General features: G+C 44.2%; 1 long non-coding RNA gene across 1 annotated transcript; it reads right to left on the bottom strand.

Annotated features, from left to right (window-relative positions):
• Positions 1-9,335: 9,335 nt before the first annotated feature.
• Positions 9,336-34,797, bottom strand: LOC115164919 (uncharacterized). The gene is made up of 3 exons (XR_003870027.1): positions 34,501-34,797; positions 33,295-33,468; positions 9,336-10,710 (listed from the first exon to the last, which is right to left on the bottom strand). It is a non-coding gene; the product is annotated as an uncharacterized LOC115164919 (long non-coding RNA).
• Between the last annotated feature and the right edge of the window lie 37,292 nt (positions 34,798-72,089).

Here is a 72,089-nt window from a genome sequence, read left to right on the forward strand (position 1 = left end):
CTCTTTTGTGTCTTTTTGTACTGCCTGAAGGGGACATTTTGTAAACCTGAATATGTATATTTGTGTACTACTGTATGTGGTAGCTATAATTTACAGTAATTGTGGTGGTATATTATGTGTGGTCTTGCATCCAAATGCTCTGAGTTTTATAAAACTGTATTGGCTGTGTTTAAAAGCAAAGTTAAAAGTGATTTTGTTTTGATGAGACAGAGAATGTATCTGACAAACATAAAGGAAAAAGGCTCTTTCATTTGCACCCATTTTTTAACCTTGACTTCATTTTTGAATGATGTACATAGTAGCCCTTGTTCATTTATGGTTTAAAGTATTTTTTACTCTATGCTTGTAAATGGTATTATGTTGATGATCTTGTGTAGCTATATGCTTGTCATTTCTCTCTGAGGTCTTTTAGCCTGCAGTCAGTGCTTGACTTGGGCAGGAGCTCACCAGAGCTTAGTACCGGCACCTCACATTTTCTACTGCTTGAGCTCCTGTTCCTCTTATAGAATATTAGCTCAAGATTATTGTGGAGCTCCTGCACCTAAATATAAACAGTACTGGCACCCAAAATGTGTACCGGAACCTATTTCAGTCCAAGTCAAGCACTGCCTGCAGTGTTTCCTGTGACATCGCCTTCACTTTCCCTGTCCTGGTCAACGGTTCTAGAGGACAAAGGTGGGGATTTTGGGGTGGGTGGGCAGTATGAGAAAATAATGTACATCTATTAAGACGATATAAATGCACCTGATGTACGTAGATTATTTTGAAAAATATTAAATATTTTGTATAAGCTTTGAAGGTTTTTCATTCATTGCCAATATAGTGAGTCATTGAGCTTCACAAAGGCCAAAACATAGCCAGCCACAGGCATGTGTAGGACTGTGTATGATTTTACACAGAAGGGTGATCTGAAGCATGTGTAACTATGTAGTTTGTGTGTTTTAGTCTCACCGTGCACAGAGGGGGATAGAGACCCCTTCTACCCCCCTCTGTGAATCCTCTGACCAGATCATTTATTAGTCTGGGAGTGTCTCCACTGTCTGATACCCCTTCATCTAAACCCCTGTACAGCACACCACACAGCCCCATGAACGACGACATACGTACCTACCCCCCCACAAGAGGTCAGGAAGGAACTGAGGGTTATTTGTTCTCCATCTCTCCTCTTCTCTGACAGACACACACCATCCTCACTTCTCATGTTCTAATCTCTATCTCTCCTAACACAGACGCTACAGTATAAGCCACTCTCTCCATTGATGTTCCCCTCTCAGGAAACAGGTCATCCCTCACCGTTGTCTGTGTGGCTAGGTTAGGGTTAGGCTGTTCCCTGGGCAGCCGGGAGGGGGGGGGGGGGGGGTTTGTCTTACCCCTGGCTACCACACCACGTGGCCCACAGATGAAGCTCTTCCATCTCTGTCCTGTGCCTCTCTCAGGACACTACGTGACCAAACATGACAGGACCCCTCCGGACCCCTCAATAGATGATTCCACTGCCAAAAGCAAAGACAGAACTTTGAGTCTGCGTGCGTGTGTGCATGTTCAACAGATTTCTACCCCAGTGTGTTACCCTTTCAAGAGCTCTGAAATCAAGTGTTGAGCAGCATGGTAGAACAGCAGGGTAGAACTGCTACTGAAAGCACCAGTAGGTGCTACTGCTGAGAGATTGTTGCTGTGTGCTTTATTTTGACTCCTGACCCACCTGCAACTATATATAAATCCATTGTGTTGGAGGAAGGTGTGTAGTCGGTGAGAGTCACAAGAAGTGGTCTATTTAAAGAAATGTGTGTGTGTGCGGAGCAGAATACGCGTGTTTTAAGACTCAAAAAGATTTTGGTCTGGAATGTTTCCTGCATGGATATTCATAGCAGGGCACCTATCAAGGGGGTTATTTCTGGGTTTGTGCAAGAAATAAAGGCAGAGGATATTACTGAAGACATCGATGGAGTGGTTGACTGACCTGTTGACTGACCTGTATAGTGGATGGAGTATTTTTTTTTACTTCATCCATGCTACTGTTCTTTTATTAGGAGTCTCTCCCTTCTCATACGTATAAAGTTAGGATTCATGAGATACCCTCTAAAAGCTTTTGTGCAAAAGCCCCTTCAGTGTCATGAATGTCAAATATTTGTTAATGTGTCAAGTGTGTGCAGAAGGGAAGAGTATTGTATGCCAGAAGAAGTGAAATGCTGCAACGGTGGAGGAGAATGAAGTGTCATGGGTAAGGGTCTTCATGATTTCACAGCTGACGCAGTGCAAGAAATCCTGTCGGTGAATGTTCCACCGTCACAGGCCCCTGAGTCTGTGAATGGATGTATTTTGAGGTGGAATGTGATTGAAGAAGTGGGATGGGTTTTGTTGGCTGACATGTTTAATTTTGTATTTTGTATGATGTCATTTCCCCCCTTTCCTGCAATGGTTTTTACATTTCTTATTCAATACCCCATCCAGCTGGTGGCGGTAATGCACCATTAACATTGGATGCCAACCGCCATTAAACCTCATCAAAGAAGAAGACGCATTGGGGGTTTGCCACATGGAGAGCAGCAGGAGCTGCTGAAGACTCTCCAAGCTCCATGGACCTTTATGTTTGAAGGAAGGCATTAGTTTCAGTTTCAGTAAGTTATATGCTCTGACAGAGCCTTGAACCTCCCTCTTGAGTGGTTGTACTGTGATTTTCTATTCCTGGTCCTTGTGAGTTGTGGTCAACCCTAGCTAGCACCATAATCTATGGATTTCACATGACTGGGCAGGGGCGCAGCCATTGGTGGGCCCCACTTTGGAGCCAGGCCCACCTACTGGGGAGCCAGACCCAGCCAATCAGAATGAGTTTCCCCCCCCAAAGGGCTTTATAACAGTCATACAGTAAATACTCCTCAGTTTCATTTTCAATTGTCCGGGTGGTTGGTCTCAGTTGATACCACAGGTGAAGAAGCCGGATGTGGAGTTCCTTGGCTGGCATGGTTACACATGGTCTGCGGTTGCGAGAGCGGTTGGACGTACTGACAAACTCTTTAAAACGACGTTGGAGGCAGCTTATGGTAGAGAAATGGAAAATACATTTTCTGGTAACAGCTCTGGTGGACATTCCTGCAGTCAGCATGCCAATTGCATGCTCCCTCAAAATTTGAAACATCTGTGGCATTGTGTTGGGTGACAAAACTGCACATTTTAGAGTGGCCTTTTATTGTCCCCAGCACAAGGTGCACCTGTGAAATGATTATGCTGCTTAATCAATTTCTTGATATGCCACACCTGTCAGGTGGATGGATTATCTTCGCAATGGAGAAATGTTCACTAACAGGGATGTAAACAAATTTGTTCCCAAAATTTGAGAAATACGCTTTTTGTGCGTATGAAACATTTCTGGGATATTTTATTTCAGCTCATGAAACATGGGACCAACACTTTACATGTTGCATTTTATAATTTGTTCAGTATAAATCAAAACCAAATCCCTGGTGTTGCTAGGACAGTGGAATCCGACTGGTGGTTGTCGACAGTGCAGCTTTTAAAGGTAATTTCCGATTGAGTCAACATTGTTCACTAGTGAGTAAGATCTCCGCTAGCTCGGGAACATTGCCTTTTAAAGCCGCATTAAGGACAACCTGCGGTTCGATTGAATCCTGGCCTAACTCGAATAACACGGTTTTGGAAAGGGGTTAGAGTGAATAGATGGAGTGAATCTCAATTTTATTTTGATTCCTTGATTCCTTTTATTTATCTATTTTTCTTTAGTGGGTTGATCATCTTTAGTATTGTATATAGATTGTGGCTTCTATCAATGTAATTGTCTGCATGATTTCCAATCTTCCATAATATATACAGTACCAGTCAAAAGTTTGGACACACCTACTCATTCAAGGGTTTTCTTTATTTGGACTATTGTAGAATAATAGTAAACAAAAAAGTGTTAAACAAATCAAAATATATTTGAGATTCATTAAAGTAGCCACCCTTTGCCTTGATGACAGCTTTGCACACTCTTGGCATTCTCTCAACCAGCTACACCTGGAATGCTTTTTCAACAGTCTTGAAGGAGTTCCCACATATGCTGAGCACTTGTTGGTTGCTTTTTCCTTCACTCTGCGGTCCAACTCATCCCAAAACATCTCAGTTGGGTTGAGGTTGGGGGATTGTGGAGGCCAGGTAATCTGATGCAGCACTCTCCTTCTTGGTCAAATAGCCTTTATACATCCTGGAGGTGTATGGGGTCATTGTCATGTTGAAAACAAATGATAGTCCCACTAAGTGCAAACCAGATGGGATGGCGTATCGCTGCAGAATGCTGTGGTAGCCATGCTGGTTAAGTGTGGCGTAGCGGTCACAGACAGTGTCACCAGCAAAGCACCATCACACCTCCTCCTCCGTGCTTCACGGTGGGAACCACACATGCGGAGATCATCTGTTCACCTACTCTGCGTTTCACAAAGACATGGAGGTTGGAACCAAAAATCTCAAATTTGAACTCATCAGACTAAAGGACAGATTTCCACCGGTCTAATGTCCATTGCTCGTATTTCTTGGCCCAAGAAAGTCTCTTCTTCTTATTGGTGTCATTTAGTTGTCATTTTTTTGCAGCAATTCAACCATGAAGGCCTGGTTCACACAGTCTCCTCTGAACAGTTGATGTTTTTCATTTTAAATGAACCTTTATTTAACTAGGCAAGTCAGTTAAGAACATTTACATTTACATTTTCTTATATAACATATTCTTATATACAATGACAGCCTACACCAGCCAAACCCAGACAACACTGGGTCATTTGTGCACCAACCCATGGAACTCCCAATCACAGCCAATTGTGATACACCCTGGATTTGAACCAGGGTGTATGTAGTGACGGATCTTGCACTTAGATGCAGTGCCTTAGACTGCTGCGCCACTCGGGAGCCCAATGTTGTGATATGTCTATTACTTGAATTCAGTGAAGCATTTATTTGGGCTGCAATTTCTGAGGCTGGTAACTCTAATGAACTTATCCTCTGCAGCAGAGGTAACTCTGGCTCTTCCATTCCTGTGGCGGTCCTCATGAGAGCCAGTTTCATCATAGCGCTTGATGGTTTTTGCGACTGCACTTGAAGAAACGTTCACATTTTCAGCATTGACTGACCTTCATGTCTTAAAGTAATGATGGACTGTCATTTCTCTTTGTTTATTTGAGCCTGTCTTGCCATAATATGAACTTGGTCTTTTACCAAATAGGATTACCTTCTGTATACTACCCCTACCTTGTCACAACACAACTGATTGGCTCAAACACATTAAGAAGGAAAGAAATTCCACAAATTAACTTTTAACAAGGCACACCTGTTAATTGAAATGCATTCCAGGTAACTACCTCAAGAAGCTGGTTGAGAGAATGCCAAGCGTGTGCAAGACTTTCATCAAGGCAAAGGGTGGTGTCACGTCCTGATCGTTGTAAGATTTCATTTGCCATAGTAGAGTGGTCAGGGCGTGACAGGTGGTTGTTTTGGGTGGTTTTGGGGTTTTCTGTTTCTATGTGGGGTCGTTCTAGATTTCTATTTCTATGTTTTGTTTTCCATATTTTGGCCGGGTATGGTTTCCAATCAGAGGCAGGTGTCTATTGTTGTCTCTGATTGGAAGCCATAATTAGGCAGCCTGTTTTTCCTTTGGTTTTTGTGGGTAGTTGTTTTCCGTTTTGTTCATGTACCTGATGGAACTGTTGGCTGTCGTTTTTGTTATTTTTGTTTAATTAAGTGTCGTCATTAAAAGAAATATGAGCACTTTACACGCTGCGCCTTGGTCTCCTTCATACGACCCTCGTTACAGAACTACCCACCATGACTGGATCAAGCGGCGTGCCCAGGCAGAGATGGACACCTGGTCACACATGGAATGGATGGAGAGGAGAAACTGGACTTGGGGGCAAGTCATTGACAGATATCGGAGCCTACCGGGGAAGAACGAGAGGCAGCCCCCCAATTTTTTTGGGGGGGGGCACACGGGTAGTTTGGCTGGGCCAGGGGTGAGCCCTGAGCCAACTCCCCGTGCTTATTGTGGTGAGCATGTGCCTGCCTCTTGCACTTTCTCTCCGGTACGCCTCCATAATCCAGTACGTCCAGGGCCTGCTCCGCGCCCTCTCCCTCCAGTGCGCCTCCAGAATCCAGGAAGTCCTGTGCCTGCTTCCCACACTCTCCCTCCAGTTCACCTCAATAGCCCAGTAAGGCCGGGGGCCTGCTTTGAGAATTTGGTCCTCAGTGCATCTCCCCAGTCCGGTGAGACCGGTTCCAGCTCCCCGTAGGAAGCCTCCAGTGATGATCAATGGTCCGAAGCCTCCAGTGATAATCCATGGCCCAGAGCCTCCAGGGATGATCCATGGCACGAAGCCTCCAGTGACGATCCATGGCCCGGAGCATGTAGGGATGATCCATGGCACGAAGCCTCCAGTGATAATCCATGGCCCGGAGCATGTAGGGATGATCCATGGCACGAAGCCTCCAGTGATAATCCATGGCCCGGAGCCTCCAGTGATGATCCATGGCACAAAGCCTCCAGTGATGATCCATGGCGTGGAACCAGTAGTGATGATCCATGGCACGGAGCCTGCAGCGAAGGTCCCCAGTCCGGAACCTACAGAGACGCTCTCCAGTCCGGAGCCTCCAGCGACGCTCTCCAGTCCGGAGCCTCCAGCGACGCTCCCCAGCCCGGAGCCTCCAGCGACACTCCTCAGCCCGGAGCCTCCAGCGACGCTCCTCAATCCGGAGCCTCCAGCGACGGTCTGCAGCCCCAAGTCTTCAGCTACGGTCTGCAGCCCCGAGTCTTCAGCGATGGTCTGCAGCCCCGAGTCTTCAGTGGCGGTCAGCAGTTCAGAGCCTCCAGCGATGATCCACGGTCTGGTTCCTCCGGCGACACAGAAGCGGGGGGGATCAGCGGGTGGTGTGGGGCCTATGCCCGGAACCAGAGCAGCTGCCAAGTATAGATGTCCACCCGGACCCTACCCTATAGGTTCAGGTGTGCGGCCGGGAATCCGCACCTTTGGGGGAGGGGGTAATGTCACGCCCTGACCTGAGAGAGAGGGTTTGTTTCTCTATGTGTTTAGGTCAGGGTGTGGGGTGGGCATTCTATGATGTCTATTTCTTTGTTTTGAGCCGAGTATGGTTCCTAATCAGGCAGCTGTCTATCGTTGTCTCTGATTGGGAATCATACTTAGGCAGCCTTTCCCCACCTGTAGTTGTGGGATCTTATTTTTGTACTGCTTGTTAAGCCAGCAAGACGTTACGGTCATTGTCATTGTTTATTCTTTTGTTTGTAGTGTTCTGATTTATAATTAAATACAAAGATGAACACTCACAACGCTGCACCTTGGTCTACTCCCTTTGACGGTCGTGACAGGTGGCTACTTTGAAGAATGTCAAATATAAGATGTATTTTGATTTGATTAACACTTTTTTGGTTACTACATGATTCCATATGTGTTATTTCATTAGTTTTTATGTCTTCACTATTATTCTACAATGTAGAAAATAGTACAAATAAAGAAAAACTCTTGAATGAGTAGGTGTTCTAAAACTTTTGACTGGTACTGTATATATCTTTTTCAATTAGTGTATTTGAGTTTAACCATAATATTTGTAATAATATTTGTTCTGTCTTTTCTGGTGGATTAAACTGAAATTGCAACCAGATTTCTACTGCTTGTTTAAAAATAGCGATATTTTGGAGATAATTAAACATTTTAATAACCAAAATGAGAGGTTGTAATCTGAATCAAAAAGGCCGTTCTTGAACATGGGGTGAGCCATTCTTACTAATCTGCTAGAGAACCAGTTTGGATTTAAGTATAGTTTTTGTATGACTGAAGCCTTTAGTGAGAGGTCTAATGCTTTAATATTTCATCATGTCTTCCCTCCAAATTCATATTCATTATGTAAATATGCCTGTTTAACAGCAAGCCAAAATTAATTTTGGCTTGCCGTTCCAAATAAAGTGGAATATGTTTTGCTCATGTAATTTAAAAAACAAGTCGTTAGGTGTAGGCAGGGCCATAAGTAAACTGGGATATGACTAAAGAATTACTCATGGGGATTTTTTCACAAATAGACAGGTGTTGTCCTTTCCATGGTAGCAAAATCTTATCTAATTTGGGGAACTTTCTATTAAAATATATTGTAGTGAGATAATTTCTTTCTTTCAGGATATGAATACCGAGTATGTCCACTTCACCGTCAGACCATCTTATTGGTAAACTACACAGTAATGTAAAATTTGTATTTTTTTAAGATCCACAGAAGTTAGAAAAAGTATCTAGATCCTCTATGAGGCTGTGCAGGTGACCAAATTGCGGATTTAAAAGAGAACATTAATCGTCAGTGTACAATGGCACTTTTGTTTTTAAGCCCTGGATTTCTAGCCCCTTGATATTATTGCTGGATCTGATTTTATCAGCTAACATTTACATGGCCATAATAAATTGATATGCCGATAATGAACAGCCTTGTTTTACTCCTCTTGACAATTTAATCATTTCTGAGGAGTAGCCATTATTTACCATTTTACAACTGGGGTTATTATACATAACTTTAACCCATTGTATAAGAGATTCTCCAAAATTAAAATAGTCCAGGCATTTATATATAAATTCCAGACGTACTCTATCAAAGGCCTTTTCAAAGTCAGCAATGAATACCAGGCCTGGTTTCCCAGATTTCCCAGAGGACAACCAGCAGTTGGATTGAATCCCAGCCTAACTCGAAGAACACTGTTCTGGAAAAGGGTTAGAGTGAATACATTGAGTGAATCTCAGTTGTATTTTCTTGATTCTTCCTTTCATCTTTTTCTGAAAGCACATTGGAGCAGAATGAGGTTCCTCCCTTGGATCTTCTCCTCCAGTGTGTCTTGAGGAGGAGGCAGGGCGGGAGACCGTAAGAAATCAGGGAAATACAATTGAGATTCACCCATTGCATAGAAACCCTAGTCATGGATGTTAGCGAATATCTTCCATTGTCACAAACAAGAGTTGAAGGATGGTTTGGGTTTTGAGGGTGAGCATTCCTTGCTACGGAAAGGTAACATAAATAGACCTTATTACAGAACGGGCATCGGCAAGATTTGAACATAGTACCTTCTGGTCCCCATCCTAGTGCCTAGTCCAATGAGTCAGCAGGGGGGAGAGCACCAGATCATTTTTTTCACATATTTCATTCTGTTCAGTCAGGAAGTTAGAAACGTCAAAAGTTAGATTAGAAACATGTCGTTAGCTAAGAATGTTGGGTATGGTTGGAAAACAAAAGTCGCAAACAGGATTCAAACTGGCAACCTTTCAGGTTGTGGCCAGCGTGTAATGCCCTCTATGCACCTCCAACTTAAGACCTTTTTTTATTTGACTCTCACCTCACTCCACCCACTGACGTTTCACTCCAAGCACTGCCCACCAAGCTTTAATTGAACCAATCACAGTAGTTCAGCACTTGAAACGGAGCTTCCTTTAGAACAAGATTAGTTTTGCATTGCCCATACAAAGATGCTGTAAAATGATGTCGTCTCATAAAGGCAGTTTTTCATTGAAAAAAATGAAAAGGTTCCGGTCTGTGTAAGTTGGCATTCCCCCTCTCACGTGAGCATGCTTCACGCGTTGAACTCACAGTTCCTCCATAATCTCTGGTATGATCACGCGAGAGAGGAAACGGCCATTTACAGAGACAGGATTTATATATTATTATTTACATTTTTTATAACAGCTGGCTCTGGTCTACTTATTCCCCTCAAGTTGCTTATTTTAGACCATTCCATTGGTCCTAAAGTGAAATTACGAACTACCCAGGGCACCGGGGAATGCAAACTGAACTTGCCCATTGGGGCTGTGATTCAATCCAAGGCACATTTAAATGTGCATTGTCAGCAGTTGTTTAGAGCGATGCTCTATAACACACCATTGACTGAATCTCGGCCTGAATGAGGAAAACCCCTGAGCACAATTACCCGCCGCTCGCCACCCCACCCCGGACAGAAACAAATGTGCCACTTTTTACATACCTACAGTATGATCCACTTTGGTTATCCAACCCATAGTTTAAAAAAGGCTGCTGTAATTGGTTAAACCTACCTATCTACATAGCCCTTGGTTACATTCAGGTGAGGAAGTTGTGCAGCGGCTGTGAATTTCATTATCAACGGCTGATGCCTGGCTCTGACCCCACTCTCAGAGGGTGTCTCAGGGGAGTGGGATATGCAAAAAATGTACAATTCACACATACATTTGTAATAGTACCTAATTATCTTAATTATCTTAACATTACATATTGCACCAGTTCCCAATACAAAATATATTTTTACATAATCTGTAAAATCACTGCTGACATAACACAAAATAACATGAACAAATGTAAACAATTCCTAAAAAGAGTAAGAAGATTAGCAGTGGGATGTCACATGATAAATGTTAATAAAAATATCATCGAAAACAAAATGGTCCCTGAAACAGACTATGAATGACACAATCAGTTAGACATGTGGGCCGAGATTCATCCCAGGGCACGTTCTAGAGGAAGAGGAGGAGGTAGGGGGGTTGAAGAGCAAATGGGTCAGCAGGCAGGAGCAGGCCTCCAGGAAGGACAGGTCCCTGACCTCAATGCCTCCAGGGCCACTTCTCCAGTCAGGGCGCTGCGTCAAAGCTCCTCCTTCAGCATGGCATTTGAAACCAGCTCCAGTGCAGTCCATCCATGGCCGTCTTTCTGCTGCAGCAGATCCTGCAGGACAGACGGACAGAGACAGAGGGAGGTCACCTTTCACCTTGACCCCAACAAGATCACTTTATTTCCACTTTAACCCTGCATTCCTTGCCATTTTAATATTTGGGACATTTCTATTTTTGCTATTAATACCATGTTTACGGCATCTTAAATCAAATCAAATTGTATTGGTCGCGTACACATATTTAGCAGATGTTATCACGGGTGTAGCAAAATGCTTATGTTCCTAGCTCCAACAGTGCTGTAATATTGAACACTACACAACAATACACACAAATCTAAAAGTAATAGAATGGAATTAAGATATATCAAAATATTAGGACAAGCAATGTCGGAGTAGCATTGACTAAAATACAGTAGAATAGAATACAGTATATACATATGAAATGAGTAAAGAAGTATGAAAACATTAATGTGACTAGTGTTCCATTATTAAAGTGACCAGTGATTCCATGTTTAGGTACATAGGGCAGCAGCCTGTAAGGTGCAGGGTAGAGTAACCGGGTGGTAGCCGGCAAGTGATGGCTATTTAACAGTCTGATGGCCATGAGATAGAAGCTGTTTTTCAATCTCTCAGTCCCAGCGTTGATGCATCTGTACTGATCTCGCCATCTGGATGATAGCAGGGTGAACAGGCTGTGGCTCGGGTGGTTGATGTCCTTGATGTTTTTGGCCATCCTGTGACATCGGGTGCTGTAGGTGTCCTGGAGGGCAGGCAGTGTGCCCCCGGTGATGCATTGGACAGACAGCATCACCCTCTGGAGAGCCCTGCGTTTGTGGGCTGTGCAGTTGCTGTAGCAGGTGGTGATACAGCCCGACAGGATGCTCTCAAAAGTGCATCAAATTTCTTCAGCCTCCTAAGGTTGAAGAGGCGCTGTTGCGCCTTCTTCACCACACTATCTGTGTGGGTGGACCATTTCAGATCATCAGTGATGTGTATGCCGAGGAACCTGAAGTGTTCCACCTTCTCCACTGCCGTTCCGTCAATGTGGATAGGGGCATGCTCCCTCTATTTTTTCATGAAGTCCACGATCATCTCCTTCGTTTTGTTGACGTTGAGGGAGAGGTTCTACTCAGCTAGGGCCATCACCTCCTCCCTGTAGGCTGTTTCGTCATTGTTGTTGGTAATCTAGCCTACCACTTTTGTGTTATCTGCAAACTTGATGATTGCTTTGAAAACGTTGGAGACATGCATGGCACACACCCGTGTGAGGGCCACCATGTTGAGCGTCAGCCTTGTCTTACTCACATCAGCTACGGAGAACAAGGGCTCAGGGTCCTCGTCAGCGGTAGTGTCCTGCGTCAGCGGCACTGTTTTCCTCAAAGCAGGTGACAGTGTTTAGCTTGTCCGGGAGCAAGGAGTTGGTGTCCGCGACGTGGCTGGTTTCCCCTTTATAATCCGTGATTGTCTGGAGTCCCTGCCATGTCTCGTGTCTGAGCCGTTGAATTACGACTCCAGTTTGTCTCTGTACCGATTGTTGCCTGTTTCATTGCCTTACAGCTGGACTGTTTGTGCTCGTCCCTGTTAAATGTGGTGGTTTGCGCTTTGTTTTGCAAATGCTACCATCTATCCAGATTTTTTGGTTTGGATACGTTGTTATTTTCACAGTGGAAACAACTTCCCTGATGCACTTCCAGTCATTGAGTCAGTGTATACATTATTGTTTCTCTCAGAGGCAATCCAGAGTATATCCCAGTTCGCGTGATCAAAACAATCTTGAAGAATAGATTCTTATGACTGTAGGTTATAGAGAATCAATTGAAAACAAACGTACTACATCGAAACCTTGCAACACACTTGTCATAAATGTATGATTTGGGCCTGAGAAGTGGAGGGAGTTTAACATGTCCCCCATGCATTCAGCCAGCTGAGCATCAGCGATCATATGACATACAACGATGCACCGTTGAGCAGCCAATTTAAGCAACATAATTATGAAATAACGTGGAAGAGAGACAACATGGGGGCCAATGGGAGGATACTGCAACAGATATACATAGTGGATGAACACACACACACACACACACAGAGAAGAGAACAGCTGTTTACCCATTGGGCCACAGTGCCAGCCAGGGAATATAACTCACTTCACTTCACTAATTGTGTTGACACAATTAACTGGCTGACTCACTGGTCACATTGTGTTCGGGGAATCTAGTGAGATAGTGACCTGATAGAGGATTAGGGTTACATGTGCTTATGTAACACATTAGACTGTGTCAGTGCCGATGAATCAAACTGAGAGGCATTGGGAAGGGCTGGGATGGAAAAAACATGGAGGCTAGAGTACACTAAGGACTGTAATTAAATTACATCCGCTTTAGCTGACATCCGCAACGCGGTTGTTTTGGCGTGTCGGAGGTGGAACTGCGTTAGAGCTGTCCAATCTACAAACGGCTCATGGCATTATACCTAAAGCATCTAGGCCTAAGATTAGTACTGTTCGAACACAAGACTGATTTGATTTGACCCATATTGATCTTTCATCAGTAGGACTGTACATAACACACATACACATTTATATTAAGCCAGTTAACTGTGTGTAGTAAGGGGATGTGTTATATTACTTCTGCCTCTTCCCTTCTCTTTGTGTGTTCAGAATAAAAGCAATTTCCAGCAGCGGGCCCACGCACACATGGCCTATGTGGAGCAGGCCGAGTCAAGTGTGAGCTCTTTGTTTGCTTTTAGACATCCAATTTTTATGGCAAACTGTGCTTGATGGCACTTGACTGCTCAACCTCCGCAATGTTCCTACCACTTGTGAGCTAGTTTAGGGCTCTCTGACGATTCGCCACAGTGCCTGAAAGCTTGCCGACAGACAGCCAGGCAGCGGTTTCTGTTTCGACAGACACTCTTTGAGGCTTGTGAAACATGACATGTCAAGGAAGAAAAATTGTCCTTGTTGTTGGGTGTGTGCTGCTTGTGCAGAGACGGCATCAGACTTTAAAGACTATAAAGGGGCATTCCACTTTGATCCTACGATTTAACACGGCTAATGTTGTTCTTTACCTTACGAGTGCAAGTTGGCATTCAGCAAGTTCAAGTTTAAGTAGCTATTTGCAGGTATTAAAATAAACACATACATCCTCTCTTTCTCACATATTCTCTGTCACATATAGTACATACACATCTACATACCTCCATACTCTCATGCTAAACAACTACGTATTTACAGTGGAACTTTGTGGTGGTATTCCCCTTTTAAGGCGGCCATCATGACTTGTGTAAAGAAAGGAACTTGCGAATTATGAAGCGTTTCTTTTTCCCTCTTGAGTACAACTAGGCAGTTATGGCACTCTGAGGAATAGCGAAGGCCAAGCGCATGGCTCAGGTACCACAGGGTCAGCGCTCATCTACCTTTAGTGCTTCAAGCTCGAGTGGCAAAAACTCAATCTGCATAAATTGTCACGTTAATCTACATAAACTTTTACATTAGCAGGAAAATGTACAATGCAGAGGTCAGCCATGAAGCAGCAGTTGAGGAAGTAAGGGATTTGATCAAAGCCACTCAAGAGAGGGAGAGAGAGAGAGACAGTTAGAGAGAGAGACTGCTAGAGAGAGAGAGACTGCTGGATTGAGAGAGAGGCAGTGAGCGAGAGAGAGAGAGAGAGAGAGAGAGACTGCTAGAGACAGAGTGGGCGAGGTGAGAAGAGATCTTCACACACAGCAGGTAATAATAGCCAACCACTCCAGGTTGATTTGGTCTTGACATCAGGCCCATGTTAAGTTGCAGTTCAGCCATGTCAGGATCAGGCAAGTGCTTTGGGCCTTGAGGGGAAGCATTCGCAGTGTTCACCGGGTCTATCAAGTTGGAGATGGAGAATTAAAAATTTTATTTTGGGCTTGGGCCATAGTACTTTCAGTTAGAGCATTGAAAAAGGACCTTTATACACTGAACAAAAATATAAACGCAACTTGCAGATATCATCCTGACCAACTTGCCCTCTAAATACAACTCTGCTGTCTTCAACCAGGATCTCAGCGATCACTGCCTCATTGCCTGCATGCGTAATGGGTCTGAGGTCAAACAACCACCCCTCATCACTGTCAAACGCTCCCTAAAACACTTCAGCGAGCAGGCCTTTCTAATCGACCTGGCCCAGGTATCCTGGAAGGATATTGACCTCATCCCGTCAGTAGAGGATGCCTGGTTGCTCTTTAAAAGTGCTTTCCTCACCATCTTAAATAAGCATGCCCCATTCAAAAAATGTAGAACTAAGAACAGATATAGCCCTTGGTTCACCCAAGACTTGACTGCCCTTGACCAGCACAAAAACATCCTGTGGTGTTCTGCATTAGCATCGAATAGCCCACGCGATATGCAGCTTTTCAGGGAAGTCAGGAACCAATATACACAGTCAGTTAGGAAAGCTAAGGCTAGCTTTTTCAAACAGAAATTTGCATCCTGTAGCACTAATTCCAAAACATTTTGGGACATTGCAAAATCCATGGAGAATAAGAGCACCTCCTCCCAGCTGCCCACTGCACTGAGGTTAAGAAACACTGTCACCACCGATAAATCTACAATAATCGAGAATTTCAATAAGCATTTTTCTACGGCTGGCCATGCTTTCCACCTGGCTACCCCTACCCTGGCCAACAGCTCTGCACCCCCTCTCCCCCGCTTCTCCTTTCACCTAAATCCAGACAGCTGATGTTCTGAAAGAGTTGCAAAATCTTTATCCCTACAAATCAGCTGGGCTAGACAATCTGGACCCTCTCTTTCTAAAATTATCAGCCGAAATTGTTGCAACCCCTATTACTAGCCTGTTTAACCTCTCTTTCGTATCGTCTGAGATCCCCAAGGATTGGAAAGCTGCCGCGGTCATCCCCCTCTTCAAAGGGGGAGACACTCTAGACCCAAACTGTGTTATAGACCTATATCCATCCTGCCCTGCCTTTCTAAAATCTTTGAAAGCCAAGTTAACAAATAGATCACCGACCATTTCGAATCCCACCGTACCTTCTCCACTATGCAATCTGGTTTCCGAGCTGGTCATGGGTGCACTTCAGCCACGCTCAATGTCCTAAACGATATCATAACCGTCATCGATAAAAGACAGTACTGTGCAGCCATCTTCATCGACCTGGCCAAGGTTTTCGACACTGTCAATCACCACATTCTTATCGGCAAACTCAATAGCCTTGGTTTGTCAAATGACTGCCTCGCCTGGTTCACCAACTACTTCTCAGATAGACTTCAGTGTGTCAAATCAGAGGGCCTGTTGTCCAGACCTCTGGCAATCTTTATGGGGGTGCCACAGGGTTATAAATTCTCTGGCCGACTCTCTTCTCTGTATACATCAATGATGTCGCTCTTGCTGCTGGGGATTCTCTGATCCACCTCTGCGCAGACGACACCATTCTTTATACATCTGGCCCTTCTTTGGACACTGTGTTAACAAACCTCCAAACGAGCTTCAATGCCAGACAACACTCCTTCCGTGGCCTCCTTCCCGTCTGACTAGCATCACTACTGGGGATGGTTCTGAACTTAGACAACTACAAATACCTAAGGTGCCTGGTTAGACTATAAACTCTCCTTCCAGACTCACATTAAACATCTCCAATCCAAAATTAAATCTAGAATCGGCTTCCTATTCCGCAACAAAGCCTCCTTCACTCATGCTGCCAAAAATACCCTCGTAAAACTGACTATTCTACCGATCCTTGACTTCGGCGATGTCATTTACAAAATAGCCTCCAACACTCTACTCAGCAAATTGGATGTGGTCAATCACAGTGCCATCCATTTTGTCACCAAACCCCATATACAATCCACCACTGCGACCTGTATGCTCTCGTTGGCTGGCCCTCGCTACATATTCGTTGCCAAACCCACTGGCTCCAGGTCATCTACAAGTCTTTGCTAGGAAAGTCCTGCCTTATCTCAGCTCACTGGTCATGATAGCAACACCCACCTGTAGCACACGCTCCAGCAGGTATATTTCACTGGTCATCTCCAAAGCCAACACTTCCTTTGGCCGCCTTTCCTTCCAGTTCTCTGCTGCCAATGACGAACGAATTGCAAGAATCACTGAAGCTGGAGTCTTATATCTCCTTCTCTAACTTTAAGCATCATCTGTCAGAGCAGCTTACCTATCACTCTACCTGTACACAGCCCATCTGTAAATAGCACACCCAACTTCCTCATCCCCATATTGTTATTTATCTTACATTTTACATTTACATTTACGTCATTTAGCAGACGCTCTTATCCAGAGCGACTTACAAATTGGTGGATTCACCTTATGATATCCAGTGGAACAACCACTTACAATAGTAAGTGGTTAGAAGGATTACTTTATCCTATCCCAGGTATTCCTTAAAGAGGTGGGGTTTCAGGTGTCTACGGAAGGTGGTGATTGACTCCGCTGTCCTGGCGTCGTGAGGGAGCTTGTTCCACCATTGGGGTGCAAGAGCAGCGAACAGTTTTGACTGGGCTGAGCGGGAACTGTGCTTCCACAGAGGTAGGGGGGCCAGCAGGCCAGAGGTTGATGAACGCAGTGCCCTTGTTTGGGTGTAGGGCCTGATCAGAGCCTGAAGGTACGGAGGTGCCGTTCCCCTCACAGCTCCGTAGGCAAGCACCATGGTCTTGTAGCAGATGCGAGCTTCAACTGGAAGCCAGTGGAGTGTGCGGAGGAGCGGGGTGACGTGAGAGAACTTGGGAAGGTTGAACACCAGACGGGCTGCGGCGTTCTGGATGAGTTGTAGGGGTTTAATGGCACAGGCAGGGAGCCCCGCCAACAGGGAGTTGCAGTAATCCAGACGGGAGATGACAAGTGCCTGGATTAGGACCTGCGCCGCTTCCTGTGTAAGGCAGTATTGTACTCTGCGAATGTTGTATAGCATGAAACTACAGGATCGGGTCACTGCCTTGATGTTAGCGGAGAACGACAGGGTGTTGTCCAGGGTCACGCCGAGGCTCTTAGCACTCTGGGAGGAGGACACAATGGAGTTGTCCACCGTGATGGCGAGATCATGGAAAGGGAAGTCCTTCCCCGGGAGCAAGAGCAGGTCCGTCTTGCCGAGGTTCAGCTTGAGGTGGTGATCCGTCATCCACACTGATATGTCTGCCAGACATGCAGAGATGCGATTCGCCACCTGGTTATCAGAAGGGGGAAAGGAGAAGATTAATTGTGTGTCGTCTGCGTAGCAATGATAGGAGAGACCATGTGAGGATATGACAGAGCCAAGTGACTTGGTGTATAGCAAGAATAGGAGAGGGCCTAGAACTGAGCCCTGGGGGACACCAGTGGTAAGAGCACGTGGTGCGGAGACGGATTCTCGCCACGCGACCTGTCAGGTAGGACGCAATCCAAGAGTGAGCCACGCCGGAGATACCCAACTCGGAGAGGGTGGAGAGGAGGATCTGATGGTTCACAGTATCAAAGGCAGCAGATAGGTCTAGAAGGATGAGAGCAGAGGAGAGAGAGTTAGCTTTAGCAGTGCGGAGAGCCTCCGTGACACAGAGAAGAGCAGTCTCAGTTGAATGACCAGCCTTGAAACCTGACTGATTTGGATCAAGAAGGTCATTCTGAGAGAGATAGCAGGAGAGCTGGCCAAGGACGGCACGTTCAAGAGTTTTGGAGAGGAAAGAAAGAAGGGATACTGGTCTGTAGTTGTTGACATCGGAGGGATCGAGTGGAGGTTTTTTGAGAAGGGGTGCAACTCTCGCTCTCTTGAAGACGGAAGGGACGTAGTCAGCGGTCAAGGATGAGTTGATGAGTGAGGTGAGGTAAGGGAGAAGGTCTCCGGAAATGGTCTAGAGAAGAGAGGATGGGATAGGGTCAAGCGGGCAGGTTGTTGGGCGGCCGGCCGTCACAAGACGCAAGATTTCATCTGGAGAGAGAGGGGAGAAAGAGGTCAAAGCATAGGGTAGGGCAATGTGAGCAGGACCAGCGGTGTCGTTTGACTTAACCTGTTAGGGTATAGGGGGCAGTATTGAGAATTTTTGAAAAAATATGTGCCCATTTTTAACTGCCTATTACACCAACTCAGAAGCTAGAATATGCATATTATTGTTCAGGTTTGGATAGAAAACACCCTAAAGTTTCAAAAACTGTTTGAATGGTGTCTGTGAGTATAACAGAACTCATTTGGCAGGCAAAACCCTGAGACAGATTCTGACAGGAAGTGGATACCTGATGTGTTGAATTGACTTTAAGCCTATACCATTGAAAAAAAAGGGAAGGAGGAATATTTTGGCACTTCCTATTGCTTCCACAAGATGTCCCCAGCCTTTACAAAGTGTTTTGAGTGTTCTACAGTGAGATCTGACTGAAGAAGAGCGTTGGAACGGCGATGGCCCATTAGACACCTGGCGCGCGATTTGATGGTGGGTACTCTCATTCCGAAACGTTTTAAAAGAGAACCCAATGGTCCGCCTTGAATTTTATTCATGTTCTGGTTAAAAAAGGCCCTAATGATTTATGCGATACAACGTTTGACATGTTTGAACGAACGAAAATATATTTTTTCCGTTCTTCAAGTGAAGTGAAGTCCGGCTGGCTTAGATCATGTGCTACAACACGGAGGTTTTTGGACATAAATGATGAGCTTTTTTGAACAAAACTACATTCGTTATGGACCTGGGATTCTTTGGAAGTGACATCTGATGAAGAGAATCAAAGGTAATGGATTATTTACATAGTATTTTCGATTTTAGATCTCTCCAACATGGCGGTTAGTCTGTATCGCAATGCGTATTTTTCTGGCGCAGTGCTCAGATTATTGCAAAGTGTGATTTCCCAGTAAGGTTCATTTTAAATCTGGCAAGTCCATTGCGTTCAAGAGATGTAAATCTATAATTCTTTGAATGACAATATAATATTTTACCAATGTTTTCTAATATTAATTAATTATTTTGTTGTCATGACTTGACTGCCGGTATTGGAGGGAAACGATTTCCTGAACATCAACGCCATAGTAAAACACTGTTTTTAGATATAAATATGAACTTGATAGAACTAAAAATGCATGCATTGTCTAACATAATGTCCTAGGAGTGTCATCTGATGGAGATTGTAAAAGGTTAGTGCATAATTTTAGCTGATTTTATGGTTTTGGTGACGCCTGTCTTTGAATCGACAATACACTACACACAGCTATTGTCAATGTACTCTCCTAACATAACCTAACTTTATGCTTTCCCCGTAAAACCTTTTTGAAATCGGTAAACGTGGTTAGATTAAGAAGATGTTTATCTTTCAAAGGCTGTAAGTTAGTTGTATGTTTGAGAAATTTGAATTTTGACATTTATTTGGTTTCAAATTTGCCGCTCTTGAAATGCACCTGCTGTTGATAGGGTGCGCCACGGGTGGCACGCTAACGTCCCACATAGCCCCAAGAAGTTAAAGTCACCCAGAACTGTGAGGGGTGAGCCATCCTCAGGGAAGGAACTTATCAAGGCGTCAAGCTCATTGATGAACTCTCAAAGGGAACCTGGAGGGCGATAAATGGTAAGGATGTTAAGCTTGAATGGGCTAGTGATTGTGACAGCATGGAATTCAAAGGAGGAGATAGACAGATGGGTCAGGGGAGAAAGAGAGAATGTCCACTTGGGGAGAGATGAGGATTCCACTGCCACCACCCCGCTGACCAGATGCTCTCGGGGTGTACGAGAACACGTGGTCAGACGAGGAGAGAGCAGTAGGAGTAGCAGTGTTTTCTGTGGTAATCCATGATTCCGTCAGCGCCAAGAAGTCGAGGGACTGGAGGGTAGCATAGGCTGAGATGAACTCTGCCTTGTTCTTGCTCTTTTGCACCCCAGTATCTCTACTTGCACATCATCATCGGCACATCTATCACTCCAGTGTTAATGCTAAATTGTAATTATTTCGCCTCTATGGCCTATTTATTGCCTTACCTCCCTACTCTTCTACATTTGCACACACTGTACATAGATGTTTTCTATTGTACGTTTGTTTATGTGTAACTCTGTGTTGTAGTTTTTGTCGCACTGATTTGCTTTATCTTGGCCAGGTCATAGTTGTAAATGAGAACTTGTCCTCAGCTGGCCTACATGGTTAAATAAAGGTGAAATAAAAATATAATAAATACATGTAAAGTGTCGGTCCCATGTTTCATGAGCTGGAATAAAAGATCCCAGAAACCCCATACGCCCAAAAAGCTTATCTCTCAAATTTTGTGCACAAATTTATTTACATCCCTGTTAGTGAGAGTTTCTCATTTGTCAAGATAATCCTTCCACCTGACAGGTATGACAATACCTGACAGGTATGACATATCAAAAGCTGATTAAACAGCATGATCATTACACAGGTGTACCTTGTGCTGGGAATAATAAAAGGCCGCTCTAAAATGTGTAGTTTTGTCACACAACGTAATGCCACAGATGTCTCACGTTTTGAGGAAGCGTGCAATTGGCATGCTGACTGCAGGAATGTAAACCAGAGTTTTTGACAGAGAATTTAATGTTCCTTTCTCTACCATAAGCCGCCTCCAACGTCAACAGTGACGAGGCGACTCCGGGATGCTGGCCTTCTTGGAAGAGTTGCAAAGAAAAAAACATATCTCAGACTGGCCAATAAAAATAACAGAGTAAGATGGGCAAAAGAACACAGACACTGGACAGAGGAACTCTGCCTAGAAAATCAGCATCCCGGAGACCAGCATCCTCGCCTCTTCACTGTTGACTTTGAGACTGGTGTTTTGCGGGTACTATTTAATGAAGCTGCCAGTTGAGGACTTGTGAGGCGTCTGTTTCTCAAACTAGACACTCTAATGTACTTTTCCTCTTGCTCAGTTGTGCACCGGGGCCTCCCACTCTTATTTATATACTGGTTAGAGACCGTTTGCGCTGTTCTGTGAAGGGAGTAGTACACACCATTGTACGAGATCTACAGTTTCTTGGCAATTTCTCGCATGGAATAGCCTTTATTTCTCAGAACAAGAATAGACAGACGAGTTTCAGAAGAAAGTCTTTGTTTCTGGCCATTTTGAGCTTGTAATCGAACCCAGAAATGCTGATGCTCCAGATACTTAACTAGTCTAAAGAAGGCCAGTTTTATTGCTTCTTTAAACAGAACAATAGATCTCAGCTGTGCTAACATAATTGCAAAAGGGTTTTCTAATGATGAATTAGCCTTTGAAAATGATAAACTTGGATTAGCTAACACAACATGCCATTGGAACACAGGAGTGATGGTTGCTGGGCCTCTCTACGCCTATGTAGATATTCCATAAGAAATCTGCCGTTTCCAGCTACAATAGTCATTTACAACATTAACAATGTCTACACTGTATTTCTGATCAATTTGATGTTGTTTTAACGGACAAAAAAATTGCTTTTCTTTCAAAGACAAGGACATTTCTAAGTGACCCAAAACTTTTGAAAGGTAGTGTATTTCAATTGACTGATTTCCTTATATAAACTATAACTCTTTGAAATTGTTGCATGTTACATTTATTTTTGTTAAGAATATATCATATTTTTGTTCACAATAGCTGTAGCTTTCAGTGAAGGCTCCAGCCTTGGGTTCTGCTCTGTATGTGCCTTTCAGTAGAGTATTTCACATCGTCAAATGATATTTCAATGGCAGAAGGACATGTTCTGAAGTGCTATTTTCTCCAAAAATAATAATTTTTCTTTTCAATCAACAGAATTCAGGCTCATCTGAAGTTGCCTTCAATGTTCCATGATGTGTGTGCAAAAACCACAGAATAAAAACAAGTGCACCTTCATCCATGACTGTGTGTTTTCTGTTAAAGGATTATCTGGGCCTCCCCTAAAATACAAGGAAGCCAAATACAAAACCTACAGATGGGTGTGATGGGCATAGATGCCACCGTTGTTCTGCTCCCCCTCTCTGTGAACTGAGCCCTCACCTCTCCTTCCCCTACCTCTTTCTGAGCTGACTGCTCTCCTCCCCACCCTCTCTCGTGCAAAAGAGGCCTGGGCCAAAATCAGAGCCATCAGCTGCGAGTGAGGCGTCAGGCTGGGTGAGGCTGGCTTGACGCATTCCCTGTCTGCTGCCCGCTGCCATGTCAAACTGTCTGACAGACAGGCCCCAACCTGGGGGGTGACGGAGTCAGAGAGAGAGGAGAGGGTGCAGCAGGGGCCTGTCTGTCTGTCTCTGGCTGTCTCTCTATCCCTGCCTCTCTTCACCCCACCCTTCTCATCACATTCACAAGGGAGGGGACGTGCACACGCTTGCTCTCACCCTGTCTGCCCATCTACCTCTCTCTCCCTCTCTCTCTCAGACAGTCTGTCTGTCTGTCTCTTTGTCTCTTTGTTTCTCTCTCTTCCTATGCAATTGCCAGTAGAACTTGATGAATGCACACAGCAGTGGATCTCTCTCTGTCCCAAGACAATGGAATCAGCCGCTGCTATTATTCACAATGAAATACACACCAGTCAGTGCTTTACTTCACACCTACACACACACCTACCCACACCTACACACACACATATACTTACACACACACACACCTACACACACCTACACACACACACACACACACACACACACACACACACACACACACACCTACACACACACACCCGCTAAGAGTGTTGTGAGAGTGGCTTGGTATGATATTGGCTCCCGTATCAAGGAGAGCGACTGAAGTCAGTCCAGGTATTGGCGCAATGTGTCAGATATGCTGCGCTGGCGATAAAGAAAACACCTGGGGGATTAAATGTGAGCAGGGGTAATTACACTGTGCCCTGTGTGTGTGTAGTCCTGCTCAGACTCGTGAATTCACACACCTCATGAACACTACTGCTGCCTGCACCAGCCAGACTCAGCCTGACTGCCACACACACACACACACACACACACACACACAGTGCGAAGCCCTCTGGCCTTTAGAGGGCAGCCGAAGACAAGAAATACAAAGGCCAGAGTGGAGGAGGGGAGAGACAGAGTGGAGGAGCTGAGTTCCATCCCCGCTCTCTCTCTCTCTCTCCCTCTCTCTCTCTCTCTCTCTCTCTCTCTCTCTCTCTCTCTCTCTCTCTCTCTCTCTCTCGTCTGGAACTAAAGCAGACAGACCGGGATACAGCTCCACAGTGGAAAACATTCCTCTTTCTATTTTCCCTTCCGCCTGACAAACACAGAGAGACTGTGTGAACTGAGGCCAGGGGCAACATCTCACACCCTACAACAACGACAACAGCCATAGGAAGACAATACCACAGAGTCATCCAATGGCGCTGCACCACAGTCAATGTACACATCTCAACAGCCAGCGGAACAAAGCTTCCTTTCCTCAACGTCCTTTCCTTCCGTCACACTGATCTAAAATATACAGAGACGGTGCATCCGGAAAGCTTACCTTCAACAGTCCGGTTCCAAATCTCTGTGGATGAGACAGCAGGAGACAAAGAAAGGAAACCACTTGCCATGATTGAGACGCAGCCCACATCTTTAAAGCAGAAATCAGCAGTTGAAACAATAACAAAGCGTTCTTCCTGCCCCTGTTTCGGTAAAAAGATACGGGATAGGGCTGGAGAACCATTCAAATTCATAGAAAGAGCTATGGATGCAAGGACTGACCATCCATGATATCAAAATTATAGTTTTAACCATGTTTTGAGGCTATATTATGTTTGTTAACAAAGTAAATATAAACAAACATTGGAGTGAAACAACCTTATATTTTGGGTTCTGAAAGGGTACGTTATATTCTTCAAGAATCAATGGGTAAATATAATTAAGTTTTAAATCCAAAAATGTATGTAGCAACGGCAGATTGCTCTTTTTTAAGTGACCACAGCCTGCTAGCGATAGCTAGCATTGTCGGAATGATTGCTATCCGGTTGAAGGGCTCCTCACCCAAATAAACATGGGCCTAGGCAGACAGAGATGAGAGCCAGATTAGGGGGCAGAGGGTTAGGGTTGGAGGCTGGCTGTAATCCCCTGGAAGGCACTGGAACACTCAGACCAGTGAGAGTGGGCAACCACGCCATGTGCACAACTGCCATGACACTGGATATTGGATTTGGATGGATATTGGAAGTGTCATTCTAAACTCCTTGTTGCCCAGTTTTTTGGGTTTATGCTGTTATCCAGGCTACTGTATGACTTTGTAGCGATTTGAAAATATCGTCACTGAGACCCAGTGGCTTGTCACTAGATGATAGGGATGGGAATTCCCAGGGACCTCACTATACAATATGATCACGATACTTACAGTTGAAGTCAGACGTTTACATACACCTTAGCCAAATACATTTAAACTCAGTTTTTCACAATTCCTGACATTTAATCGTAGTAAAAATTCCCTGTATTAGGTCAGTTTGGATCACCAGTTTTTTTAAGAACGTGAAATGTCAGAATAATAGTAGACAGAATCATTTATTTCAGCTTTAATTTCTTTCATCAGATTCCCAGTGGATCAGATTAGTATTGGCTAGCATTGGCTAGCATTGCCTTTAAATTGTTGAACTTGGGTCAAACGTTTTGAGTAGCCTTCCACAAGCTTCCCACAATAAGTTGGGTGAATTTTGGCCCATTCCTCCTGACAGAGCTGGTGTAACTGAGTCAGGTTTGTAGGCCTCCTTGCTCATGCTTTTTCAGTTCTGCCCACACATTTTCTATAGGATTGAGGTCAGGGCTTTGTGATGGCCACTCCAATACCTTGACTTTGTTGTCCTTAAGCCATTTTGCCACAATTTTGGAAGTATGCTTGGGGTCATTGTTCATTTGAAAGACCCATTTGCGACCAAGCTTTAACTTCCTGACTGATGTCTTGAGATGTTGCTTCAATATATCCACGTAATTTTCCTGCCTCATGATGCCATCTATTTTGTGAAGTGCACCAGTCCCTCCTGCAGCAAAGCACCCCCACAACATGATGCTGCCACCCCCGTGCTTCACGGTTGGGATGGTGTTCTTCGGCTTGCAAGCGTCGCCCTTATTCCTCCACACATAATGATGGTCATTATGGCCAAACAGTTCTATTTTTGTTTCATCAGACCAGAGGACATTTCTCCAAAAAGTACGATCTTTGTTTCCCACGTGCAGTTGCAAACTGTAGTCTGGCTTCTTTATGGTGGTTTTGGAGCAGTGGCTTCTTCCTTGCTGAGCGGCTTTTCAGGTTATGTCGATATAGGACTAGTTTTGCTGTGGATATAGATATTTTGTATCTGTTTCCTCCAGAATCTTCACAAGGTCCTTTGCTGTTATTCTGGGATTGATTTGCACTTTTCGCACCAAAGTACGTTCATCTCTAGGAGACAGAACGCGTCTCCTTCCTGAGCGGTATGATGGCTGCATGGTCCCATGGTGTTTATACTTGTGTACTATTGTTTCTACAGATGAACGTGGTACCTTCAGGCATTTGGAAATTGCTCCCAAGGATGAACCAGACTTGTGGAGGCCTACAATTTTTTTCTGAAGTCTTCGCTGATTTCTTTTGATTTTCCCATGATGTCAAGCGAAGAGGCACTGAGTTTGAAGGTAGGTCTTGAAATACGTCTACAGGTACACCTCCAATTGACTCAAACGATGTCAAATAGCCTATCTGAAGCTTCTAAAGCCATGACAGCATTTTCTGGAATTTTCCAAGCTGTTTAAAGGCACAGTCAACTTAGTGTATGTAAACTTCTGACCCACTGGAATTGTGATACGTTGAATTATAAGTGAAATAATCTGTCTGTAAACAATTGTTGGAAAAATGACTTGTGTCATGCACAAAGTAGATGTCCTAACCAATTTGCCAAAACTATAGTTTGTTAACTTGACAAACAAGATGAACTGGCAACAGACAAACAGAGAACACAGGTATAAATACACAAGGAATAATGGGAAGATGGGTGACAACTGGAGGGGGTTGGAGACAACCACAAGGACAGGTGAAACAGATCAGGGCGTGACACAGTGCAGGTCAAGAAGAGTTAACAAAATATTTACCAAATAGACTAAAGAAAAAACGTATAAAAAGTAACACAATAACATAACAATAACGAGGCTATATACAGAGGGTACTGGTACTGTCACGGGTGTCGTAGGGTTTAGACCAAGACGCAGCAGGAAAATGTATACTCATCTTCTTTTATTAACGGACAAAGAAGGAAAACCAAAACGTATACAAAAAAACGCGACGACAAAGAACAGGCCGGTAAGGCACAAAGCTATACACAGAAACTCCCACAAAATCCCATGACAAACACACTCCTAAATATAGGACCTTCAATCAGAGGCAACGATAGACAGCTGCCTCCAATTGAAGGCCCCAATCCCCATTACCAAAACATAGAAATACAAACACCTAGACAGAACATAGAAATAAACTAACAAGAAATTTGTGGAGTGGTTGAAAAACGAGTTTTTATGACTACAACCTAAGTGTATGTAAATTTCCGACTTCAACTGTAGGTGCCAATACTATATGTATTGCGTTGATATATTTACCACTATTGCATTTTGATATTCCAAACATATTGCTCACTATATGACTGATCAAAACAAGTTTTGATCAGTCATGGAAATAAAATTGGTGGACACATGTTGGTTTCCCATTCAAAAAGAGAGCTTTGGCGCACATACAGCCAACTAGCGCTAGCTAACGCTAACTAGCTAGCACAGGTATGTGAAAGTTGATGTCTCTAAGTCTAAAGAAAATGACATTGTCTAAGAAATGTTTAATAAAATGTCAAAGAAAGTCCATGGCGTAGACAAATCATTTGGTAAAGAGGTTAGATTATCTCTTCATATGCCTGTGACCCACTCAGACCAGAGCCCTGTATCTAAATACAGACTGGTTACCTGTAATGCGATGCTACTGGTGGCTAAGAAGTCAGGCGCAGGAGAGCGGAAACTGATTTACAACGGTTGTGTTTAATAACCATAAACCACCGTCAACAAAATAATACAATCAATGGGTCAAACAAAACCCGGTAAAATACCAGCATACCGTGCACAAGCCCTACAACAAACAATTACGGACAAGGACATGGGGGGAACAGAGGGTTAAATACACAACATGGAATTGATGGAATTGTAACCAGGTGTGATGGAAGACAAGACAAAACCAATGGAAAATGAAAAGGGGATCGCGATGGCTAGAAGGTCGGTGACGTTGACCGCCGAACGTCACCCGAACAAGAAGATGGACCAACTTCGGCGGAAGTCGTGACATTACCGTGTAATGATTGAAGCATCTTTAGTGACCTTGGACCTTTACTGGCCAGTGAACAACATATCAAGTATAAGGAAGGCTACTTAGTACCAGGGGAAAAACAGGATCCCCATGATAGTGAATGGGAAAATGGTGGTCTTTGTTGTCAATCTTTGTGTAAATTAAACATTTTCGAAGATAATCATGGTACCAATAATTGCTTCTAACACAGCAGATATACAGTGAGCTCCAAAAGTATTGGGACATTGACACATTGTTTGTTGTTTTGGCTCTCTATAGAAATGATACATTACTGTGGAGGTTAAAGTGCTGACTGTCAGCTTTTATTTGAGGGTATTTTCATCCATATCAGGTGAACCATTTAGAAATAACAGCACTTTTTGTACATAGGGGACAAAAATTCTTTGCAAAAATTCCTTTATGTGTATTAAAGCAGTCAAAGTTTTATATTCCTAGCACTCAATGATTACATCAAGCTTGTGACTCTGTTTGTTCTGGTTGTGTTTCAGATTATTTTGTGCCCAATAGAAATGAATGGTACATAATGTAGTTGAATGTTGGAGTCACTTTTAGTGTAAATAAGAATAGAATATGTTTCTAAACATTTCTGCATTAATGTGGATGCTACCATGATTACGGACAGTCGTGAATTAATCATGAATAATGATGAATGATAAAATCTCAAATCGCTAAGACAAGACCTCTCACCATTACAATAACAGGGGAGGTTAGCATTTTTTGGGGGGTCTGATATTCGTGCGTCTAACTTCTCATCATTTTTCATGATTAATTCAGGACTATCCGTAATCATGGTAGCGTCCACATATATGTAGAAGTCACAAGCTTTACCTGTTTATTCTATAACTTATTCCTGTTCCATTACACTCAGTATTGTTGTTTAGGTCAGGCCTGAACAGAGAGAAGGGACAGTCCTAGAAAAGCTGTCATGCTAACTTTGTCTTGTTTCTATCCCTTCATCCTTTGTGTAATTATTATTAGGCGTTTTGCTTTTCTATTGTTTTCACTATTTTCTTTCGCTCTGCATTGCCAGTAAGTGAGCATTTCATTGGTAGTCTACACCTGTTGTTTACGAAGCATGTGACAAATGCAATGTTATTTGATTTCTTCTGAGAGGAAAGACATGAAACTGAACAAGAATGGAAATGGTGTGCAGCAGTACCAGTTGCTCGACCTATGTGTTTCTCACATAAAATAAGCCTCCCTCCTGCCAAAGCTGCCTTGAAACCACAAGGCCATGCATTGGTTCTAACAGAGGAGGGCTAGTTTAGTCTGTGTGGGGGTACAGTGAATGTACTATAGGGCCTTTGGGGCTAGGTGGCCTGCCAGAAAACTTCAAGACTGAAAAATAGCACAAAGCCAAGTAGAAGCACACCCTTGAATAAATAGCAGCTTTCCTACACACACACACACACACACACACACACACACACACACACACACACACACACACACACACACACACACACATGCGTACGCACACAAACACACCACACTCAGTCTTGAGCATGGGCTCTGCCAGCACAAAGACCAGAGTAAGGGTCTCGATACAAGCTGTGTGCTGAGAGAAGCCTGAAAGAGGAAACTCATTCTACGAGAGCGTGAGGGAGTGACATGAGGAGGGGGGAGGGAGAGAGATGGGGAGGGGTTGCAGACTCTATCCTGGCAAACACCCAACACCCCAATGAAGGCAGAGAAATAGAGAGTGAGAGTAGAAGATGTTGGAGAAAAGGCCTAGGGAGTTTTGGGAAGTCTAGCCTTTTGAAACAGCCGCATGTTCAGCTGAAATCCATGCACTGCAGTGTCGTTTTGGTCTGGATATGGCTAGCTTACAAAGTAGCAATTGCTAACAGAATGTTACTGGTTCCAGTCCCAGCAGTGAGAACAAATGAGCTGACCCTGAACAAGGCACTGTTGTGTTGATCCACCATTTTGAAACCGTGCTCCACATCGCAGCCCGAGTGAATCCATGGCACTGCAGCAGTCTGAGGGGACCGAGCTATTTCCTATTTCCTATGATGTCTTTCAGCTCCACAAACATGAATTCAGCAAAACTTGAATGGGTTGGCTTGGGAAGGTAAAGGAAGGGGGGGGGGGACTGTTTGGGAGACAAGCTGATGAATGCTTGGTTGTGTGACAAACAAACAAAAAGCAGCAGAGGAAGGCCTTAAAAAAATAGTCAACGACTCCAGCAACCCTAGTCATAGACTGTTCTCTCTGCTACCGCAGGGCAAGCGGTACCGGAGCGCCAAGTCGAGGTTCAAAAGGCTTCTTAACAGCTTCTACTCCAAGCCTTAAGACTCCTGAGCAGCTAATGAAAGGGCTACCCAGACCCCTCTTTTACGCTGATGCTACTCTCTGTTTAAAATCTATGCATAGTCACTTTAACTCTACCGACATGTACATATTACCTCAATTACCTCTACTAACCAGTGCCCCCACACATTGACTCTGTACCGGTACCCCCTGTACATAGCCTTGCTTGTTATTTTACTGCTGCTGTTTAATTATTTGGTGATTTTATTTTTTATTTTCTATTTTTTACTTAACACTTATTTTTTTTCTTAACTTCTTAAAGAATTGTTGGTTAAGGTCTTGTAAGTAAGCATTTCACTGTAAGGTCTACTACACTTGTTGTATTCGGTGCATTTGACAAATACAATTTGATTTGAAGAGCCTGGTAGAAATTGCTGTCCTTTAAGTTTGCTTTAATCGACAGTCGGGCAGAGACTCTGAGACTCTGAGACTCTGAGGAAGGAAAAGTATGATAAATATGAATCTAGTGTAGTGTAGTGTAGTGTAATGATCTAAACTAGCTGCTTAGTTGGTCAGTTTTAGCCGGGTCTCAATGAGACTAGATGTGGATGGCTCCTAGGCTAGGCTCTGCTTACTAACATGGGTGGCTGTACAGAGCTGCCAGAGATTAAGGAAAATCTATTTTCTGCCTGCCTCTCTCCCTCTCCATGCCTCTCTGGAGCAGCCACTGCTCCAGGTCATTTTCCATTCCAATATGGTTCTCTCTCTCGTCATCCTGCAAAATTAAACACTCGCAGGCACAGCGAGCGGGCAAACACGCACGTGCACTAACATAAGCAAACACACAGGGTCGTGTGGACCAGCCTTGAGAGAGGGAGGGGTGAGAGCAGGCCTTGCCCTTAGCCATGGCATGCTTTCCCTGCCAGCAACCCAGGGTCGAGGGGGGGGGCCATACGTTATTCCCCCCACCGCCCCCTTCCTCCCCCTGTCCTCCAGCCAGGGTCATTATTTCAGGGTGAGAACACTGCCATTGAAAGGCGTTGTTTGTTTCTGACCAAGCCCTGGCAGCTCAACAACACAGCAGGGTGACAGCAAGTCAACAGCCATTTAGTAACAATTGCAGAAGCGCTAGCTAGCTAGTTCACCCCACCAACAAAGATAGCTTTCATTGATGCATTTATTCAGTGTCCATCATATCACATACGCAAACTCAGTAGAAAACATGTAATAGACTACTACATTATAGTTGCTTTACCTGATGTCCTAATTTAGCCTAAGCTGAGTTAATGGAGCCAAGCTCCGCCACAACCATTTAATGTGAAATCAGAATCAACCACCTGATGATTAAAGCTGCTGGTTCCAATGTACTATTCCACAGGAATCACTCTCTCTGTCCTTTCCATTGATCAGCCTGGAGGGCAGTGGTGTCCATGGCGACAGACAGACATTCTTCCCAGCTAGCCTCACTCCCTTCATCTTAAAAGCTAGCCTCACTTTCTTCATTTTTTAAGCTACCCTCACTCCCTTAAAAAAATACGGTGGCGTAGATTAGAAAACCAGTCAGTATCTGGTGTGACCACCATTTGCCTCATGCAGCGCGACACATCCCCTTCGCATAGAGTTGATCAGGCTGTTGAATGTTGACTGTGGAATGTTAGCTAGCTAACATTGAAATTAGTTAGTTAGCTTTAGCTACCTGCAGATTCATGCAGGGTAGTAATGTTTTTGAGTTGGGGTTATGGTTCATTATCTAAACAAAAGACTCCACAATGCAAGTAAGCATTTCACTGTACCATTTACACCTTCTGTAGCCTGTGCATGTGACAAATACACTTTCACTGTGTGTTTACCAGAGATAGTAATTTGATGAACAACATGACCTACCCAGCTAGATCCACTATCTCTATCTACCCAGCTAGATCCACTATCTCTATCTACCCAGCTAGATCCACTATCTCTATCTACCCAGCTAGATCCACTATCTCTATCTACCCAGGTCTCCTCACTATCTCCTGTCACAACGCCAAGAAATAGAAACTAAGTGAAAGAAAGAGGGAAAGAGAGCCGCGTATCACATTTCTCCAGCAGTAGTAGCTCCCTCCATCCCTCCATCTGTGGCCTAGCAGGCAGCACTGAGCGAGCTGAGTCCTAGACAGTCCTAGACAGAGCAAGCTGAGTCCTAGACAGTCCTAGACAGAGAGAGCTGAGTCCTAGACAGAGCGAGCTGAGTCCTAGACAGAAGGGGCCTGCAGTGACTGGTGCAGCCCAAGCAGCTTGCTTGCACGCACGCACGCACGCACCCACACACACACAGACAGTCACACACACGCGCACACACTTTTTTCTAATTTTGCAAACAGTCTCATCCTCTGACCCCTTTAATTTGCTCCTTTTCTCCTGTCACTCCTTCGTTTTCTCACCGGGACGAAACAATCCCAATCTCATTTATTTTTGAGGACAGAATATGTACATGTGTTAATGGGAAAGCCGAATCAAATTAACTATAATTAGTCAAAGTGGAGAGTGAGGCAGGGAAGTGGAGGCGGCATACATGGGAGTCTCGCTGTCCCCCACCCCCACTACCATACACACACACATCTATACTCTCCCCCCACCACCACTACCATACACACAGCTATGCCACCAACACACCCTTCCCCCATTTGTTTTGACACACGTCACACGTCACACTCACTTCAAAGCTCCCGGTCAGCGATCGCATATGGCAAGCAAACACACGGAGACAAAGTATTTATGTTGTGACACGTTTCCCACCAAACCAGTGTGTGAATTTTGCAAGCGGCAGAACCTGACAACTCTAATCTCTTCAGAAATACATTAACAGACATCGTATGAGCGGATAGGGGATACGTTGCGACAGAGCACAGAAAGGAATAGAGAAGCAGGGAGGAAGAAGATGGTGGGGGGGGACTGTAGAGATGCAGAGATGATTCAGATTTGAGACTGTGGGCTTTTAGGACTGTTAGGCCCTTAAGGCCCAGTGTCAATTTCCCTGATACATTTCAGACTAATTCATCCATCCATATTCCTCTCACCTTATTCAATGGTTCCTTTTCCAAGTACCATAGTGGTCCAAATACCCCTCAAACTTGTACCAATATCCTTGTGTGTGCATGCATTTGTTTATCTCTGTGTGTGTGTGTGTGTGTGTGTGTGTGTGTGTGTGTGTGTGTACTGACCTGCATGCTGGAGCATCTTGTCGATGTCTGTGTGTCCACAGAGCATCGTGTAGCAGACTGACTCCGCCCACCTGGCCGTTCAGGTGAGGGACGGGCCGGTGGCACAGCAGGGCCTCCACACATGCACTGGTGCCATGGTTACACGCCTCTGCAGGGGCGTCCAGCCTGCATGGTCTGAGGAGTAACACATACGTAGAAATACACATGCAGGCACACATGCATGTTGTTTTTCCTCTGACATATTGGTGCGGCTGGCTTCCGGGTTAAGCGGGCGAGTGTTAAGAAGCGCAGTTTGGTGGGTCATGTTTCGGAGGACACATGATTTGATCTTCACCTCCCAAGCCTGTTGGGGAGTTGCAGCGATGAGACAAGATCAAAATTGGGGATGTTTTTTGTTTTTATAAATAAAGACTGCATTATGAGTGAAATGGAGGACAACCCCTAAGAAAACCATTAAACACATTCACACATCATACTGAAATAGCTTCATAGCTAGTAGCAGCCACCTTCTCAATTGAAAACCAAGTCATCTGGGATACTCTAATGATTTCACTACATCCAAAGCTAGACACACATTAAAACGTAATAGTCAGAATAGTTTAAATCGATCTTGATCTAAATAAGCTAGTCTAAATCTATGTCTACTGTACGATCCGGTGGATGTATTCTGTCATGAAAGTCATTCTTTGTCTCTAAAGTTAAACATTATGCGTTTTCTGTCTGAGATCAGAGGTCTCATATTATGGGGACCCGGTTTGTGTTTCATGTCATCAGAGTATGTCACCAGAGACTGTACTCAAACTCACCACTTCGCCATTTCAACCCTTTCATCTTGTCCCATTTCCTTTTCCACTTAACACGTTAGACGACCGTTAATAAATGCATTAAAACTATTCAAATTGCGCCACATCTGTATAAACGATTGCATTGGACTTAAAAGGAAGACAACTGTTATTTTATTTGCCCTGGGAGGGTAAAAAAACTGCCGTTGGAAATATCAGAGGGCGTGCATTCGCTTGGCAGAGCCGCGGTAAATCTAGCCTCCAACCCACCCTGTTCCTCCAAGACACACCCTTCGCATTATAGCTAAAGGTTACACTTGTGATGACCACATTCCTTGTATTCTTCATTCTAAATGTCCATGTTAATCGCTCTGCGACGCACTAAAGTGAAGGCAGCGGGAGAGCGAGGGGTCGGGAGACCTACCTTTCACGTTGACGTCTGTCCCAGGAAGTGCTAGAATCTGGAGCAATGTCTCAACCTGGTTCCTCTTATGGGACCACCATATCCACGGACATAGAGAGGAAGTAGAAAGAAGAAAAAACAGAGAGAAATTCCTGAATTAGGGTGTGTCCTGCCCATTGTCCCACACCAATAACGCGCTGGAGAAATGTCCCCAACGACCCCCCAAAAAACGGACGAATAAAAAGGCGACCCTCCAATGAGAATGCGATTTAGAGAAGAGATGAAAAACGTGAATAAAAAAAAAACGATGGTGAATTGGGCTCTTTCTTCTCCTCCTTTATTGGACGGAGGGATTTTCCACTTAAGCAAGAACCCCACAAAGTTAATAAATGGCTAAGTGTGAGAAGAGCCTCTTCCTGTCTTCCTATCCCGTATTGTTCCACTGGAGGAAGTTATGGTACACAGCCCAAGCACAAAGGCTCCAACAGGATTCTTCACACATCCAGGGTTCAAACGCTCCACTGGGCATTACCAATGTACCACGTGATATTTAATCAGCAAACTACAACACCCGGCCACAAAAGCCTCATAAGGCTTCTATTTACATTTTCCACCGCCCCCCTCTTCCCCTCCCCCCTCTTCCCCTTCCCTCCTCCCCTGCTCTCTTTTTGATACAATATTAAATCAGGAATACATTAGAGGACCAGTAGCCCCTCTTCATGTATGGCTGAACTTCACAAGAAAGTTAAAGGCCAAGCATGAGTGCCTCTGTGCTTGCCAGTATAATACAGGACTGAAAAGCCACTAATAAACGTTTTACTAGCCCTCTCCAGGACGTCTGCCTGGCTCTTCAGAGGCTTCACTGGAGAAGATAGAGCAGCGTATGGGGAAATAGGGAGGAGAGGGCAGACTGAGGGACAGGCAGGAGTGGAGAGGAAAAGGCTTGCTGTATTTCAAGGCACGGCAAAATTTAGAAAATGCTCAAGGCTTTCAAGTTGAAGAGTTCCTTTCTTCCCAGAGGTGTCCTTGAAGCTGCATTAGACACATTAAATGTGATTCCCACCTGACAAAGAGGTTGCAGGGTGGGACAACGGAGATATAGAGGCTGTTTATCTGTAGCTTCGACAACATCTGGACAAGGAACAGCAATGATTCATTATTAGTTTTTGTGTGCCATAATGCAGAGGTAAGCCTCAAAGCAGAGGGTAGCTTGTGTTGTTGTGGCAGCATGTTTCAGATCTCCAGTGCCCAGTGGCCCTAACTGTATCATGCCCCAGCACCTTCTCAGAAAATACCTCCTCTTGGCAGACAAACCCAGCGCCTCTATGGTGGGTACCCTCTCGCCAGCCCCCCCCCCAAAAACGAGAAAAAACCCCACAGGAAATCCAAAATGAATCCTGCTCCTGCTCAGTTAATGGGTTTGTATTGTGTTATGTCAAACTGGAATAGTCTGAAATTCAGCAGGACAGCTGGGATTGGTGGATTGGATCCGGTCATGGAGCCTCCCAGAACAGTACCGTGACCCAGAAGGCGCATTCCTCTCGGAGATACTGGTCCGTACCAATACTCTCACGCCGCACAGTGAGCAACACACTGGAGCCAAGATGTCTGACAGAAACACAGTTTTCAATGCAACGTCTCCCTCATATGCACTAGCCTCCTTCCAATAATACACTTAAAGAAATCAGATAAATAAGATCAAATTTGTACCATGGAAAATACATTATTTACAATAAAGATAACATTGGACAAATAACTCAGAGAAATTAAAATAAAGAACACACAAAAAAAAGCTGCAACTCCTACTGTATGCCATAGAGAGTGAAGTCCAAGTTGGCCTTAATGAGTTGTTCTGCACTGTGGCAGGTCAGTGTTCTACACTTCGTGTTCCACCATTACGGCCTCTAAAACGCTGTGATTAAACACCCACTCCACAGCTTCCCATGTGTACACATCCTCGCAAATGTCATGCCCAATCCACGCACTGTTAAATCACTTTAATGGCTCCAATTTGGACACAACGTCACCATTATTAGGGGTAATTGCATGCTCAACATTTACAAAAGCACGGAAAGGATAAATCCACCTGTCCTTTTCTATAAATCCCTCTAACAATCCCCCATTTCACTCTTTAATACAAAAGTTCGATGTATGTGTCCACTTTGTCTGTGTAGCTGTACTATGTGTCGGCTGGTGAGCTGGTTAAAAATCCTGCCGGCAATGGGTTCTAATAACAATGCTATTTGTCAGAATGGTGCTAGAAAGCTATACACAGTATTCATTTAAACCATTGTTTTAATGTAGAATCTCTCTCTCACACTAACATGGGCTTGAATGGAAATATCCTACTGTATGAAACTACAAACCCTGGCTGGCCATGGAGGTTGAAAAACAGAGCTTTTAAAAAAATAATTAGGCTTTAGGTAGTTTGGGTCCTGGATGCTGATTGGCTGAAACAGCATTTTAGCCATGTGTATACTAGACAATATACCACGGGTATGACGCAGAAATACAGTACTTGTACACTGAACTATTTATGTTGGTAACCAGTTTCTAATAATAATAAGGCACCTCAGGGGTTTGCGTCGCGCCTAAGAACAATCCTTAGCCGTGGTATATCGACCATATACCACAAACCCCCGATGTGCCTTGAAGTGTACCACAAGATGGTGGTCACTGGATGGCGATGCAACTGACTTGTCGGGTTAAATAAAGGTAAAAAAATGTGATTGAGCATTCTAACCGGGAACAGAGGCACAATATGTCACGTTTTAATGTTATACCTTGTCTGTCTGCTCTGAATACAAGTTATGTTAGTGGTACCCAGGCAACTCAATAGTCTAGTCAGGGGACATAGGACAAAACCTTTAGGAGGGAAAACAACCTTCCTAAACCCTCAGCCCCTCTCAGCTGCTAGAAGGGAGATCCAAGTGGTCGTGGATGCTGAAGATATGCAGCACAGAAAAATAGCTCATAGGAAAGCAAGATGAAATCTGTGTGTGTGTGTGTGTGCGTGTGTCTGTGTGCCTGCCCTCCTCTCCACCTCCCCACCCTGTCTCCGGCGCAGAGCATTTCTGGGGGGATATGAGCACAGAGTGCCAAACCCCTAATTTAAGGAAGTTCCGCACACAGTCAGTCATTTTCACAGGGCGGCCCTAATTGCTGTGTTTAATATTTTTTAACTGGAGATCTGACGTTCAATGCGCACCATGTGTTGTCTTTTCCCATTATCTCTGCGTTTCTCTCTCATCCGTGTGCTTATTTAATTTTTTAGAAACCTGCGTTGACTCGGTTTGGACCTCTGGGGATGTTCTCCTTCCCCCGACCAGACTGCTGGGCATTCTGGGTGGAGACAGGAGTCTGGGTCAGGGGTCACCTCTGATAACATCAAACATAATCATCATGGCCATCTGATGACCGGCATCTCTTCAAACTATTTAATACTCCCACAATGAATGTCCATAAAGAGGAAATTAGATAGACAAACACACACACACACAAAGCAATGAGAAGGAAGAGCTTGTGGAACATCCTCTGAGTAATAGAGTAGTGGCAGCATTGTGTAGGGGCCACTGTGCTGTGCCTCATTGAAAGATACTCTCAGCTCAGTCTTTTAATGGACATCACTCTCAAACCATCGGAAGGCCTTGTGTACTGTCACATAGTAAGGCCCATACTCTCAAATACAGTGCAGTCAGTGTGTTACTTGTCTTCTCTGTTTTTCCCTCACTGGACGGTGAACCAAGATGAAGGTCACAACCCAATTCAGTGGCACTGACAAAAAGGATCCCGAGAGTTATTGTAGGCGCCTAGGCAGGAGCTGGGTAGGTAGTATGATAATCATCTGAATTCAATTCAATGTTTCATACAGTATTAATGACCTGGCTGTAGCTATGTTTTTACTACATAGTCCCATCTAGGTAGTGCCACTCTTGATCAAACTACCACCGTCTACCTCGCTCACTGGTTTCGCAGGCATCACACGTCCTTTTTCCGTCTCAGTTTTCCACTCCACTTAGTGAGTAAAACAGCAACAGAGTAAATTCAATGGGGAGAAAAGCAGATTATGAGAAATAAAGAAAGAAAGAACTGGTGAAGGTGAAAGCGGGCTCTTCAAAGCTGCGTAGTGCTAATAGCTGTATGGCTGTCAGGAGTCTGGGAGCAGAGCTGGGAGCAGAGCTGCTGGCTGCTGGCTGCCTGATGTGTGGGGAACAGGGAAGAGGAAGACTGCTTGTTTCCCTGGTAATTGGGTTGTTCAGAACCCATGCTGAATCTCCTAGCAGTGCGGGAGGAACACACGTCCTGTCACGTAGCTTATTATTTGTTTTATTTGATTTATTTAACCAGGTAGGCCAGTTGAGAACAAGTTCTCATTTACAACTGCGACCTGGCCAAGATAAAGCAAAGCATTGCGACAAAAACAACAACACAGTTACACATGGAATAAACAAATGTACAGTCAATAACACAATAGGAAAAAAAAGCTTATTATTAGCAGGGACAAGTCTGGCAAGATGGTGTGTGTGTGTGTGTTTGGTTTTAATATCCATGTTGGGACCAGAAGTCCTCATAAGGATATTGAAACAATGAAAATAGGGGACATTTCGCCGGCCCCCACAAGGACAATGGCTATTTTAAGCTTAGGGTTTAGGGTTAGGGTAAATAGGATTTTGAATGGGAATCCGTTTTTTGGTCCGCATAAGGATAGTGTGTCTGATAAGAGGAAAAGTGCCACGTTTTATCTCATCCCACCCGGTAGTCCCCAGTCCACATGGGGAGAATGACAATAAACTTGACTTGGCGAGTGGACCTGGTTTTTCTCATTCCCCTATGATGGGTAATAGTGTAAGGGATCATCATTCTGTCATTCTGGCTGCAAGATCACTGCAAGCCCTGGAGCAGTGTACACTAAGACATACACCAACATTCAATACACACACACACACACGCGCGTGCACACACACACACACACACACACACACACGCAGAGACGCACGGACACACACAGACAGCAAGCTCTCACCTGTATCATTTCCACCCCACAGGGTGGAATAAAGTATTCTCAGGATTTAAAATGGCAGCAAACACATCAGATCAACTCCACAATCGACATTGCTGTTTAATGCCTTTAAAATCAGCCTAAACTAAAATGTTTTGTTACTCAATTCTAGATATCAAAGGAGAGATCTTCATTTAAAGGGATGCAGTGATTCACTGTGCTGTGGTACAGTAACATGTGTATGGGAGCAAAAGACAGACAGAGAGAGGGAGGGAGAGAGAGAGTGACAAAGAGAGAGGACAATGACAAACAGAATAGCAATAAGTTCTGCTTGATTAAGCCAGCAGGAGGAAACAGGGCTTCAATTATGGAGAGCCTCCCGCCAGCCTTTGTCTGGACCTTTGCAGAGAGAGAGAGAGAGGAGAGGAGAGAGAGAGAGAGAGAAAGAGAGAAAGAGCGAGCGAAAGAGGGAGAGAGATAGAGAGAAATGATCATTTAGTCATTTAGCAGTTATCCAGAGGGACTTACAGTTATTGCATTCATCTTCAGATAGCTAGGTGGGACAACCACATGTCACAGGCATAGTAAGTAAACTTATCCTCAATAAAGTAGCTATCAGCTGTCAGAGCTGATAGCTATTGAATAGGTGAATGTTGGTGAATAAAGTCTGAGGGGAGAGAGGCCGAGGCTGGTCAGTGAGTGAACCGCTAGCCCTGAGATGAACCTCGTCCTGCCTGCCCGTCTGTGCCAACAACGGGGTGTTGAACAGCGGCAGCTGCCTGGTATGGGGCATGGAGTGGATGTGAAGGGGGAGAGAGGGGAGCCGTCTGTCTGTCTGTTTGCTATCCAGATAAGCAGTAGCTGTGGTTCTCTAACCTGCTCTGTGCACCTCTCCTGTCAGCTCTGATACACAGCCATGTGACTAGGCATGTCTACTGACGCCTCCTCTTCTCCACACTTGCTCTGACCTCTCGTCCTCTCTTCTCCTACTCTCCTGCCCTCCTCCCCCTCCTATTCCCACTCCATGTGTTCTCCCACCTTCCCTCATTTCATCAGATCTCTTTTCTCACTCTTCCTTCCACTCTTCTCTCCCCTCCGCTGCACTCAGGGAGGTTGGTTGGCTGGCCTCTGTGTAGCCTGTCTGGGATAGTCTGTGTTCTTCAGGGGGGCAGAAACAGACAGACTCAGCCTGTCGCGGTCCCCGGGGTGCTCCAACAACAGGGGGTGGGTTCGGTCCCAGACCGAGGGCCCCTGCTGTCTGCCTGGGGGCCTCTGGAGCCACCTGCCCTGACCACACACAGCCTCCCCAGGGCAGGCAGGTAGAAGGACACCTGTCAGGACACACACAATAAGATGCAGGGAAAGGGAGAGAGAAAATAAGGGACTCTGCCTCTGTATACGTGTAGGAGGGGGATTGTTTGTGTTGCAATGTGTTAGACAGGAGGATAAAGACACAGAGTTAGCAGCTGTGAGTGAGAAGCCCAACTGTGAGAACAGCAGCTAGAGAATTTGATCACAGCAAAATAACTGTCCTGTCTGCACCAGACCTCCAATACACTGTACTGTTGCTACACCAGTACTACACCTGGGACAGAACAGCCAGGACTGGGAAACCAAATATACTATACCTTCCAGACTTGGAACCAAAAGTGTCTGACCAGCTTTGTATCTGGTCAAACAAATTTTTTTCCAAATGTTTGCAAAGACTCGCCAGCAAGCTGATTGGTCGGCTGTTAGAACTAGTAAATGGTGCTTTACCTCCAGACTCCGATAAAAAAAATATAACAAATAGAAACGGCAACATAGTCAGCTACCATCCTCAGTAGCTTTCCATCTAAGTTTTCAATACCAGGTGGTTTCTCATTATTGATGGACAACAATCATTTTTACACCTCACCCAAACTAACTTTATAGAATTTAGAATCACAATGCTTTTCTTTCCTTATTACGCCTCCTCAAGTTTATTTTTTGTAAAGAAGAAGGAGGGAGGTCTGCGCCTGTGTATTGACTATCGGGGGTCTGAACCAGATCACTGTGAGGTATAGTTACCCACTACTGCTCATAGCCACAGCGATTGAGTCAATGTACGGGGCGCGCTTCTTCACCAAACTAAATCTCAGGAGCGCTTACAACCTGCTGCGTATCCAGGAGGGAGACGAGTGGAAGATGGCTTTCAGTACCACCTCAGGGCACAATGAGTACCTTGTCATGCCGTACGGGTTCAGTCTTCCAGGCCATTGTAGACGAGATTTTCAGGGACCTGCACGGGCAGGGTGTAGTGGTGTATATTGATGACATTCTGATATACTCCACTACACGCGCCGAGCATGTGTCCCTGGTGCGCAAGGTGTTTGGTCGACTGTTGGAGCATGATCTGTACGTCAAGACTGAGAAGTGCCTGTTCTTCCAACAGTCCGTCTCCTTCCTAGGGTACCGCATTTCCACCTCAGGGGTGGAGATGGAGAGTGACCGCATTTCAGCCGTGCGTAATTGGCCGACTCCCACCATGGTAAAGGAGGTGCAACGGTTTTTAGAGTTTGCCAACTACTACCGGAGATTTATCTGGGGTTTTGGTCAGGTAGCAGCTCCCATTACCTCACTGCTGAAGGGGGGCCCGGTGCGTTTGCAGTGGTCGGCTGAGGCGGACAGGGCTTTTGGTCACCTGATGGCTCTGTTTACCTCGGCTCCCGTGCTGGTCCATCCAGATCCCTCTTTGGCGTTCATAGTGGAGGTGGATGCGTCCGAAGCTGGGATAGGAGTTGTGCTCTCTCAGCGCTCGGGTACACCACCGAAGCTCTGCCCCTGTGCCTTCTTCTCGAAGAAGCTCGGCCCGGCGGAGCGAAACTATGATGTGGGGGACCGGGAGCTGTTGGCTGTCGTCAAGGCTCTGAAGGCGTGGAGACATTGGCTTGAGGGGGCTAAACACCCTTTCCTCATCTGGACTGACCACTGCAATCTGGAGTACATCCAGGCAGCGAGGAGATTGAACCCTCGCCAGGCAAGGTGGGCCATATTTTTCACCCGTTTTGTGTTTACCCTTTCCTACAGGCCAGGGTTCCAGAACGTCTGTATGACCGGCTGTATGACACAGAGGAGCTGCCCATGGATCCCACTCCCATACTCCCCGCCTCCTGCCTGGTGGAGCCGGTAGTATGTGAGCTAGACGCGGACATTGAGCAGGCGTTACGTGCAGAGCCCGCTCCCGTCCAGTGTCCCGCTGGGCGTCTGTACGTCCCATCTGCTGTTCGTGACCGGTTGATCTATTGGGCCCACACGTCACCCTCCTCTGGTCATCCTGAGATCGGTCGGACAGTGCGCTGTTTGAGCAGGAGGTACTGGTGGATCGGTCGGACAGTGCGCTGTTTAAGCAGGATGTACTGGTGGCCTACCTTGGCTAAGGACGTGAGGGTTTATGTTTCCTCCTGTTCGGTGTGCGCTCAGTGTAAGGCTCCTAGGCACCTGCCCAGAGGGAAGCTACACACCTTACCCGTTCCACAACGGCCTTGGTCGCACCTGTCGGTGGATTTTCTAACCGATCTCCCCCCTCACAGGGTAACACTGCGATCCTGGTTGTTGTGGATCGGTTTTCGAAGTCATGTCGTCTCCTTCCTCTGCCCGGTCTCCCTACGGCCCTACAGACTGTGGAGGCCTTGTTTACGCACGTCTTCCGGCACTACGGGGTGCCTGAGGATACAGTGTCTGATCGGGGTCTAGGGTATGGAAGGCGTCTAGGGTATGGAAGGCATCTAGGGTATGGAAGGCGTTCATGTAAAGTCTGGGGGTCTCGATCAGCCTTACTTCAGGGTTTCACCCTAAGAGTAATGGGCAGGTGGAGAGAGTAAACCAGGATGTGGGCAGGTTTCTGCGGTCCTATTGCCAGGACCGGCCGGGGAGTGGGCAGCGTTCGTGCCCTGGGCCGAGATGGCACAGAACTCGCTTCGCTACTCCTCCACTAACCTCTCTCACTTCCAGTGTGTACTGGAGTACCAGCCGGATCTGGCGCCTTGGCATCAGGGTCAGACCAAGGCTCCTGCGGTGGACGACTGGTTTAGGCGCGCGGAGGAGACATGGGAAGCTGTCCGTGTCCCCCTTCAGCGGGCCGTGCTGCACCAAAAGGAGAACGCAGACCACCACCGCAGTGAGGACCGGGTCTGGCTCTCGACCTGAAACCTGCCCCTCGGCCTGCCCTGCCGGAAGCTGGGTCCGCGGTTTGTGGGGCCATTTAAAGTCCTGAGGAGAGTGAACTAGGTTTGTTATAGGTTACAGCTTCCCCCCGATTACCGTATTAACCCCTCGTTCCATGTGTCTCTCCTCAGGCCGGTGGTGGCTGGCCCGCTCCAGGAGTCTGAGGTGCGGGAGGTTCCTCCGTCCCCTCTGGACATCGAGGGGGCCCCGGCGTACTCCGTTCGCTCCATACTGGATTCGAGGCGTCGGGCGAGGGGCCTTCAGTATCTCGTGGAGTTTGAGGGGTATGGTCCGGAGGAGAGGTGCTGGGTTCCGGTCGAGGACGTGTTGGACCCTTTAATGCTGCAGGAGTACCACCGTCTTCGTCCGGATCGCCCTGCACCTCGCCCTCCGGGTAGTCCTCGAGGCCGGTGTCGACGCGCTGCTGGAGCCACGCGTCAAGGGGGGGTACTGTCACGACTTCCTCCGAAGTCGGTCCCTCTCCTGGTTCGGGCGACGTTCGGCGGTCGACGTCACCAGTCTTCTAGCCATCGCCGATCCACCTTTCATTTTCCATTTGTTTTGTCTTGTCTTCCACACATCTCGTTCCAATTCCATTCATTACATGTTGTGTATTTAACCATCTTTTCCCCCCATGTCCTTGTCCGGAATTATTTATTGTAAGTACTTGTGCACGTTATGTCCGGTGTGCGTCGGGTTTTGTACCCATTTATTTATTGTTCTGTTTTCCGGTGGATTTTTATTATTAAACTGCGCCGTTGGAAACACAGTTTTTGCTCTCCTGCGTCTGACTTCTCTGCCGCCAGTACGCACCCCTTCCAATCACAGCTGCAAGATTTATGCATGAGAGATAGAGCTCCCCTGTTATTGTAACGGTGAGGTTACAGTAGCATGTCTTGGGGGTATGATATTTGTGCATCTGTAACACTTTCTCACTCATCCTTATTCAGTATTATGCGTAATCATGGTAGCATCCACGTTAATATGGTAGTGTGTAGAAACATTCTATTCTTATTTACAATAAAAGGGACTCCAAAATGACAGAATACGTTAGTTACACAACCAAAACAAACTGCAAATGCATCCAACAAATGTGTAGAGTCACAAGCTTGATGTAGTCATTGCGTTTTATGGGACCAAATACTTATTTTCTGACCACTTTAATACACATATAAGTGAATTTGTCACAATACTTTTGCTCCCCTAAAATGAGGGCACTATGTACAAAAGGTTATTTAATTTCTAAACAATCTGCAGTTCATAGTCATTGTTTGAATTAAAGTTCAATCTTTTAGAGTAGAGAGGCAAAACAAGAACAAATGCTTCACTGTCCTAATACTTATGGAGGGCGCTGTATAACCACTTTGTATGATTTATGGATGGCCAGGGGATATAAGATACTTCCTTCAGTCAGATTGACACCTTCTATAACAGTCAACACTGTTCAGTTGTCAATCAAAGCACAGTAAATAGCCTACTATGCTATGAAAAACGTGAAAGAAAATAAATGAATGTGTCAGAGAACAATAATTTGGCTAAATGGATTTCGACTCATCGTTGCCACTTACATTACATTGGACGTGCAAAATCATGAGCATCATGCTCTCTCCCTACTCTGTGTAAAGAAATTTGACGTCAACCAACCACTTTGTACCGGGAGGCGAGTCAGACAGCTAACTGCGTTTCCCTGTCAGCGCTCACTTTGGGATTGACATGCGCCTATCCTATCAATAGATCTCTAAAAGATACATATCGTTCATTCTAGCGGGAGAGGGCTCGACGGACTAGCGAATTGAAATGCTAAATGAAAAGTAGCCTAGTTAGTATGAAGTGGAAAAAAGTAGCTGGCTGAAAATGTGTCTGTAACTGGCTGATTAGCCTGCGCTAAAGGAAAACCCAGAGAATGTGTAATGCTTACTTATGCTCATCATTATGTATTTAAAAAAATGTGTTGTTCTGTCCTTGAGCTTTTCTTGTCTATTAATGTTCTTTATTATGTCATGTCTCATGTTTTGTGTGGACCCCAGGAAGTGTAGCTGCTGCTTTTGCAACAGCTAATGGGGATTCTAATAAAATACCAAATACCAATTCATCCTGCACAGGATGCCACGAAATACTCACTGGCCAGGGATCTTTATTTTTTTATTTTACCCTTATTTTACCAGGTAAGTTGACTGACAACAAATTCTCAGTTACAGCAACGACCTAGGGTAGAGTTACAGGTGAGAAGAGGGGAGATGAATAGGCCAATTGGATTGGTGGTGATCAACAAATCTTCTAGGTTTACAAACATGCAACATAAAGCCAAATGTTTTGGCGGCATTGAAAATAGCCTATGTGGTCGGCCAAGTATATAGTAAATAGAACAATGGATACCAAGACGTCAAGAATTTTGTGCTTACTCTACAATACAACTCTATAACGGCAACTCGTGACCGTTTTGCTTTAACCCTCATGCATTGTGGTGGAGATAAAGGGATATGAACATTGCAGCACATTGTGTGCCCCTGAGACTGGAGTAACTAAATAAAGAGACAATTGAAGGCAAGGATAAAATGAGAGTAAAAAATGCATTCCAACATCAGAAACCATTTAAGGTCTAATCTCCCACTGTTAATCTTTCTCTCAATGAACTGTCTTGCCATCCAGCTCTCACAATGGCTGCCTCATAGCCTGGCCATTGAAGGTGAACCTTTGCCCCAGTCTGAGTTCCTGAGCACTCTGGAGCTGGTTTTCATTTTCAAGGATATCGTTGTACTTTGCTCCATTCATCTTTCCGTCGATGCTGACTAGTATCCCAGTCCCTGCCGCTGAAAAACATCCCCACTGCATGATGCTACAGTACCAACATCATGCTTCACCATAGGGATGGTGCCAGGTTTCCTCTAGACGTGACACTTGGCATTCAGGCCAAAGAGTTCAATTTTGAATTCATCAGACAAGAGAATCTTGTTTCTCTTCGTCTGAGAGTCCTTTAGGTGCCTTTCGGTAAACTCCAAGCAGGCTGTCATGTGCCTTTTACTGAGGAGTGGCTTCTGTCTGGCCACTCTACTCTAAAGGCCTGTTTGGTGGAATTCTGCAGAGATGACTGTCCTTCTGGAAGGTTCTCCCATCTTCACAGAGGAACTCTGGAGCTCTGTCAGAATGACTATCGGGTTCTTGGTCACCTCCCTGACCATGGCCGTTCTCCCCCGATTGCTCAGTTTGGCCGGGGGGCCAGCTTGAGGAAGAATCTTGGTGGTTCCAAAGTTCTTGAATTTATAAGGATGATGGAGGCCTCCTTGTGGTGGGCAGGGCGCCTGCAGTGAGACTTCGGTCGTCAGTTGAACAGTGTTTCCTCTAACACATTGCTGCAGCTGGCTTCCGGTTTAAGCAGGTGGGTGTTAAGGAGCGCGGTTTGGCGGATCATGTTTCGGAGGACGCAAGACTCGACCTTCGCCTCTCCCGAGCCCGTTTTGCAAGTTGCAGCGATGAGACATCGTAATTGAAATTGGAAGAAAAAGGAGGTCAAATACAACATTAATAAAAAGCATGATGGAGGCCATTGTGTTCTTGAGCACCTTTAATGCTGCAGAAATGTTTTGCTACCCTTCCACCGATCTGTGCCTCAACACAATCCTGTCTTGGAGCTCTACGGACAATTCCTTCGACCTCATGGCCTGGTTTTCGCTCGGACATGCACTGTCAACTATGGGACCTTCTATAGACAGGTGTGTGCCTTTCCAAATCATGTTCAATCAATTAAATTTAACACAGGTGGACTCCATTCAAGTTGTAGTAACATCTCAAGGATGATCAATGAAAACAGGATGTACCTGAGCTCCATTTCGAGTCTCATAGCAAAGGGTCTGAATATTCAGGTAAATAAGGTATTTACTTTTTTTATGTTGAAAAAAAAGTTTTGCTTTGTCATTATGGGATATTTTGGGTATTATATTTTAATATGTTTTAGAATAAGGCTGTAATGTAACAAAATGTGGAAAAATTCAAGGGGTCTGAATACTTACTGAATGCACTGTATGTACATACGTATAACTCGGAATAAAGTGACAGATGGTAAACAGTAGCAGCAGCATATGTGGTGAGTCAAAAAAGTTTGTGCAAAAAGGGTGAATGCAGATTGTCCAGGTAGCTATTTGGTTAACTATTTAGCAGTCGTATGTCTTAGGGGTAGAAGCTGCTCAGGGTCCTGTTGGTTCCAGACTTCATCGGTACCGCTTGCCATGTGGTAGCAGAGAGAACAGTCTATGCCTTGGGTGTCTGGAGTCTTTGACAGTTGTTAGGGCCTTCCTCTGACACCTCCTGGTATAGAGGGCCTGGATGGAAGAAGCTTGGCCCCAGTGATGTATGTGCATCTCTGTGTGTGGAGTAAAAAGTTACCCCCAGACAGGGCCAACCAAGCAGGATATAACCCCACAAAGCACAGCCGCTACCAAACGAGAGGGCGCAAAACTGAACAGGAAGATCACATCAGTGAGTCAACCCACTCAAGGCGAATATAGAGAAAAGAGCCTGGCACGCTGTGATGCACCCCTCCTATGGACGGCTTGGGAGAGCGTGAGCAAGCCAGTGAAAATTGCATACTATTCTGTATTGACCAAATGAGCAATTCATTAAGAGATTAAGAGACCTGTGTGTTAACCTCTCTAGGGTATGTGGGACGAAATCGTCCCACCTAGTCAACAGCCAGTGGAATTGAGTGTCGCGATATTCAAATACCTTAGAAATGCTATTACTTCAATTTCTCAAACATATGACTATTTTACACCATTTTAAAGACAAGACTCTCGTTAATATAACCACATTGTCCGATTTCAAAAAGGCTTTACAACGAAAGCAAAACATTAGATTATGTCAGCAGAGTACCCAGCCAGAAATAATCACACACCCATTTTTCAAGCTAGCATATAATGTCACAAAAACCAAAACCACAGCTAAATGCAGCACTAACCTTTGATGATCTTCATCAGATGACACTCCTAGGACATTATGTTATACAATACATGCATGTTTTGTTCAATCAAGTTCATATTTATATCAAAAACCAGCTTTTTACATTAGCATGTGACGTTCAGAACTAGCAAACATACCAAAAACTTCCGGGGAATTTAATAAATTACTCACGATAAACGTTCACAAAAAACATAACAATTATTTTAAGAATTATAGATACAGAACTCCTTTATGCAATCGCGGTGTCAGATTTTAAAATAGCTTTCGGCAAAAGCACATTTTGCAATATTCTGAGTAGATAGCTCGCCATCACGGGCTAGCTAATTTGACACCCACCAAGTTTGGCGTTCACTAAACTCAGAATTACTATAAGAAAAATTGGATTACCTTTGCTGTTCTTCGTCAGAATGCACTCCCAGGACTTCTACTTCATCCACAAATGTTGTTTTGGTTCAAAATAATTCATAGTTATGTTCAAATATCCTCTGTTTTGTTCTTGCGTTCAAGACACTATCCGAACGGTGACGCGCGGACACGTATTGTGACAAAAAAATTCAAAATATTCCATTACCGTACTTCGAATCATGTCAAACGCTGTTTCAAATCAATTTTTATGCGATTTTTCTCGTAAAATAGCGATAATATTCCGACCGGGAGACGTCTTTTTCGTTCAAAGACTGAAAATGTAAAATGGACTCTTCACGTGCATGCGCACACACGTCTCATTGTTCTCAGATCGACCACTATCCAAATGCGCTACTGTTTTTCAGCCAGGGGCTGCAAAGTCATCATTCAATGTTCTGGTGCCTTCTGAGAGCCTATGGGAGCCTTAGGAAGTGTCACGTTACAGCAGAGATCCTCTGTTTTCGATAAAGAGGGTGTAGAAGGCCAAGAAATGGTCAGAGAGGGCACTTCCTGTACAGAATCTTCACAGGTTTTGGCCTGCATATGAGTTCTGTTATACTCACAGACACCATTCAAACAGTTTTAGAAACTTTAGGGTGTTGTCTATCCAAATCAAACAATTATATGCATATTCTAGTTTCTGGGCAGTAGTAATAACCAGATTAAATCGGGTACGTTTTTTATCCGGATGTGAAAATACTGCCCCCTACCCTAGAGAGGCTACGGATACGCTCGCAACCTATGAATGTTTTCTAAACAACTCCCAGTAAGCAAAAATACTAAGTACCTCTGGATAAGAGTGTCTGCTGAATGACCAAATGTAAAAACTAATATTTGCAAAGCATGCTGGTATTATTCTAATGAGCTCCACCCCCAAAACTGTACACTTTTGGTCGGTGCATACCAGATGCAAATCTGAACGAATCATAGACTTCTATGATATGTTACACAAGTTTGAACAGTACAGCACAGTTTATCACAACAGTGCACAGAAGAGTACAGTACGGTATGGTACAGGACACAAGTTTTATTCAGTACATTACTGTACAGTATAGTTCAATTCAGTAAAGTGCAGTACAGTTTAGTTCAGTAGAGGACATTAGAGTAAAGTAGGGTAAAATACACTATACTTTACTGTACTGTGTACTGCAATGTACTGTACTCCGCTGTGCTGTACTGTACTGTGCTGTCCAAACATGTGAAACATGCTCCGGACCGGACCAAATCTGAACCATTTATAGACATCTATGTTTGGGCTAAATCAAGGCCGGTCCGGACCAAATCTGAACGTGTATTTTTGGGCCAAATATAGGCCAGTCCGGACTGTGGATGTCTATGATTGGTTTGATCAAGGCCGGTCCGGACCGCACCAAAAAAAGACAAAAAGACCAATCACTCAGCTTTTCACCCCAAAAAAGTGGCGGGTGAAAACTTTATAGTTGTTTGAATCCCAGATTGCCCCTTTAATAGATAGCTTTTTATAGTAGTGGGCTGATTATGATAACCAACACACCTGTTTCCAATGTGGGTTAGGTCTACATACAGTAACACTAGTTAGTCTCTTGGGTTATAGTGACAAAAAAACGCTTTTAGTCGCTTTTACATCATAATATATGCCATTTAGCAGATACTTTTAACCAAAGAGACTTACAGTCATGCGTGCATACATTTTATGTAAGGGTGGTCCTGGGAATCAAACCCACTGCCCTGGTGTTACAAGCGCCATGCTCTACCAACTGAGTTATAAAGGACTATCATGGATGGAACTAGAATGACTAACCTTTATTTAGGAAGGGAGAAAGGTGACATACCTTTGCAATGGAATTTGAACAATTTAACCAGGCAAGTCTGTTACAGACACATTCTTATTTAAAATGACGGCCTACACCAGCCAAACCCGGACGACACTGGGCCAATTGTGCGCCGCCCTATGGGACTCCCAATCACAGCCGGTTGGGATACAGCCTGGAATAGAACCAGGGTGTCTGTAGTGACACCTCAAGCACTGAGATGCAGTGCCTTAGTCCACTACGCCACTCAGGAGCTGAATGGATGTCTACAATATTATGGTGTCAATACCAGGAAGCAAAATGGAATATTGAAGTATTTGTATCAGCATTTTGTCTACATTACATTCCAGCGGCTTTGAAAACCACAACTGAATTTACTCATCCACAACATAAGGTACGCTAATGAACTACTCTAGTTTGTGTAAACCCAGTGTTTACCTTGTGTCTTGCATCCACATTACAGTTAACATGTCTGTCAATGGAAAAAACGTAGCACTTTAAGAACGACTCGCAAAAAGCATGTTGTATTGTAACCTACATGTAATGGTGGATATACAGGCAGGTTGCTACATTTTTGCTTCAACTGGGCAATCATTTCAATAACACTTTCTTTTTCCCATGTCAAATGGTGACAGGTGATTCATTTTCTTCCTCGTTGTATTTTGGATTTTGCTCAACTTTCTTTCTGTACTTTTCTGACATTTTCAAATATGTTTTATGTATCAGAAATGACCCAATAAAAGACAGACATTTATTGAAGTTTTCAAGCTCCTCATGTTCTCTTCATGGCGTGGTGAATGTGCAGCTGGTGCTTCAGCGGTGGAGATGACTTACCTGGCCTGGGTGACACATTGTCTTCGGTTTCAGGAAGCTTTTTACAGCAGGATGCACAAATGTTAAGCCCAGGTACCAATGGACCAGAGAGGAAATTTGGAAATCAAATCCAAACCTCTTGATAATGTATCTTATGAATTTTTGAAGGGGCCACAGCACCAATGTTTCTGTTTTAATCAATAAACTTTTACTTCAACAATTGTCTTCTCTTTGGCATACAAATGCACCCATGCCTTTCTAGTGACCGCAGAGGTTATTCTCAGGCATTTCCTTTAATAGTAATCTGGGCGGTTTTGATTAGCCAGGTGAAGTAAATTTGAATTGACAGAGGAATAAGAGGATCCGACCCCCCTGCATAAAATGTACTGTAACTCTAGAAGTACCAGGGAGTCCACTGAAAACACCTGTGCTTATTCAATACAGTGTATATGAAACAACATATTGAAAAAACTGCCATATCAAAAAGGGAACTTTTGAGATATTCGTATTAATATGCTTAATGTTGAACAAATTCATGTGAAAATGTGTATTTCAGAATCTAGACATACTATATTTTAGAGCACGCTATAAGGAGTATTATGACCCCAAGACTGGCATGAATAGGCTAGTACCTGGATTGGGTCACACCAACTCACAACTCTAAAATACTACAACATTACATAATACAGTGTTACACTCTTAATCAGTGGAATGGCATTCGTTGGCTAAATTATCAGTATAGAACAAAATAGCATGTACCCATATAATCCATCAACTGAAAGTAATACAGAGCTCTTTATATTCTCAAATAGCAAACAAGGAGAAACTATACCCCTTCGCCAAACTTGGCGCCTCCACTCTGGGCATGAATGGGCAACCAATCTGGTGCGCCCCCTTCCCCTACAGTAGGACCATGAAGAGCATGTCGGATACATCAGAGATACTGTATATAATGACGATATGGTCTTGTCTCTGCCCTAACAATGGGAGTCGTTGTCCCAAAGGCAGGTCTGCTTATCGGTCTGCTTATCGCTGTATTCCTGGGTGGACATATTTGGACGCAGGTGGGCCCTCTCGCTTCACCTCTTCCTCTCTGTATACAGTAGATTCTAAAGGGGATATTTCCTAGTATGTGGAGGCCTAGTAAGGTACAGTAATAGTGTCTTCATAGCTTGCGTCTGAGAACACGTTAAATCACTCTCGGAAACCTTTGTAAAAATGTAAATATGTGTACCTATTTAATTTATTATGTTTTGTTAAAAGGGGATGTTAGGTGTCCTGTTTAAAACAGTGTTTAACTTGACATGTTATAAGTGGCTTTAAAATGCCAGCCGGGGGACTAGCTGCTAAATATTTCAGAACAAACTCATTACTCTAAATGGGATTTTACGAGAGACAGACTGCAGGAGAACTGCTACTGTAGTTTCTCTCCGAGTGCTCTTAGTACGTCTGCCCCATTCATCCCAGCGGCAGCAGTCAAAAATACACTGGGGCTCCTCAACATCTGCTTTCAAAATAAATAATGACTAAAGGAGATCCACTGCTTCTGCCACTAATGAGGCCCTGTGTGGTGACAGTGTGAACCTGACACTCTCCCTCAGCTCTCACGTGTACCACACACACACACACACACACACACACACACACACACACACACACACACACACACACACAGGCATTGATGCACATCCGGTATGCCACATTATCATCACCAGCCTCTGCCACACACACGCACACTCTCTGTCTCTCTCTGCCTCTCTCTCACACTCTCTCTCTCTCTCTCTCTCTCTCTCTCACACACACTCTCTCCTCGTGTAATTACACAGTCGAGTTCCTAATCCGCCGATGGAATACCGACACCTCTCCAGAAGCCACTCTATAAACTCTCCCAGACAGAGCGCATGCAGGATGATGATGGTTAGAGAGAGCAAGAGATAGAGAGAAAATTGAAAGAAAAGAGGAAATAATAAATACAATCTTAACTGCAAAGACTGTCAATTGAAGAAAAGTATACTTGTCCAGCTGGACAGGACTCCCTTTGTGCGGATAAATGAATGTTGAGCTTTCTGTCTGGCGTGTCAGGGAGTTATCCTACGTACTGCAGGCTGTTTGGACAGGGATAATTCAAATTACAGCAGATGAAGGGGAGAGGAGTATGAGAACCAAATTGACACTGACACTCTCCATTACATTCCACTTCACTCATGGTGACGGTGTTGTAGGTGGTGTAGGGCGGCCCTGCCCCCAAAGATACTCTTATCAACTGTATGCAAGAATTTCTTTGTGTTGTCTTAGGAGCGCTGCATTATCTCACTGACCCCCATTCTATCACACTTCTGCGATACAGAGGTTCTGTTGTCTTTAAATCCTGTAGGTCTGATATCTTTTTTATTTTTTATTTCACCTTTATTTAACCAGGTAGGCGGTTGAGAACAAGTTCTCATTTACAACTGCGACCTGGCCAAGATAAAGCAAATCTGATTGGAAGTTAACTCATGCGTATTGGTCAATACACCAGATTTTTAATCCAAAAACTCATATGCTTATAAAAGGGTCTTAGGTTCATTCTCTCTATTTTGTTCCTGACCTGCTGCGATACAGTCTTTCTTTCTCTCTCCACCCCAAGAACTCTTGGGGCATGGCCTTCCTGGCTATGATTTCTTTCTCTTCCTCTCTGATCATGCTTTGAACAATTCTTTGTAATGCTTGATAATGCTTTGTAACTTAAACTGTATGCCTTGTATAATGTAACCATTAATTTGACAAAGTAATTAAATACACATGTATTTAGTGCAGCGTAGTGCAGACAGTCTGAATTCCGAAGCATTGGGTGATAAGCACATATCTTTCTAGTTTCTGTTCTTGGGCAGAATACAAGGACACAGGTGCAGCTGGTTTGCAACACAGGATTATTCTCCCAAGAACAGGAGATGATAATGGGACAGTTTCACAAGGTTAGTTACATACTCAGTTATGTAGACACATACAATTAAAATGTTCCCATTACACTCCTCCCTTTTGTTAATTCCTTAACAATAATTGTATAAATGTTAAATGTAGCAAGCATCTAAAGGCATCATACCCTGTATTCCACCAATTATTCCATGTAAGTCTTCAACCATTCACACATCATATGAAGTTCTAACTTGCCAGTTTCTGCTAATGATTAGGTATAAAAAAGATATAACACAGCAAGTGCATCTTTTCTCAGCAAGCGTTTTCTCCGGCTCTGGCTGCTTAGGAGAGAGCACCTGGCAACCACAGAGACTGGGCGTTCAGCCAATATTCCACTCCCACTGAGCCGACCTTGTGAGAGCAAACCTCTGACTACAACAGGCGCATTTCCAAGCATGCAACAGGTCAAACATGTATGATGAGTGTGAGATACTGTAAAGAGAAAGAGACACAGTATTTGTAACGTTTACACATCTATCAAAAAGGAGGTATTTATACTAAAATCTTAAACTCAAACGAAAAGAGAAGTCCCAGGAAACCACAGTGTGCTTAACCCTTATTCCATTAACCCTACTGGTAAATACTTAAACAAGACACAGTACCACTTATTCCTGTGTGTTCTTCTCCTCCTCAGAGTAGAATGGCATCTTATGAAAAAACTAGTAGTGGGTAATGACATTTTTGGTCAAATCACGGGGCGTCTTGGTTCGGTCCTCATGTTTTGGTCCCCCAGGTAAATAGGGGTAAGCAGTATGATCCCCCAGGTAGATAGGGGTAAGCAGTATGGTACCCCAGGTAAAAAGGGGTAAGCAGTATGGTCCCCAAGTAAATAGGGGTAAGCAGTATGATCCTCAGGTAAATAGGGGTAAGCAGAATAATCCCCAGGTAATTAGGGGTAAGCAGTAGATCCATCAGGTAAATAAGGGTAAGCAGTAGGATCCTTCAGGTAAATGGGGTAAGCAGTATGGTCCCCCAGGTAAATAAGGGTAAGCAGTACGGTCTCCCAGGTAAATAGGGGTAAGCAGTATGGTCCCCCAGGTATATAGGGGTAAGCAGTATGGTCCTCCAGGTAAATAAGGGTAAGCAGTATGGTCCTCCAGGTAAATAGGGGTAAGCAGTATGATCCCCCAGGTAAATAGGGGTAAGCAGTACGATCTCCAGGTAAATAGGTGTAAATAGTATGATCCACAGGTAAATGGGGTAAGCAGTACGATCCCTAGGTAAATAGGTGTAAATAGTATGATCCACAGGTAAATAGGGGTAAGCAGTGCGATACCCCAGGTAAATAGGGGTAAGCAGTAGGGTCCTTCAGGTAAATAGGGGTAAGCAGTAGGGTCCTTCAGGTAAATAGGGGTAAGCAGTAGGTTCCTTCAGGTAAATAGGGGTAAGCAGTATGTTCCTTCAGGTAAATAGGGGTAAGCAGTACGGTCTCCCAGGTAAATCGGGGTAAGCAGTATGATCCCCCAGGTAAATAAGGGTAAACAGTATGATCCCTAGGTAAATAGGGGTAAGCAGTATGATCCCCCAGGTAAATAGGGGTAATTAGTATGATCCACCAGGTAAATAGGGGTAATTAGTATGATCCACCAGGTAAATAAGGGTAAGCAGTATGGTCCTCCAGGTAAATAGGGGTAAGCAGTATGATCTTTCAGGCAAATAGGGATAAGCAGTAGGATCCTTCAGGTAAATAGGGGTAAGCAGTATGATCTTTCAGGTAAATAGGGGTAAGCAGTAGGCTCCTTCAGGTAAATAGGGATAAGCAGTATGATCTTTCAGGTAAATAGGGGTAAGCAGTATGGTCCTCCAGGTAAATAGGGGTAAGCAGTATGATCTTTCAGGCAAATAGAGGTAAGCAGTGTGATCCCCCAGGTAAATCGGGGTAAGCAGTAGGATCCTTCAGGTAAATAGGGGTAAGCAGTATGATCCTTCATGGAAAATAGGCGTTTGTCGTCTGCAGTTTAGTTCACACATTTTTGGAGTTCTGGTATTTGCACAGCTCTCAGTCATAGGCATTGGCCTTATAAACAGTATGGGGTGATAGGCATTGGCCTTACAAACAGTATGGGGTGATAGACATTGGCCTTATAAACAGTATGGGGTGATAGACATTGGCCTTATAAACAGTATGGGGTGATAGACATTGGCCTTATAAACAGTATGGGGTGATAGGCACTGGCCTTATAAACAGTATGGGGTGATAGACATTGGCCTTACAAATAGTATGGGGTGATAGACATTGGCCTTAGAAACAGTATGGGGTGATAGGCATTGGCCTTATAAACAGTATGGGGTGATAGGCATTGGCCTTACAAACAGTATGGGGTGATAGACATTGGCCTTATAAACAGTGGTGGGGAACAATTGATGAATGAAACATCTTGCAAGTTTCACAGTCAGGAAGTCTTATTACCATCAGGGGAAAAACCCCTGACACAGATTTAGGTGTCAGTCCACAAACAGCATGTCATTGTCCACTGGTTTGAGGCACTTTGTTCCAAATAAAGACATGAATTCATCAAAGTAATTCAGGGTAGGGTCATGGGGGGGAGCTGGAGAATTGTCAAAATGTTCATTACCTCTCAACCCTACCATCCAACTGCTGACATCACTCTGTCCTGTTGAACAGAGCAGCAGCAGTCCCAGGATGAAAGGTGTGAATTGTACCATCACCTCAGATCTGATCGTCTTCAGGGTTGACCACCTTCCGGCAATGGGATCCGTGGATTCAGGTGTCCCTTTTAGCGATCCTGACCGCAGTTGGAGTGGTCAGCAGCACTTGGTATGGTCCCCTCCACCGAGGTTAGTGCCAGTGCTTTCGTCTCAGATCCTTCATCACAATCCAGTCGCCAGGTGAGATCTTTTGCAGCTGTCCTCCCTTTGGCTTGGGCAGGGAAGCTTGTACCTGTGTATAGATAGAACTAAACAAAACTCTGAAGTCTATCATATACTTTACCATCTGGTCATCCACACCCGTCAAGGTAAACTGGACCTGTTTCACCGGCGTGTTGGTCATCTTCATCGGCCTTCCTGTAGGTATTTACCCTAACAGGGAGAGAGTTCGATAAAATGTGACTGAAAGGCATTTCTGGTGTGGGGTGAACTGGAATAGAAATGAGTGCAGCTCTTCACAAATAGAACATTGTTTACAAAAAAAATGCAGCAAAATTAGTAAACCCAAATGCAATATCTATTAACATATTTACACATCCCCCTTTTGACTCATAGTCCAAAACTGTGTGACAATATTGCAAGGTAGGGAAAAGCCACTGGAGGGAGTACAGGGAGGCCTGTCGTGTCCTTCCAGACACCATCAGAGGGGTCACGCGTTCATGTTTGTTGCCAACGTTTATTTTCCACTGCATCAGCCCCCTGTTGTAGCAAAGAGACATTAAGGAAAAGAGAGGTGACAGGGTCCATGCATGACATCACAAGGAGATGGGAGGTAGGGAAATCAGCAGACGCTTTCGCTGTACAGTCTGCAGCAACATTTCCTAGGGAAACAGGGTCAGTGTGTTTAGTATGAGCTGCACATTTACAAATTGCAAGTGTGGAGGGCAGGAGTGCTGCCTCATGCAGTTCTTTAACCTCTCTAGGGTCGGTGGGACGAAATCGTCCCACCTACGTAACAGCCAGTGGAATCCTGAGGCGCGTTATTGAAATACCTTAGAAATGCTATTACTTCAATTTCTCAAACATATGACTATTTTACACCATTTTAAAGACAAGACTCTCGTTAATCTAACCACACTGTCCGATTTCAAAAAGGCTTTACAACAAAAACAAAACATTAGATTATGTCAGCAGAGTACCCAGCCAGAAATAATAAGACACCCATTTTTCAAGCTAGCATATATGTCACAAAAACCAAAACCACAGCTAAATGCAGCACTAACCTTTGATGATCTTCATCAGATGACAATCCTAGGACATTATGTTATACAATACATGCATGTTTTGTTCAATCAAGTTCATATTTATATCAAAAACCAGCTTTTTACATTAGCATGTGACGTTCAGAACTAGCATACCCCCCGCAAACTTCCGGTGAATTTACTAAATTACTCACAATAAACGTTCACAAAAAACATAACAATTATTTTAAGAATTATAGATACAGAACTCCTCTATGCACTCGCTATGTCCGATTTTAAAATAGCTTTTCGGTGAAAGCACATTTTGCAATATTCTGAGTAGATAGCGCGGCATCACAGGGCTAGCTATTTAGACACCCACCAAGTTTAGCCCTCATCTGCGGTGACAAATTGTGGTGGATATTATAAAATAAAGATTTGCTGGAGTCCAAGTCAAACTAAGATTCTTTGTTTTTCTGAGCTCAGGAGAATAGCGGAGTTACACAGTGCAGTGCAGACAGTCTGAATTCCGAAGCATTGGGTGATAAGCACATATCTTTCTAGTTTCTGTTCTTGGGCAGAATACAAGGACACAGGTGCAGCTGGTTTGCAACACAGGATTATTCTCCCAAGAACAGGAGATGATAATAGGACAGTTTCACAAGGTTAGTTACATACTCAGATATGTAGACACATACAATTAAAATGTTCCCATTACACCCACAAACTGTTAGAGCCTACATAAAGCTGTCCCAACAGCAGTGTTTTCTTTTCAGCACCATGGAGTGAATCCTTACCACCGCTACACCTGGCTTTCAGCGGGGCCTTGTCTGGCAGCGAATTAGTTAATTCAGCCTCATTTCCTGCCTTAAAAAAAAAATGCTGATATGGTTGACTTGCTTCAACAAATGTGGTTTCTACTGACAATTGAGATGTACAAACTATGGCATAAGGGGACGTATAAGGGCACAGGGCGAGACCCAGATGCAGACACGGGAGGCAGATGGTTTGAGTCTCTGATATCTATTATAATCAAAGGGCAGGCAAGAGAATGGTCGTGGACAGGCAAAATATCATAAACAAAGTCAGAATCCAGGGGGTACAGAGTGGCAGGCAGGCTCGAGGTCAGGGCAGGGAGTATGGTCAGGCAGGCGGGTTCAGAGTCAAGGCAGGCAAGGGTCTTGTTGACTTGAAAAACATGCTGGTTGACTTGACAAGACAAACTGGCAACAGACAAACAGGGAACTCCGGAATAAATACCCAGGGACTAATGGGGAAAACGGGTGACACCTGGAGGTGGGTGGAGACAATCACAAAGACAGGTGAAACAGATCAGGGCGTGACAGTACAACGATAGGGTAAGGGGAAATACGTAATTTTGATTAAGTCATTAATGAGCGAGCTAGGATGGACATAGTCAAAATAACTATTTGTTCATCGCTTTTGAAATGTACAGCGAAACAATTCAGAACATGGGCTGTTTTTACAGTTTTCTCTTTGTACACCAAGTCATAACCCTACAATAAATGAAGGGGGTATATTAGCAGACAATGAAAGCATTTACAATATGTGATGATTACGTTTCTCTAAAACAGGCTACAGGCTACATGTGCACCACCAAGTCAGAGCAGTAGGCTAAGTTATGAGGGGGAAATGGACCAAATAATTAGGGTGAGGCACATGTGCTACTAACAGCTTACTACACAACATACACTTACTGTATGTATACTGTAGCCAAGAAAGTAATACTATCTCCCTGGCAATTTACATCATTTATGCAACAGCATTCAATACATTTTTGGACTCATCTTGTAGTGCTGTGCTCACTTGAACAGGAAATTGGAATGGCGGTGCTTCCTGTGGGCAAATTTTGTCATCAAACTATGTCATCAAAGTCTGGTATTTTTTGGATTTATGGTGCTTTCAAGACAACTGGGAACTCTGGAAAAAAAACAAGGTTGAATCATTCCATGTTCCCGACTTGGAATTCCGAGTTGGATGACCGTTCAAAACTTATTTTCCCAGTCGGAGCTCAAGTTCCCAGTTTTCTTGAACGCAGAAGAAGTCATGCTGGATTGACAGCATGGCCAATGTATTCAACCTTTTCTGGCCCATGGTGTTGAATGTTCGTCCTTCCCTCCACTGACTAGCAGGTTAGTGAGTACTTTGCAACGCTTGTAGTTAGCCACTGATTCCTTCCAAACGACTCATTGTTGAATTTGCGATTTCCAACTTGTTGTGTAATGTTTATGTCCAAAGGCCAATGAGCACCGATATGTTTTATCTATCATTTATCTTCATATGACAAGGATTGAAAAAGATTTGCCAGTAGATTGTCGAATTGATTCATGATGATGACTGTTTGTCTAGCTTGCTAGCTACGATTTTTAAGGTATGATGTTGACATGATCAGTCCAATCAAAGCTTGAGCTCTTCCCCTAGCTCTTCCCGTAGATTTTACGGTGGCGTAATGTCCCCATGAGTGACAGAACACTGAGCCAATCACAGCTCAACTAGAGAACATTGCCAACCCCTACGCTCCGTATTTTCCGCTGGCTGTCCCACCACCGCAGAAAGCACAGAGCTAGTCTGAAACACTTTTTTGGAGCTGCCTTACTCAAGAAAGCAAAAAAGAGACAATGTTTGTATGCGGCTTTATTAACTCAATGATTTTTTGGGTTTTACATTGTTTGCAAACTGATATGCGGCACGTATTAATGTTAAAATAACATGCCAAACAGACAACAAACATTTTTTTATTTTTTTATTTATTAAGCTGGGGCTCAAAACAGCCCTGAATGACGGGTCGCCACTGTTTGTATTTAGAAAAACCATTCTCAGGCCTTTCTTAATTGCCTATTACTGTAACTCAACTATAGTCTCTTGCATATTTCCAAATCATATTTTTGGAGTCAGATAAACATTTGAATATGATAACTGCTTAATCTTATTATGGGTCGCATGTAAGGCATACAGTATGTAATATGCATAAATATCAAATATTACCCCACTACAGTACATGGTGACCCCAACGTGATATATCTTACAGATACTTTGGACTAAATTGAAGTTCATTCCATTAGATTCCCCAATATTAAATTAAACCATGCATGATGGAGAATATGCAAGCAATTTATATTTTTGAGTTTTGGCAATTGACGAGTATTAATGATTTGTCTCAAAAGCTGTTTAAAAAAGGCATGAATATATAATATGCATACATATCAAATATTTCCCCACTACACTGTTCATATGGGCTGAGCCCCTCCACGATTGGCTGTTTAGGATGTGTTATTCACATAGGGGGCTTGAGATTGAAGTGCGCAGAGATGGATTGTTTATTTAAAGCCTGAGTGAAGAGTCCCCTTTCTAGTTAGTTATTTATTTACATATTTTTGATGTTAACTGGTTGTAGTGTCACTGGCTGATAATACTTAGAGGCTATGCATTTTGATCAGGAGGTCCCTCTACTGTAAGTGGAACAGAAGAGAGGGAAAGGGAGGGATGAGGCGGAACATTTTATTGTTGGTGATAAGTTGCCTCTTGTTTCAGGTGCAGTTGATTTACGGCTCCTGATAACAATCTTGTTTGAGGAGAAATCAAATTACAATGTCTCATATGTTGTGCTGGTTGTGGTGGCGGCGGCCGTGCGTGTGTGTGCGTATGTGTGAGTTCGTGTGTGAGTGCGTGTGTGTGTGTGTGTGCGTGTGTGTGCGCATGTGTGTGTGCGTGCGTGTGTGTGTGCGTATGTGTGAGTTCATGTGCGCGTGCGTGTGTGAGTGCGTGTGTGTGTGTGTGTGTGTGTGCGTGTGTGTGTGTGTGTGTGTGCGTGCGTGTGTGCGTATGTGTGAGTTCATGTGCGCGTGCTTGTGTGAGTGCGTGTGTGAGTGCGTGTGTGTGTGTGTGTGTGTGTGTGCGTGTGTGTGTGTGTGTGTGTGCGTGCGTGTGTGCGTATGTGTGAGTTCATGTGCGCGTGCTTGTGTGAGTGCGTGTGTGTGTGTGTGTGTGTGTGTGAGTGAGTGAGTGAGTGTGTGTAAGAAGATCTAGTCCATCCATGGGTTGTTGTTGCATTCATTATTTACTGAATGCATAATGCATTCAATATGAGCTACACACTAGTTTTTTATTTATTACATTTTTTAAGAAACACATCTATTGAAACTGTGATACTGTGAATGTCTTGTTTGTGTGAGCAAGTATCTTCTCCTTTATTCTCCATTCATTCTCACTCTCCTTTTTCTCCCTCCCTCTCTCTGTGTTCCAGGCAGGATGGAGTGGCAGGTGGCCCTTCCTCAGGATCATACCTTCGTAAATCTCCTGGTTCCTGGGCTTCCCAGATGGCTGTACATTCAACAGCTGCTCAAAAACACAGAGGACAAACTCAAGCTCAATGTCTGCAGGTCAGTATCTCTTAGAACCGCTATAACTAGGACTCAAGAGTTTGTCCAGGGCCCGTATTCACCAATTGTCTGATCTAGGATCAGGTCCCTCTTATTCTTAATGATTTAAAAGTCTAAACTGATTCTAGATCAGCATTGAGATGCTTTATGGTCAGGTTATGTGGTCAGGTGAAACTCCCGGCCCTGATGCTTCTATTGGAATGTGAGCACAGCCAGCGAAGGCTCTATGCAGCAGAGGATGTGGTCAGAGTTGGGCACTATGCCATCTGGTGGAATGAGCAGTATTCTTGGTAGAGAAAGGAGCTTGTCATCCCAAGAAGCGTTGTTGGTTGATACGGTTGCCCAGAGGATCCATCTATGCCACACTGAGGTTCTCTTACTGTCAAAGTCCTTCTGACAGGATGTGAAACTCTAGAGTTTGGACACACACACACACACACACACACACACACACACACACACACACACACACACACACACACACACACACACACACACACACATACACATACACATACACACACACACACACACAGGCATAAATAAGCAGACAGACGGAGACACACAGGCACACACATACACATACACACACACACGCACACACAGGCACACAGACATACAGGACACAGGCACGCAAGCACACAGTCACGCACACATGCACAAATTTACACACACACACAGTTTTGAGCTGACATGTCCCAATTCTTGTCCTTGTGCTCCTCTGTGTAGATGGGCACATTTGAAGTGAAGGCCCAGACTGAATAATATTCAATGTAATGTATTGTATTCAATACATTCATTTTGAGAAGAGGGTCATTCCACCTCAAAAAGCACAACAAATAGGATTTAGACACCCACCATTGTTCTGAAATTGTTTCTGTAGTTAGTAACAGATACGATTAGCATTCCTGAAACATTATTATGATCTCTAAGAAATTAAGCTAATTGATTGCACCCAAATTGGACAATTTAAACATATAGGATTCAGATAAAATTCTATAAATGTTGTACCCAACATCCGATTTGGACCAAACGTCTTCCAAACAATGACTAAGACACAAAGGAATCCCCCCCAGAAGAATGTAAAAGCCATCCACAGACCCCCTACACCAATCCCATCCCAACAACCAATATACAGTATCAGTTCTCTGTGTTTGGCAAGTGCTATGAAGCTGCAGCTTGGAGTATTGCTTCGCTTGCATTATTACTTGAAGTAGCTTGCATTATTTACCTTAAAGTAGTGGGAAAGTACCAGGTATGCAACCACACTAACAATTTTCCTTGTCTCTTGTGTTTATTAAATAGATCACAACATTTCCTTTGCAACTTTGGGTAGAAAAACAAATACATTTGGCTCATTATGAAAATGTACAGATATTAAAGGTGAATTTGAGGAGTGACTGGTTTTTAAAACACTCTTTGTTTACTTTTAGATATTTTGTGAATTCTGTCTAAAAACATCACGAAGAAGAGACTTCAAGCCTTAGAAAATTCACTAATCTCAATGTGCCCTTTACAATGAAGAGATCTTTCTCCAACCCATATGAAAGAACATGCTTTTACAGCAATAATGCAGATAAATATCCTCTGATTGACTGTCTCCCTTTTATTGTGTTTCAATACTGATACCCGTTTAGAGTATTCCATCCATTTATGACACAGCATGATAACTATATCTGCTTATAGTAAAGGAGTGAATCTTAACTTAAGATATGTGCCTGTCTGGACTGTTATGCCAATCTAGCATAGACAGTTTAAGCATACATTTTAATCATATCCCATCTTGGGATTTATACATGAAAGGGAAAGTTACACCTACTTTTCTCACCACATACCACTGACTCTTTTTGAGGTGCGTGAACACCACTTTGATGGCAACCTCTGCTCCAATATTACCATAGTATTGTTGTCCCCGACGCATGGGCTGGCTAGACAGACCACCCTATTTTATGTCTGTCGGTCTCTTTCGTTCGTTCATTCTCTCTCTCTTTGAAAGCATATGACACTCAGGACAGGGTGACATGGAGGAGGCTCTGAATGTTTTGATGGCACATATTGAGAGAGAGAGCGGAACCAGAGGAGATGGGGCATATGGAGGGAGGGAGATAGAGAGGGCGAAAGAGAAATGGATAAATCTAGCTATATTTCAGCTCTTTTATCCTTTGTGCTGCTGTGAGGGCGAGGACAGACGATGAGGGACAGGCTAAATGTGGCGGCTGAACAAAGCCTCTCACTCTAGCACCATTAGCCTAGCGTCTGTGTCTCATCCCCCGTTTTTTCACCCTCTTTTTTTGGGGGGGGGAATGAAATAATAAAGATTCCACATCTTGAAACGAAAACCCTTTGGTAGGTAATTCAAGGCTTATTACTGAAGGCCAAACCATTGTTCTGCCTTCTAAACATTAAAGGCTTATTTTGTGTTCCTGTGGAGATGGGAGAGGGATAACCATTATGGGAACAAAGGGAATGGGGAATTGGGCAAAAAATAAGGCGATCCCCACTCAGTCTGCACCTCTGGTCAGTCAGCCTTGGACTCATTTCAGCCAATTTGAGGCTCCACTCAAGTAGTACTTCCACCAGGGTGGGCCTCTGTCACACACGCGCACACACAGTCACACACACACCTGCTGCCTAATCTACTTATCAGTGTCTGGGACAAGTTATGGAAGGAAGAGAGTAAGGGGATGCAGGACGACGAGGGGAGAGAGGGAGAAAGAGTGAGAATAGCAAGAAAGAGAGAAAGAAAGAAAGAGAGTGAGCTGCCACTGCCCCGCTCCCATGAAGGAAGGCTTTAACCAGTGTGTGGGTCAGACTGGCAGGCCTGGTCCCATGAAGGAAGGCTTTAACCAGTGTGTGGGTCAGACTGGCTGGCCTGCTCCCATGAAGGAAGGCTTTAACCAGTGTGTGGGTCAGACTGGCTGGCCTGCTCCCATGAAGGAAGGCTTTAACCAGTGTGTGGGTCAGACTGGCTGGCCTGCTCCCAGCTCTCAGATGTCAGAGATTTGCCTAAGAGCTGTTCCCTAATTGAAGGAGATAGGCTGGCAACGGGCCCGGCTCCCCAAATTGAAACGCTGTAATCCATTATGTTTCATCAAATGGGACACATTAGAGGCCAGCAGGAAAAGGCCTCTAATGAAGTGTCAGCGCAGGCCAAGGGCCGCCGACGACTTTCAGCAAGTGGCTTACACTAGTCGCCTGCCAATCTATCTCCTAGTTAGATCTGTGTGAGTGTGTGTGTGTGTGTGTGTGTGTGTGTGTGTGTGTGTGTGTGTGTGTGTGTGTGTGTGTGTGTGTGTGTGTGTGTGTGTGTGTGTGTGTGTACCTTAAACATTAATGTGTTTATATGTATCATCATTGGTCTGCATACATGTCTGTCTGTGCACGCTCGTGTGTGTGTGTGTGTGTGTGTGTGTGTGTGTGTGTGTGTGTGTGTGTGTGTGTGTGTGTGTGTGTGTGTGTGTGTGCGCGTACGGTCTCTGTGGCAAGGTTGAGGGCACTAAGTGGGCCACAGGCAGGACGAGGGAGGATCCATTTTCAGGCTGTTCATTGAACCCCCTTCACTCTCATTCTAGTGTAGAATGGGGCCCTTTGATGGGGCAGATATTTGGTTCCCAGGTGGCCGGTCTAGTTTGGAGCTGGGGATTATTTGAATGGGAAAGGAATCTCTTCCTGACCATTCTCTGCTCTCCTCTCCCTGGAGCGCGACAGACAGCCCACCCACACTAAATTAATTTTGACAAGGAACTTAAGATAAAGTCAAAGCACTGACTAATCACAGGATTGGGCTTCTGTAAGTCACAGAGCTGTGAAATGTGCCATCATATTTAAAAAAAGCCTCCCCACTCCTTTCTTTGGGGAGAGAGGGTGGGGAGGAGGGGTGGTGGTGGTGGGGCCAGGCTGTCTTGTGATGTCTTTCTATAGACCGATCTGAAAAACAATTAGATTTCGTTTGGGTGAGTAAGGAGTAAGGGAGATGATTGACATGTTTGTCGAGATACCCTAAAGAAACTCCTTCTCCACTCATCTCTCAGCTTTTGGTTCAGCTTTAACTCTGCCCTGTCCGTTTAATATTTTCACATGGGGAATTGACCGGCGTTCTTTTCTGTATCTTCAATTTTTGGCCAAACTGTTTGTTTCTTTCTCTGTCCAGCTTCTTCTTTGTCTCAATCGCTCTGTATTAGCTGTCTCTATCTCTCTGCATTAGCTGTCTCTATCTCTCTGCATTAGCTGTCTCTATCTCTCTGCATTAGCTGTCTCTATCTCTCTGCATGAGCTGCGTCTATCTTTCTGCATTAGCTGTGTCTATCTGCCTGCATTAGCTGTCTCTATCTCTCTGTATTAGCTGTCTCTATCTCTGCATTAGCTGTCTCTATCTCACTGCATTAGCTGTCTCTCTCTCTGCATTAGCTGTCTATCTCACTGCATTAGCTGTCTCTATCTCTGTATTAGCTGTCTCTATCTCACTGCATTAGCTGTCTCTATCTCTCTGTATTAGCTGTCTCTATCTCTCGGTATTAGCTGTCTTTATCTCTCTGTATTCGCTGTTTCTATCTCTTTGCATTAGCTGTCTCTATCTCTTTGCATTAGCTGTCTCTATCTCTCTGCATTAGCTGTCTCTACCTCTCTGCTTTAGCCGTCTCTATCTCTCTGCATTAGCTGTCTCTCTCTTTGCGTTAGCTGTATCGATCTCTCTGCATTAACTGGCTCTATCTTTCTGCAGCTTGTGAGCTGTGTGCAGTGAAAGGAATTGTGGTTGGAGGCTAATCCCATAGAGTTGATTAATTTGCAGGTAGTTCCCACACCTCGAGGCTAAAGGTGGGACATTGTGGAGAGCTGGGAGGGGAGGACTCCTTCACATAGTCCACACACGCTGAGTTCGCCCCCCAGTCTGGCAGGTGGCACACACACATTCAATCAAACTAAATCCTACAGTGAACCTTCAAAACTGGAATGAGCAGAAAAGAGAGATGAGAGAGGGGTGGGAGAGAAGTAGGGGATGTGTGTGTGTGCATGTCGTGCGTGTGTGTGTGTGCGTGAGTGTGTGTGTGTGTGTGCGTATATGTGTGTGTGTGTGTGTGTGTGTGCGCACGGATGTGTGTGGCTGTGTATGGCCATATATGTTTACGTGTGTTCGCCGCAGCGTCTTTCTACACTTCCGGTCAAAAGTTTTAGAACACCTACACATTCAAGAGTTTTTCTTTTTTTGTGCTATTTTCTACAATGTAGAACAATATTGAAGACATCAGAACTATGAAATAACACATATGGAATCATATAGTAACCAAAAAAGTGTTAAACAAATCAAAATATATTTTATATTTAAGATTCTTCAAATAACCACCCTTTAGTCTTGATTACAGCTTTGAACTCTTGGCATTCTTTCAAGCAGCTTCACCTGGAATGTTTTCCAACAGTCTTGAAGGAGCTTCAACATATGCTGAGCACTGGTTAAAACATTCCAGGAAAAGCAACCAACGAGTGCTCAGCATATGTGAAAACTCCTTTGAGAATTTTGGAAAATAATTCCAGGTGAAGCTGGTTGAGAGAATGCCAAGAGTGTGCAAAGCTGTCATTAAGGCAAAGGGTGGCTATTTGAAGAATCTCAAATCTCAAATATATTTTGATTTGTTTAACACTTTTTTGGTTACTACATGATTCCCTATGTGTTATTTCATAGTTTTGATGTCTTCAATATTATTCTAAAATGTAGAAAATAGTGCAAATAAAGAAAAACCCTTGTATGAGTAAGTGTTCTAAATCTTTTGACCGATAGTGTATATAAAGAGGGAAACAGAGAGGTGTGGGTGTAAAATGGTGTGTTTCGATGGAGTTGAGGAGGCAGACTGAAGGCCCAGATGGAAGCTCATTTAAGACCCGCTGTATGAGTAAAGCCCTGGGGGGAGCCCAGAACACACATTCACATTTACGACTAACATCAAATAGACTGACTTTATCTGCCTCTCATATCACTCACATTAGACCATTCACACAGTAATAGTAACAGCTAGAAATGTGGGCTAAAACAAATGTCAGCCCTATTTGATTTGGTTGGTAGAGTGGAACAAGTGATTTCTTGTTCTGTGTTATATAGAGAGCAATAGTAATGGCATCTTTTTGTAGACACTAACGGAGGCTAACTCCGCCATGGCTCGTTGGCCAAAGCCTATGGGGAAATTAATGTTTTTTTTGGAGGGCTTCTGGATAAACGCCGAAAATAAGGGTCTGTGGTAAACACAGGCTTAGGAGATCTTATATGTTTTGTTCTATGAGATAATCTTCATCAGCTATTTTGAAGCATTTATGTAATCAAAACAAGCACATATAGGCTTCATAATTCATACAGGTCATGTTAACTGACTGATATTATCTCACAGAACAAAATATACAAGATATTCTAAGCCTGTGTTAACATCAGACCTGATTTTCGGGCCATTATTCCAAAACCCCATTCTTTCCCTATCGACTTCCTCCATAGGAATGGCAGAACAAACCAGAAGTAACTGTTTTTTAGGACGACAAGGTTTCCAGTTCTATTGCTTTATTTGGAGTATCAAACCATGCGTACGTACTCAGGGATATGCTGACTAGATCACTATGCACAAGAAAACTTTTCTCTCTATTTCATTTGATCCTGTCATACTTGAACCCTGTGACATCCAAGATAAGGCCATAGAAGTCATACAATAAATAAAAAATACAGCAATTAAAATGCTGTCAGAGTTTCTCACACAAGCTGTTAGTGAGTGGAGTTTGTTGAAGCTAGCCTTGTTTTAGAACTAGCTCTGGGTGATCATTCTCCTGACTGGGAGAGTTTCAGTTCCCTCCAACACAACCTATCACCACTCTGATGTCCTCTGTGCTTTCACAAGCACTCCACCACTACCCCGAAGTATTCAGGCTTTCTGTCAGTCAGCAACTTAGCATCAAATAAATAAATAAATATTCTGTGTATACAGTATGTTTATATAGAGCTTTCCTCTGGCCAACTAAAAGCAACTCTGTGCAGTATTCAATCCACTGCGATTTAGATACAGATCGTTAAAGTCTATAATGTTTTATGCTTCACGTTTTCCCCCTGGAATGAAAGTGTCATTATTTAATGTGTCATCATTGGAAGACATCTGGATGTGTGCATCATGGTCTGGGAGCAGACAGGAGGCGCTTTATAGGCCTGGGGTGGTGGATGAGCTGGGTGCTAGTAAACTGGAGCTGTTTCCTTTTCTCTCTCTCTCTCTTGTTCCCTCCTTCCCTGCATCCCCCCCCCCCCCCCCCCCCCCACACACACACACACACACACACACACACACACACACACAAAAACCCACACAGACGAGCGCTAGCATTGATTTGCATGGAAACTACTAAACATGTTGAGCCCGCGGATGTCATTTCTAATCTGTCACATTAAAGGGGAGACAGAATTGCTGATGCAGTCTGTTAATATGGAAGGCCTGCCTGCCTGTGTGTGTGTGTGGCGAGGAGATGAGAGAGACGTGACACTGGGAGATGCGCCTGTATCAGACGTCTGTAACATCACTTCACACCAGACACTCAGTACACACACACTCACACCCAGCTGGGATATATTGATGCCTGTGTTCATTACCGCTGATGTGTCTCTCTCAGGGTTTGGGAATATGTGTGTGTGTGTGTGTGTGTGTGTGTGCGTATGTGCGTGCATGAGTGCGTGCGTGCGTGCGTGCGTGCGTGTGTGTGTGTGTGTGTGTGTGTGTGTGTGTGTGTGGAACTCGGGGTGGGGTATACAGTACTGTTATGTGGTATGTGATGGCAGTGACAGTCAGAGGTTTATTGTGAGTGGCATGTCTCTGTCCCTTTCCAGGATTGAGCAGTGTCTGAAGGAACTGCAGGGGAAGATGGGTGAGTCCTGGACGGCGGAGTGTTCGCCCAGCCCCACAGAATGTTTGCAGTGGTTTAACCCACAGAAACCCAGCACTGTCAGGCCTGTCGCCACGGGATATCAAGAGCTTCTTGACTTCCTGAAAGCTGTGGTAATAATCAGTGGTGAAAAATACTTGAGTAAAAATACTTGAAAGTACTACTTAAGTCGTTTTTATGGGTATCTGTACTTTACTTTGCTATTTATATTTTTGACAACTTTTACTTCACTACATTCCTAAAGAAAATAATTCACTTTTTACTCCACACATTTTCCCTGACACCCAAAAGTACTCGTTACATTTTGAATGCTTAGCAGGACAGAAAAATTGTGTAACTTACACACTTATCAAGAGAACATCCCTGGTCATCCCTACTGCCTCTGATCTAGCGGACTCACTGAAACATTAAAACACATGCTTTGTTTGTAATGCCTGAGTGTTGGAGTGTGCCCCTGGCAATCCGTAAATAAATAAAAAACAAGGAAATGGTACGATCTGGTTTGCTTAATATAAGGAATTTGAAATTTGAACTTTTTATTTTGATACTTAAGTATATTTTAGCAATTATATTTACTTTTGATACTTATGTACACTACCATTCAAAAGTTTGGGTTCACTTAGAAATGTCCTTGTTTTTGAAAGAAAAGCACATTTTTTGCTGAATTGCAGAGTTGCAAAGAAAAATCCATATCTCAGACTGGCCAATAAAAAGAAAAGATTAAGATGGGAAAAAGAACACAGACACTGGACAGAGGAACTCTGCCTAGCATCCCAGAGTCGCCCCTTCACTGCTGACATTGAGACTGGTGTTTTTTGGGTACTATTTAATGAAGCTGCCAGTTGAGGACTTGTGAGGCATCGGTTTCTCAAACTAGACACTCTAATATACTTGTCCTCTTGCTCAGTTGTGCACCGGGGCCTCCCACTGTTCTTTCTATTGTGGTTAGAGACAGTTTGCGCTGTTCTGTGAAGGGAGTAGTACACAGCGTTGTACCAGATCTTCAGTTTCTTGGCAATTTCTCGCATGGAATAGCCTTCATTTCTCAGAACAAGAATAGACTGACTTGTTTCAGAAGAAAGGTCTTTGTTTCTGGACATGTAATCGGAACCACAAATGCTGATGCTCCAGATACTCAGCCAGTCTCAAGAAGGTCAGTTGTATTGCTTCTTTAATCAGAACAACAGTTTTCAGCTGTTCTAGCATAATTGCAAAAGGGTTTTCTGATGTGATCAATTTGCCTTTTAAAATGATAAACTTGGATTAGCTAACACAACGTGTCACTGGAACACAGGAGTGATGTTTGCTGATAATGGGCCTCTGTACGCCTATGTAGATATTCCAATAACAAATCTGCCGTTTC

This window comes from Salmo trutta, chromosome 27 (assembly GCF_901001165.1).
Source record: "Salmo trutta chromosome 27, fSalTru1.1, whole genome shotgun sequence".
Lineage (NCBI taxonomy): Eukaryota > Metazoa > Chordata > Actinopteri > Salmoniformes > Salmonidae > Salmo > Salmo trutta.